At 37.8% G+C, this 63,342-nt stretch overlaps 5 protein-coding genes across 9 annotated transcripts in view; 3 read left to right on the forward strand and 2 right to left on the reverse strand.

Moving 5' to 3' along the window:
• LOC122061924 (zinc finger CCCH domain-containing protein 64) overlaps positions 1 to 8,515 on the forward strand; it is an 11,792-nt gene extending 3,277 nt beyond the window's left edge. The window contains exons 6-10 of the mRNA XM_042625495.1: positions 1,985 to 2,427; positions 2,644 to 2,929; positions 3,845 to 3,941; positions 5,434 to 5,579; positions 7,678 to 8,515. Of these exons, the coding sequence (XP_042481429.1) occupies positions 1,985 to 2,427; positions 2,644 to 2,929; positions 3,845 to 3,941; positions 5,434 to 5,579; positions 7,678 to 7,806 (1,101 nt within the window). The 3' untranslated portion in view covers positions 7,807 to 8,515. The remainder of the gene's footprint in view (positions 1 to 1,984; positions 2,428 to 2,643; positions 2,930 to 3,844; positions 3,942 to 5,433; positions 5,580 to 7,677) is intronic.
• A 6,477-nt stretch (positions 8,516 to 14,992) lies between these two features.
• Positions 14,993 to 22,435, forward strand: LOC122061564 (receptor-like serine/threonine-protein kinase ALE2). Of its 4 annotated transcripts, none has more exons than XM_042624886.1 (14): positions 14,993 to 15,964; positions 17,116 to 17,244; positions 17,325 to 17,525; positions 17,614 to 17,703; positions 18,079 to 18,201; positions 18,301 to 18,543; positions 18,683 to 18,775; positions 18,874 to 18,975; positions 19,082 to 19,189; positions 19,307 to 19,678; positions 19,770 to 20,063; positions 20,158 to 20,550; positions 20,684 to 20,927; positions 21,165 to 22,435. In XM_042624886.1, the coding sequence occupies exons 1-14, from the start codon at positions 15,889 to 15,891 to the stop codon at positions 21,853 to 21,855; spliced, it is 3,159 nt and encodes a 1,052-aa protein (XP_042480820.1). In that variant the 5' UTR covers positions 14,993 to 15,888; the 3' UTR covers positions 21,856 to 22,435. The 4 variants fall into 4 exon arrangements, with proteins under 4 accessions (XP_042480820.1, XP_042480821.1, XP_042480822.1 ...); XM_042624887.1 differs by having other exon boundaries at positions 18,301 to 18,528; XM_042624888.1 differs by lacking the exon at positions 18,301 to 18,543.
• Positions 22,436 to 25,004: 2,569 nt separating this feature from the next.
• On the reverse strand, positions 25,005 to 30,411 carry LOC122061971 (protein HOTHEAD-like). The gene is made up of 5 exons (XM_042625571.1): positions 29,816 to 30,411; positions 29,035 to 29,407; positions 27,380 to 28,079; positions 26,735 to 27,303; positions 25,005 to 25,247 (listed from the first exon to the last, which is right to left on the reverse strand). The coding sequence occupies exons 1-5, from the start codon at positions 29,886 to 29,888 to the stop codon at positions 25,193 to 25,195; spliced, it is 1,770 nt and encodes a 589-aa protein (XP_042481505.1). The 5' UTR covers positions 29,889 to 30,411; the 3' UTR covers positions 25,005 to 25,192.
• A 6,378-nt stretch (positions 30,412 to 36,789) lies between these two features.
• LOC122061144 (zinc transporter 4, chloroplastic) lies at positions 36,790 to 39,017 on the forward strand. 2 transcript variants are annotated; one of them, XM_042624343.1, is made up of 4 exons: positions 36,790 to 37,097; positions 37,204 to 37,264; positions 37,366 to 38,093; positions 38,297 to 39,017. In XM_042624343.1, the coding sequence occupies exons 1-4, from the start codon at positions 37,071 to 37,073 to the stop codon at positions 38,750 to 38,752; spliced, it is 1,272 nt and encodes a 423-aa protein (XP_042480277.1). In that variant the 5' UTR covers positions 36,790 to 37,070; the 3' UTR covers positions 38,753 to 39,017. The 2 variants fall into 2 exon arrangements, with proteins under 2 accessions (XP_042480277.1, XP_042480278.1); XM_042624344.1 differs by having other exon boundaries at positions 37,380 to 38,093.
• Positions 39,018 to 41,424: 2,407 nt separating this feature from the next.
• Positions 41,425 to 60,509, reverse strand: LOC122061585 (protein ROOT HAIR DEFECTIVE 3-like). Its single transcript, XM_042624938.1, has 23 exons — positions 60,306 to 60,509; positions 59,229 to 59,378; positions 58,260 to 58,326; positions 58,064 to 58,166; positions 57,376 to 57,446; positions 57,196 to 57,259; positions 57,041 to 57,106; positions 56,873 to 56,920; positions 56,733 to 56,795; positions 56,566 to 56,622; positions 56,277 to 56,435; positions 56,117 to 56,185; positions 55,931 to 56,022; positions 53,272 to 53,350; positions 50,833 to 50,998; positions 45,958 to 46,082; positions 45,556 to 45,818; positions 45,378 to 45,474; positions 45,131 to 45,292; positions 43,865 to 43,969; positions 42,604 to 42,698; positions 42,401 to 42,497; positions 41,425 to 42,231 (listed from the first exon to the last, which is right to left on the reverse strand). The coding sequence occupies exons 1-23, from the start codon at positions 60,307 to 60,309 to the stop codon at positions 41,983 to 41,985; spliced, it is 2,451 nt and encodes an 816-aa protein (XP_042480872.1). The 5' UTR covers positions 60,310 to 60,509; the 3' UTR covers positions 41,425 to 41,982.
• Between the last annotated feature and the right edge of the window lie 2,833 nt (positions 60,510 to 63,342).

Here is a 63,342-nt window from a genome sequence, read left to right on the forward strand (position 1 = left end):
GTATTTCCTTGACCTGATCTTTCTAGCTGTAACTTGGATTCACTGTTAAGAACTGCATCTTTTGAAGTGGAGCACTTGTATTTTGTTTGTTCGTTGTATAGATTGGGTTGGGACCTTTGTCACTGTTCTTATTTGTCTTTGTGAACTAATCCAGAGTATGTAGAACATGAATAGTCACCATATAGTGGAATTCTGTCTCAATTAACCCTAGGATTTGGTTGAATTAGGAGAGAGAAAGCTTGACATTTTGATTATGGAAAGTGTGAACAGAAAAAGGGAAATTAGGGCTCAGGATGAAAGGAGGGTTATGGTTTAGGAGGAATGGTGGTAGATTAGGCTGGGTTTAAGAGATTTTGGGGTTGGTGAAGTTTAATGTTGGGTTGAATGCTTGGAATGTGTTCTGATATGCTGTGACAGAAAACCCTCCATGGCACTGAACAAATGGTGTTTAGCCTGAAAGGTCCCTGTCTACCTTTAAAAGAGAACAGATCAAAATCCTCTAAAAAGCCAGTCCTCTGAATGGTGGTTTCTGGTTGCAGCTAGGATGTGTCGCCATGCTTGACCAGATCCACCTTTCATTGCCGGCATAACCATAGAAAAAATCATTAAAGAAGTGTGAGCTGTTATTAAAACATTATACAGTTGATGATTCCCACCAAGAATTTGATTGCTGGATTGTGCTAATTCCATATGAATCGGTACTAAGAAGCATGTGCCCATCGTTGCCACTTTCAAGCCTGCAAACTGAGGTTTGAAACCTTAACCTAGTTTGGGCATAGGAGTGCCCCGCAAAGAAAGCGGATACTAGGGAGAAAATTTCTTTCATTGATTTTGTGTAGGGGTACATGTCATGGCACCTAGGTGAACCAAGGTGGTCGAGGGGGGATGGTGTAAAAAACTAAGGCGACACCAACAAGCCTCTTAGGCAACCAAGGTGGCCATTCAAATAAAACTGTCTGGGCACCTAGGTGTCGCCTAGGTGATGCCTTGACAACTATGCTATGCATAGATGATTGTTAAGCTCCAAAACAGGAAAAAAAAAACTTGTTAATTCTACTAAAAACAATTACGACTTAATACAGAAGGCAATGCTAGAAATTCTAAAGCCATAAAAATAATTGTATTAAATCCATTAAATCCCATAACATAAAAGCCCATAAAACATAGAAAACCCATAAAGCCTAAGGCCCAAAAGGTCAGCAAATAATAAAAATTCTGCCATTGTTACAAAAATACGAGTTTGTAAAAAAGAGTGTCCTAGTGCACGAGGCTCCTGCTGCTGCAGCATTTGGGAGGGGCAAATGTACGCAGCCTTACCCCTTGCTTTGCAGGAGAGGCTATTTCCAATTTTTGAACCCACAACCAACAGTTGCAATAGAGCAACTTAACCGTTGCGCCAAGGCTCGACCACTTACAAAAATACAACTATTTCTGAACATAAATTCCATCTTATTGATCCTATAACAAAGCTCTTTCACACTCTTATAATACTTGATAAACTTTACTCAATGAGATAAACGCCTTGCCTTCTCCAAAAATTTACCCCAAGTAGGCCCCGGAAGCAGAAAACTAAAATTTTTCCTGCATTACAAATTCATCCATATTCTTCTTCTTGCCCTTTTCATACATTGGATCCCTATCACCATATCATTTATATGTTACTGTAGATTTCTTTTACAAGTATTTCACTTTATTTCCTTGAGAATCATGATCTTCAGCTGTCACTTTTGCCCGAAGTTCTTAATTCCATGATTTTTGACATCCCGACTGTGCACTGTCTGTCTCATATGCATTGCAATGTACTCTCTTCGAGCTTCATTTCTAACTATGCTCTTCAATTTCAACCTTGGAAAGAACTGAAATTATTTTCTGCTGGTTCCACTATTACTATTGATCCTTCATTAGTTATCCTGACTATTTATTGACATTCGGGGTTTCAGCTTGTTGGCATTTTATAACGTGTGGTAAACATACTTTTTCTCAGAAATTTATTCATGCAATTTCTCCTACTCCAGCATCTATCATGTCTGCGGATGAGATCCATGCAAAGCCTCCAAATACCACCTTGTCTCCGTATGCAGTTGTAGAGAAGACACTTCAGCCTGAGGACACTGAAAAGCAACCAAGCGGCAGCGTTTCGGAGGCACAATATTGGAGGTATGATGTTCCTCAGAAGCGGCAGAGACAGGGAACCGATGGTGAGAAGCTTTGTTTCAAATTTACATCTTCAGGGTCTTGCTCACGAGGGGAAAACTGTAACTTTCGGCATGACATGGATGCAAGAGAGCAATATTTGAGAAATGTTTGCTTTGATTTCCTTAACAAAGGAAAATGTGAACGTGGTCCTGATTGCAACTTTAGGCATAGTTTAGCTGATGAGGGTGAGAGCGTTTCTCACAAGAGACATAGGTCTGACAACACGGACAGGTTGGTGTAGTGTGGCATGGATCTTTTCTTGTTTATTTTCTTGCCTTTTATTTTCTTGGATTTATAAAATTACACCTTATGATAATTGTTCATTTTCCAATTTGAATTGTATTTAGGCTATCTGTTTTATCCTGATAATTTCCTGATTGATTTCCTTCAGTTTTCAGAGTTTCAGTACCATGTTACTAATTGTAATATCCTTCAATTGAGTTTCAGGTCAAAAGATTGCTGGTTTTGTTTGTCAAGCCCCAAAGTGGAGTCACATCTTATCCTAAGTGTGGGAGACAATTACTACTGTGCTCTGGCTAAAGGCCCACTAATTCAAGATCATGTACTAATAATACCAATTGAGCACATGCCCCATACTCTTTCTCTAGCTCCAGAAACAGATACGGAGTTAATAAGGTTCAAAAAGGCTTTGAAGAGGTATTTCAAGACCCAAGGCAATGAAGTGGTTTTCTTTGAGTGGATTTTTAAGCATGGCACTCATGCTAATCTTCAGGTGAAAGACTTTTGCTTTTGCAAAAGTATCCTGTATTCATTCTGTTCCATAAATAAATCCTTAGTATTGTTTTATAGAACTTGAGAAGTTCTCCACTTCATTCAACCTGCTCTTATTATACATGGAATATCCTTTTTTAAATCCTTCAATTGAGCTCTTCTCTTGTTTTATAGGATTGCCTAAAAGATGCTTTAAGTTCAGTAGAGCCTTGAACATAGGAAATGGCCTATAAGAAATCAACTTGGAAAAGGAGATGGATGAAAATGAAGCTTATTTACATTTGTGGTATTAAGGTTTAAAATCTCATACATAATGCGTTAAGGTTTAAAATCTCATACATAATCTTAACTAGAATATGCTTACTTCGATAATATAATAGGGCAAGAGATTGCTGCCTGTTCGCGTAGTGCGTGCAGGGGCATCAACTTGAATGGGATTTTTTATTTCACAGGGCTGGGGTAGTAATTTTGCACGCTCCTGTGTCTGGGACCAGGGGCCATGCAACCAGGCAGCTTTCTTTTTCCCAATATAAAAATAATCTATGAAACCACCCCCCGCCCAGCGGTTGGCAACGTCCTTTGATCTATCAGTACTTCTATGTACCCATGTTGAATGGCCTCCCATTGAATTCTATGTACATAAATATGGCCACAACAATCCAGTTGCAGACTTGCAGCTCTATGGTTCATCATACTCCTAGCAACCTATGTACTAAGCCCATTGCTAAGGTAAACTCTCTCATTTTTTGTTCCTCTGCTTCTTCATTGTACTAGAGACTCTAATGTGAAGAATTCATACATCAAGCTTCCAAAATGGATTTGGATCACTAGATAATGGCCCATTTGCGGTGGCAACATACTTTTTGATTATCTGCTGGCAGGTTATGAATTTGCTAAATGATTAGTTCTTGTGCAGGCTATTCCCATTCCTTTGTCAAAGGCATCTGCTGTTCAAGATTGTTTCATTTCAGCTGCTGAAAAGATAGGATTTGAATTTGGAGTCATGAATTCAAGTAAGTTTGCTGAACACTTATATTTTTCTGTATGTATTAGGTGTTGATAGCGATTGGTTATGATGTCTTAAAACTTCAAATCTGCCGTTGTGTGGTGTGTAGTCATTTGTGATGTGTCATGAATACCTATTCACATAATTTGATTTTCACTCTCTTATATGTATGATATAAAATAGTATAGCTTCATGGCCATGTCATATTCCATGAGGTTTGGTGGTCAAGCAAGTATTGCTCCTTGAACTGTAACGTGTCATCTGGACTGCAACATGTATGGCATGGCTCATGGGAATCCTTAAGAAGATGGTATGACTAGTCCAAAAAATGGGCCATAAAACAAATTGGTAGTTATTTTTTGTGTATTTCAGCAACTATGGCTTTCATTGGACACCATATGAACATCTACATTCTTATCAGCTCCGTGTGCTTTCGTTGGTTTTACTACAACAGGGGACCAATTGCATTTTTTTTGGGTGAATAACAACTGCATGTTATGGAGTGCTGATTTGGATGTAGCTTGTATTGTAGATTTCAAACATTGGATTAGTTTTGTTAGAATGTAACAGATGAATGAATGTTCCTTTTTTTACACATTTCAATTTTTGGGTTTTCATACTACTTGAATCATCATAGACCCGTGGATGCTGGGTAAAGTATGTTTCTTTTTGTACTATTGACTCTAGTTTTGGAGCTGAAGCTTAGTATTAAGATTTTACTTTTAGGTTCTCTATCTAGAGCAAGTTTAAGGGTGTGAAAGGAAGGCTTTGTTCCAGAATGGTCTTCAGCCTTGGGCTAGAAAGAAGTTTGTATTGCTTCATGTAAATGTTGAGCAGAGTCCCAACAATCAGGTGGTTGAATGCTTGAAATGAAAACATTTATTAAATAATCTCACAAGAGATTTTGATGACGGAGGAGCTGAGATAATTCAAAACTAGTGAAGTAAACAGAAATGTACATCAAAGTCCGAGGATATAATTAGACATGGCAAGGCCACCAATTCATATTCTACTCTGCTTAGTAGTCAAAATTTGGAAATATGGACATATTTGGAGGCTGGAGCAGGGTTAGCAGGTGCTGAAGACCATGAAAGAATAAACAGGTGCTCGACCACCTTTTTCTAGATGTGCCTGTTGAGAGACTGGACTTATTTGTTCACTAATAGTAAGAGAAAAAGAGGGTCTTAAACATGTGGTTGTTAGGAGCCCAGACAAGCATGTTTGTCATTTTAATGGGTTGGGAGTGGAAGAAAAGAAAAAAGATGAACGAACATAGAACCATGCAAGCTCAATCTTTTTACAATGGTACTAGATAAAAGGATGGTCTTATGCTGATTTAAATTGAAAAGTCATGAAATATATTTTCATTTTCTTTATGCACAGCATGGTTTATAAAGAGGAAATAACAACCATTTGAGGCTGAGATGGTGGGTCTTTCTGCTGTGGCTCCTAAAATGCTTCCACCTCTTATATTTCTCATAAGTTCATATTGATTGCAGACAATGACGTTTCTGAAGGAAGAGAACTTCTTAGGTTACATTTTGATGGAAGATTGAGCTTCTTCTATGTGGAACTTCCAGATGGTACAATACTATCACATTCTATCAAGGATAAGGAAAAATTCCCAGTCCAATTTGGACGTGAGGTAACGAGCACTGATTTATATTACATAAAAGTTATCTGATCTGCTTTTACTAATTTTCGTTGGATACCGTTTGAAACTGCAGAAATAGAATTCTAGTTTCCAATGAGTCGAAGTGGTGAAAAATATAATTGCAGTTGCTAATGGATGGGAATTTCTTAGCCATGTATTAGAATAAAGGTTATACATACGTTTGCTATGTTGATTTCAAATGTCTAGAATATCAACTCAATTATGTTTATGGGTATGACTTGAATTCAGGATGTTGCCTGGAAAGAAACTTGCTTTCTGTTAGGAACTTCAAAACCTTATAAGACATTCATCTTGATGACCCCATCAAAGACTTACTCAATGCCATGGCCAGTACAATTAGACTAGAACACATAGGGTGCATTCATCAACCAGGTTTACCAGTACCCAAAACTAGACCAATTAAAATATGGAATGGATCCCAAATCCTATACCCAATAACAGCCAATTTATTGATGAGACAGCTTGGGAGGTCTGACTGGGTCAGTTGACCCATGACAGAGGATAAAGTGGAGGAAGGTTCACCTCAATATATGCACTGAACTTCTAAAAGCACCAGCCTTCATCCTGTCAACAAGATCGTGACTTGTGTGGAAACTTGAAGCACATTTGAGTATGCCATTCTACATCTCAAACCAAAGCAAGTAAAGCAGAACTCCCAGTTCACATGATCACATGTGTTCTTCATGTTTAGCTTGCATGGTACAAAAGTGGCATTCGAGCTTCTTTCCATCCTTTCCTCATTTTGAAACTCCTAAATATCGTCCGCTGCTTATAGAAACTGCCATCATGAACCTATCTAGATCAGGGTTTTATCCACACTCATCATATTTAAAGCCCTAAGAACTTCATATTCCTTGGAGTACCTCATAAGTCAGTCATCCATTCCTTCCTGTACTTGAGTAAAATAAAGCTTTCCATTTTTGGCCTATAATCAACAGGTTCAGTCTGTAACCCAGAGGTAACTTGATAATATGATTCACTGTTCCAACACCCTGAAGCACTTCCTATGAACTGACTTTAAGCGTGAAGCCTCCTTGCTTGACAACTTTATGAAAATAATTGTCATTTGGATCTCCTGTGAACTATTGAACTCTAATTTCTTTGATGCCAGGATGTTCTTCCTTGCATGAGTCTCTGACTAACATGGTCCTCCCAAGATAAAGGGGATCATTCTTCTTTCTGGTCCAATGTGCAATGATGTTGAGCAGGCTATCTTTCTTTCCTTAAATCATGAGTGACATTTAATCATCTTGAAAATAGATTTACGACATGAATTCAAAATGGTTGAGTAATTTTCGTTTTTTGCTTAGGATGTAACCATGCTTTCCAGCCATAATTCACTGCCCGCAGCTCAGCAAGTTTGCTAGGTCATATATTCTGGTATTAGGATGTAGTTGGGCCTTTTTGTACGTGTCTACTAGAGAGAAGTATTATCTAACTATTATCCAACACTGGCCTTGGAATACCCTTTTAAGCAGCGGTTACGGTTATCTGCTTCTCCCCCTCAAAACTGTTGCAAAAGCTGGACGGTCCTAAAAGCTCATCTAAGTGTAAGAAGCACCCTGCAAGGGGTTTTCTATGAGCAAATTATGATCAAAAGATTGGGAAACCCCTTGCTATGGAAACCTGATACAGGAAATTATGATAATAGTCTAGAAATTCATCTTCTCTGTATCTTCTATGGAAACCTGATACTGTCGTAGTCACCTTCAGCAAATATCTTCTTTTACATGTATTTATATATGCTGCTGAGTCCATGAAATTTGATATTTCCCACCAGCCTCAGATTTGGATATTAGCATGTGTGTTAATGTGGCATTGATCGATTAGGTGTGGACCTCACCTCTGCATACACACCATGTATAATGTTGTACCCAAGTCTTGTTTTACATGTATGGTATTTTAATCTTAAGTTTAGACAGAAAAAACTGGAAATACTAAAATCTTATGAGCTATCATGCCTTTTCATTTGATATTTATTAACCTGGGAAATCACATGATACTTCTTCAGTGGGTCTGTTGATCATCTTTATACATGTAAGCATCATATCTATGAGACATTTTGCAGGTTATTGCTGGTTTGTTGAATATGATGGATAGGGGTGATTGGAGGTACTGTAAGCTTAGCAAAGAAGATGAAATGAAGATGGTAGAAGGTTTCAAGAAGCGGTTTGAGAAATTTGATCCTACTTCTTGATGTTTGTCACAGTTGGTAAAATTGCTTTTCTTGGTCGCCTCTTTTATCACTGAGGTTGCTCCACGTGAATCCTTTGTTTGGTGGCTAGCTTTCGGCCAGGTAAATTATGGAATTTTAGTTAGCACATGAAAGGGATTCATGCCATGGGGGGTTAGATTCATGTAGCCATCGTGATGTGAGGTGTCACGAGGCTGGTGATAATGAGTGGTCTGTCATGTAGCAGAAATGGACCTCCTTGAGCACTTCGTGAGCCATAGGCCCACAATGAAACCCCTATCTTGGCCATAGGCAGAAATTGTCTTTGCGATTCTAAAGTTGGCTGATGGTACCAGAGGTGGGTGTGTTTGGTTTCATCTTTCATTTTACAATATGATCTGCATAGAAGAGGCACTGCACGTGACTCAAGAGTAGTCTTTTTGGTTGTATGAACTTATTATATTTAGGATTTTGCAAATTGTCTAATCCAGCGGATTCTGATCCGGTTCAACCGGAATTGGATCGGCAATTGTGACTCCTCTACCATGGTTACAATGGGACCACTTATGGCAGGTTCTTCTACTCAATAACATGGTAAATTGTTGTTTATAATTGACCTCTCATACTCAAGTATGGATGGGCATTTTAGTCTTTTAATCAAGAGAACTTGAACTAGGTAGGTGCATGTGCATGTCATTTAATTGGGTGAGACACCTACCCTGTCATTGTTGAATGTCCTTTTCTCGGTAGCACATTTTTGTGATGATAAATAAAACCAATTTTTTTTCAGTCCAGGAGTGTGGCCTACGCTGGCAGCAGGACATGCTCAATAAATAAGAAATAACAAATATGTTCATGATACTCACAGGGATGGGGGAATTCTTTCCTTAAAATGCAATTATTTATAACCTTACAGATAAGAAGATATAGCAAATATGGTCAAGACTATGTTTTACCAAAGTATGGAGGTTTAAAATGATAGAACTAATAAACTCTGTTAAAGACAGCTGAGATTAGCTCGGTTCTAAGTCCAAGAGGACTGGTTGCCTATGGACCGGGATCCTCTGTTGCACGACACGCCCTGTAGTTTGCGTTCAACAATAAAAAATGTCTTGAGTTGTGCTTGAGCGCCTTTGGCTTTGTGCTTGAGTGTTCTTGGTCGTTGGATGTGTATTACACCTTCTGTCATGCTACATGCCTTGTCGTTTTACAGAATCCCCCGGAGATGAACAGATGCCAAAGTGTTTCCCTTTGAGAGCCATAATTCATACAACTCCTGTAGGTAGAGAGGACAATACTGCATTTTGGGCCAGGATGATACCATATATATACTACCAATGGTTCATGATCCTTTTCATAAAGCAGAACATCATGTACTCTAAAGTAACTTGCTTACAAAATCTTTTTCCAAAGCTGTCAGTGATTGGTATTCAGTTTGCATTGAATGTGTATTGAAACTAAAGTTTCATCCACATGGGTAGGAGCAGTCTAGGTTTTGAGGTATGGGGAGTTAAGCAAAAACTAGAGGGCCATGCTGTAAATACATGTGGGTCAGGTTGTCAATTAGACTCAAATTGACAGTTGTCTGAGAAAGAGGATGGCCAATGCTGGCCATGTTGTAAATGCATGTGTTCTGTAATTGACACTTGTGGCTTCAGAAATCAGACATTTTTGGCCTGCACAGATGATTCAAAGGGAGTGAATATGCTGCCATTTTGTTTGTAGTTGTGATTTAGTAAATGCGCTGCATGGCTAGCGGTGAGAGGGGAGTTTAGTCCCTGACTGAATAATGTGTGGCAATTGGGCATACGAGCTTGGGAAGTATTTTTACGCTTTGGAGTTTGGGTTTTAGGGTTTGGCACCGTCAGTTTCGATATACCAAGTTTTATGTGTGTCAATCGATTCAGGACAAGATATAAAATGTAGAAACCAAAATCCAATCAAGAATAGGAAGAGATTTTAGAAATCAATACTGAATCTACTTGGTTTGGTTTCATATTGGATTTTTTATTTAGTTTTATATTAAGTTTAGGTCCTATTTTAGGTATTTGGGTTAATTTTTTATATTTTCACTGACAGAAAACTCTTATTTGTTATGCTTATGGTTCATCAAATTATTATCCAACATTAAAAAAGAATAGAATTTATCATCCACATTGATTGAAATGGTTAAAAAGAATACGATTTTACTCATCCTTATTCGGTTCAAAAATAGGTAATTTGCTTTGGTTCAAAGGTTTAAGTCATTAAACTGATCCAGTCAAACCAAGAAATGATTCTAATTTAAACCAAAATTGAATTAATTTACTTCGATTTGGATTGGTTTGGTTTTAAATGGCTGGTTAACGTGACAGATAACCTAGGCTATGGTACCATGTTGGAGGGTCCAACCTTAAACCTTAATATATTAGTCATGGATTAAAGAAAAGATATCATAACATCGGTATTCGATATAGACATAGACCAAGGGTATCAGTATCTTTGGTACATATTACCAATACAGATAAGAAGTATCGACCAAAAAACAGTGTTTCTGAATTTATGTCCAAATGGGGCCATACATGCTTAGACAGACCAATCCATGCCATTTCTATACAGGTATCGATAATGACTATCAATACCAATACTTATAACCTTGATAGTGTTAGATGGAGAGAGCTGCTCAAGTATATGGAAACGTGAAGGACTTGAGTTGACAGATGTGAGACTATAATTCTATAACGCTTAACGAATCCAATGCCCAAACGGTCCCTTCAGGTATGAGCTTCCCAATTGGAAGCTTCATTTTCCTTTTTGTTCTTCTGAAAATTTCAATTATTTGGTTCTACTTTACAACGAAGAAAGCAGACATGAACATGGTCCCAACCACTTTTAGTGTAGTACAGGCCATGTTCATGTGATAAATAGTAGCTCTTTGTTTTTGGTATGATAAATAGTAACTCTCAAGCCCTCATAAAGGTTCCTTGAGAGGTTGGTTATAAACTCACAAGTGTGTATAGGGAATCTTCATTTATAGCCAACCTTTCTTATTTTATCCTTGCATCCTACTCCTAACTTCAGACTTGGCAAAGTGAAGCAAAGCAGGAAAAGCATCAAACCAAAATGCTTTTTTGGTTGATGAAATGTGACCAAAATGCATTTGCACATGGTCTAAGTACAAACTAACAAAGTGACTGAAAACCTTTTGCTTTGGTCTCATGGCTTATAAACTTCTTTGTTATGATTTATCTAGCCAAAAAGGGTTCTTCTTAAAAAGTTGATTACTTGATTAGGTTACTTAGTTGTGCATAAAAACAAATACAAGGGTTAAGGTAGCTAAATGATTCAATAACAAGTGAACAAAAAGGGCAAAGATTGGGTGTCACATTGTCACATGCAATGGGCCCTCTACTAACTCCAAGGCTTTTTAATATGATAATAACCTTCTCAGTGGCTTCTTGTACCAACTACTAAGAAAAACAGCTTTAGATCAAACACAGTTTTGTCGTATAGGTGACACACAAAACATCATATGCTAACTCTTGGGTCCAAGTATTTGGAATCATCTATTAATGAAAGGGGTATAAAATAGTTTCCTGCTTCATTAACTCACATCTCTAAATGCATGCATCACCAGAAATATATCTAATGTAGGCAATATATAAATCTATTATAGGAATCTCACATGACCTTCTGATGCTATCAAAATATAGTATATTCTCAGAGACTTAGAAAAGTTTCCCCTCCCCTAATTCCATATTGATTAATGAGCATATAAATGGGAAAGAGAAACCTCTTCTAATAGATACATCTTTTGGGATGTGGATCCAGACCCATGATAATTTGGTATTTGAGTCAGATATGGGCACTCTTGAGATGTGGGTTTGGGGCATTGTAGTGTGGATATCATTGAGGGCACTAGGACTGAGTGGGGCACTGACTTTTGGGTCTCACAAGGTATCAGGGAGGTTATTTTCATTAAGGGGAAGTGATTTTTTTTTTCTTTATTTTTTTTTCTTGGGGGGTGGGGTTGTTGAGTGTGACTCTTGCATCGAGATACATAGGAGGGGTGAAATGATCATCCTACCTCCATGAAATGGAAAATGACGTCTCTGTTAATACTTTCTCATGTGTTCTCATTAGTCCTCGCACATTTGCAGGAGTCGCATTCTCCCATAATAAACACTTCCCATTTTATTAATATAAAATCTAAAGATAAATTTTTTTTATTTTTTATTTTAGAATTGAAGGATACAAAGATACCATTCATTGACAAAGGTTGCTTTATATTAAATCTATGAACATGTCACGGGTACTATACATCCATTTGTTGTTTTTATGTGATCATTATGTTTTAAAACCATTTGATTGAATTTAACTTAGATATGTGTATTGATTTGTTTTACTAGATTCAGTTCCATTATGGCTACCGGCAAACGTTCTGTCGGTAGTCTCATGGGTGGTTTAATATGGCATCTCATAGCTCTATAATTTAAACTTTAGATGAAAATTGCGGTCGATATCAGTACCATTTATTGAGCCCTTTGGAATTTGTCTCCCAACATTGTGTTAAATCTAGTCTATCTAGAGCAGGGTTTAAAAACTCGAATCTGAACCGGATTGGCCTGGCCTTAACCTTAGTTTTCGTATAAGGATCAGATGAGTCGAGTTGATTGGAATCTGGATTGACCTCAATCGATTCTAGTTCGGATCAATCAATCTGACCAATCCAATCCCAATTCTTGAAACCCTCAAGTAGAGATCTTAGATTTAACCAGACTTTGGGTCTATGCGTCTATGCAGACTTAAACCCTCTCTTGTCTTAGTTCAGGGATCAGTAGGTATACGGTTAAGGGAAAGAAGATATCCACAGACCCTAATGAGAACCTGAAATGCACATTTTGTAGGAGATTTAATGAAACCTGCTGAGAGGGCAAAAGGGAGCCTCTCCATCACATTTAAGAAATTTTTAAGTGTAGTTGTAAGAGTATTAGTTGAAGCACCATATCCCACAGTCATCATCATCTTCATGTAAGTTGGTGTCCGTTCCGGTCGGACTCTGCAAACCCAGCAGATAAAAGAGACCAGGTGGGGGGGTTGAGGCCAAATGGAGAGTGGGGATGGTGATACATGCACATTAAATAGAAGATATATAATAGGGAAATCCAAGAGATAAAATATGGGAGAAAGAGATAATTGATACTAATAACAAAAAAAAATAAGAAATACAAGAGATTAAATAGGATAAAAGATAAGAATAACAAGGGTTTGGCTTTACGGACGAAGCCATGACGTCTCAGCTTAATTAGGAGGTAGTCCGCCTCTACTCAACAACGGAGTATTTGTTTCTTTTTTTTTTCTTTCATTTTCTCCTTCATTTTCTCCCTATAAATAGATTTCACAACAATTTCTCCAACATTCCACGTATCTCACAACTAAGAAGTTACAATAACGGATAATAACTACTAATCCCTATACCACTACACTAATAACAGATAACTCCTACTAGTAATTGATAATTATTAAACAACCTATGCATAGTCCTTATTTTTCAATAAAACTAATCCCACCCAAAATTCGTGCACGTAATAGATGAATGGGAACATAATATACTTTTATTTTTCTTTTTCTTGGAACTAAGAAACTAATTAATGGCTAGGTAATTCAAAGAGAAGTTTGGTAAGTGAGCACAGGTGGGCTCCATCTCTTTTGTATTATGTGGCCCATTTTATGTGTAAGTGTATGTATAATTTTTTTTTTGGGTAAAGTGTATGTATGTATAAAATTAATGGTAATATGTGTGGTTTCATGACCAGCCGACATTTCATTTAGTTTGGTGAAGGGTGTTTATTCCTCACTATAAAAATAATATTAAGAGAATTCCACTACATAGATTTTATTATTAAATTTATATGGAAAAAATTTTTCCTTCACCCACTAGTGAAGAGATTCACTTATAGGTGATGTAACACTATGATTAGACATTAAGTTTATTATTAATTATTTAATTCCAACTGAAAATTTATAAAAATGGAATCAACATCTAAATTAGATAGAAATCGACTGAACTCAGATAGAAATGGGATATTATCATATGAAATCTACCTTAACTCTAGATTTTGGAAGGGGATTGATTGGAACCGATCAATTCGAAGGATCTGATTTTAATTTTTGAACCTATGTTCTTACCACTGTTAGTTAAAACAGGAATGGAAAAAAAACATAAATGTACGATATGGGTTTTAAACAGATAAAAACGATGAACGATATGATCAAAAAAATAGGGAACGGCAAACGGACGAAAATGTACGAGTATTAAACGTGTAGTTTTCAAAAAAACGAAACAAAAAAAACGTTGTATACTCATGCAATTTGAGAGATTATTACCTGTATACATGCATCTAATGTTCCAAAAGCTCTGGGAGTCTCAAGATAAAATAGCCCAATGGGCTATAAGAAAATGAGATGTTGCTAGCTTTAGCTTCTCCTTACTCAATGTGCTATAAGAAGATGAGATTTTTTTCTTATTGATAGTATGGAAGTTAAAAACCAAAAACTAAGTACCATATTGTCTTCACTCTTCACTTTTACTAATAGATTTTTTTTAAAATTAATTTTTTTAATAAAATTCCTATTTTACCCTTAAAAAATGGATACACGTTTAAAACAGATTCTTTTACCATTTCCATTTTTTTCCGTATTATATAATAATATATAGAAAAACACGTTTTAAACGATAAAAAAATGCAACCGTGTTTAAAATGCGTTTTAACTAATAGTGGTTCTTACCGGTATTGTTCATGATCTAAAATATGGATGAAGAAATTATCTATTCAGGATAGATAGAAAAAAACTGTGTCCAAGCAATGTTGTTACCAACTAAAAGGAAAAGATAGATGGGAGGCATTATTAGGGGTCCAGTCCATCCATGAGGACTGCCAATTGGGTGGTCCATGATGGATAGCAACACCATACGCATACACATCTGTATTCTGTACGAGATAGCATATGGCTTGGCCTTCAGATCTACTTCATATGTAGAACTCTTTCTTTTTTTCTGTTATTTCTACTTGATAAGTAGAACAAAAGATTCAATAATGGCTTCTGTAAATTGTAACTCTGTTTGGAATGGGTGAGATTCAGATCCCTTGCAATTAATAAGATTCAGGACCCTCCACCTCCACTACCACTAGTGGCAGATGAGGATTAATTGAGGAGGGTAAACCATCTCTGCTTCATTTCATAAATTTTTTTAGGGTTTCAGCTATGGTGCTTAAGTGCCTAATAACCTGTCTAGAAAAGGGTTTTAAAGTCGGGATAAAAGAGGCGGAAAAATAGGTTGTGGGCTGTTAAGAAGGTTTGACCCTCCCCAGGTCACAAGTCCAATGCAATTTTCTCTGAAACTCTACCCCATTTGAACTGAAAAACTATAATTAAATTTACTAATCAAGGAAGGAGTCAACGAATCCTTCATTAATCATTAAATTAACCCCAGATTTCAACCATGAGGTCCAAACTCCAAACCCATCTTAATACTTAAATCACTTTTGTATAGTGTAAGCTACTTTGAGCTCTGTTTCTGTCTCTGTCTCTTTCTTGAAAGCACAGATCCAAACCCACCAAGTTTCAGACCCTTTTCTTTCTCTCTTTCAGAGACTCTGTTTTGCGTTTCCGTGACTGTTTATTTAAACTGTTAAACATATATTTCCATTTTTCTTTTCCTTCTTTAATTGCATTTAATATCTCTTCTTGGGGTGATTGGGATACAATTGTCTTTAACAACTCATGACAGGAGAAACGGTTCCCTCCTGCATGGCAGAATCAAAGCTCAGCGATTCGGAGTTTATTCTTCAAAAACAAGCACATGGGTTCCTCTTTGCAGTCCCTTTTGTGTGTCTTCCTGGGTCTGAATTCCCATTGCTCTTCTCATACGATTTGTGGGGCTTCTCTAATTTTTTTTGTTCTTACTTGAAGATTACCCATCGATTACTTCAGTAGTTTGTTCTATAATTTTTTAGTACTTTTGTTCTTGCCATTTTTTTTTTATTGCCCCTCTATTCTCTGGAGTGAGTGAGTTGGAGATTGCAGGATTCAATCTCCGGTTCTCTCACTGGCAGGGGAAGAAAGATGGGGTTGCGACTGATTCTTCTGCTGGTGAAGCTCTGCATCGTTTTCATTCCTTTGCGTGTTTATGGATCTGCAGGTAAGAGATATACTCACCAATGTGTTTAATTTGGTTTCAGTTTGATTTCACAAATTTCGTATTTGATAGATTGCACTCTTTGTTTGGATATTTTTTGTTTATGGGAACAATTTGGGGATCTTACTCTGTGCCGCTTTCGTGAGCAGGAGAACTTTACCTGTTTGAATAAGCTCTAAATAAGCTTGTAGTGTCGGTTTTGTTTCGGGTTGAGTTTGATCTAACTGGCTTTCATCTTTTAGGACGATAAGACAAGATTGTAGATCGTTAGTCTTGGTTGGACTTTGTTGTTTTCAAAGTTCACTATGTCCAGGGTTTGCTGAGATCTGCTTGATTTGGTAATGACTACTTTTAGGTTCTTCAATCCTAGCTCATGCTTCCTCCAGGGAGTCAGCCTAGTCTTTGCATTAATCATAGTTGGTCATTTCTAGGAGGTTGCATGTACGCCATTCCATGGTTTTTCCCTAAAACCACGCACTGATTTCTAGATCAGCCCAAAAAGTGATTATCATCACTAAAATGGGTTCATTTTACCCAACTGATTTTAAATTTGGGGTTTGCCAACTATAGATGCACCTTTTGTCTAAACATTGGTCTGAATTTTCTTTTAAGCCATTTGATAAAATTCAGAATTTTTGGTTTATAGACATCCTAAAACACATTACCCTCTGATACACTTTTTGTTCCAGGCTGATAAACCATATTCATCTTCTACACTTTCTGTTAGTAACATGGTATTTGCTATCATTTGAGGTATGTTTCTTTATGAGTTGTTCAGATCTGTGATGACAAGTGGCAGCTAAATTAGCCATGTCACAGAAACGCTTCAAACTAAGAGCCTCATCCATGTCTGACTCTGTTAAGTACAAATGCTGAAACCCGACTTGTATCCACCTTGTAGAGTATGTTATGCACAAAGAAAGTTTTTCCTCTTTGCAGTGGAAGATTAAAGTTGTAAACAATATGAGGATAGTAAATTTTTTATTTAGCTTGTCTGTGGACATTCAATTGTTTGACAGAGTAAATCTTCATTTTGACTTTGTTGCCGTGCTGGATGATATACTAAATAATTCCCTGAAATTGTCAACTTCTTGCTGTATTTTTGTGCTTTGGACCAACAACACCAATGGCTTTATATTCTATTGCATTTCCAGTGTATAATATTTCTCCCTTGGCGGCAAATTATTCTGCACATCCTCCAACCGAAGAAAGAGAACATGGTCTTGGCTATCAAGGAAAACCACCGAAGACTGGCACACCAAGGCCATCTCCACTGCATTATGGTAATCTTGCTTTATCATGGCAAAGATAAATTGCTGTTTGGATGGGGATCTGTTACTAAACTTAGGGCTTAATGATCCAGGCTCAGTTTTACATCCTCCAATGGTATCAGCACCCCATGATTCTGCACCTGTGTCTCCACGTGCTGAAGGTCTATTGCCATCCATGCCACCAAGTCCTCCTACGGTATTGCCACCTCATGAGTTGACACCTCTGCCTAAACCCGTTCAAGGGCCTACACCATCAATTCCACGAAGATCACCTCGTAGAAGTCGTCCAGATGGTAATACTTTTGTCACATCGCCACTATAAAGCCTCGATCAATAACTTTAAATTTGTTATAATATGGTTTCTGTTTCATTATGATACAGTGCCAGTTGCATCACCACCAGGGAAACTGCCATGGAAGTCACCATCCTTCAAGCCAACTACCCCAGGAACAACTCCATCTTCGCTGCCAGGTGCTTCTCGTAATATTAAACCATCCATGAGTGATTCATTTGAGGAGCATTTATTCTGGAATAAATCTATTGCTCCTTTGTTTCGATTGAAACACATTAGTTCTCCAGTAACTTGTGGTCCTGAACATCACACCTCAGATCTGTTTTGAGAATTGGGATGACACAACATGGGTCTGTGGAGCTGTATGGATGTGAATATGGGTTACAAATTCTTTTATATATAATGAAATTGTTCTATTAATAAGTATTTATATGTTCTGTGTTATCTCTATATCTGTGGCCCTGTGGCCTAAGATTTGATTGTCATGCAAGTCCAACATATAGAAACTTTTGTAATTGATGTTAGGTTCGATATGTCACAATATGATGTTACAGACCATGCTGCTCCAAAAGTAACCCCTTTCCCTAGCAGTAGGAACGGATATCAAGTGCCACTTGCTGCTTCTCCGAAGGAATCATTTAGCCATTTATCACCATTGAATCGGTCCCCAATTAAAGGTATTTATGTTAGATGATTCAAGATTATTCAAGCTATTTTCTTCTATTTACTATTGGAAACCGTAAGTTTCATAATTACGACTGTCAACCTGTCTGCAGGTTCTTTCCCTGTTGTAGCCCCTTCACCACATAAAGCTGCAAGGCCATCTGCCAAAACACCTACCCCCTACAAGTCATCTCTTCAGCCCCCTGCCGGGAAACGTTTTCAGAGTCCTGCATTGTCGCCTTCAATATCGATACCTAGGCATCACCATTCAGAGAAAAGATCTCACACAACTATTCCTGCACCATCTTATCTGCCACCTCCTCCTAGTTCGTACTGGCTAGGTTCGCCTTTTTTAAGTTAGTATCATGGGTAGATGATTATTGATATCATGATATACATTTCTGTAGTTCCTTTTTTTTTTTAGTTGCTTACAATTTAATAGGTTTCAAAAATCACAATTTGTACCTTTCCTTTTCTTTGATTGTAATATTAAAGGTCCAGTTATTCCTCAAGCTCCTTCAAATGTTCCCGTAGTTCCCCCAAAGAAGAGTAGACAAAGGCATCGTAGTACTTCGTCCTTTGCTCCAGGTATGAGTTTTCCAGATTGATGATTTGTTTGATGGTGTTTCCGCCGTAAAAAAACTGGGTTTTGTTCTCTAATTTCTAACTCTTTTCCTGCATGGTAGGTCCTTCTGGCTCAGCAGTCAAATCTCCATTTCCTTCATCGGGGGAATCGGGCTCTCCTAGACCCGTACAATCACCAACATTACCATCTGGTCAAACTGAAAGTATGGGAAGTCTCATGTTCTATCATATGCTCTCTTTTGATTTTTCAATTTCATTTACTGTAAATGTAGCAAATAATGATTGATCATCATGGTTTATGTTGGCAAGGACCTCTTCTTCCCCCTAAAGTTTCTCCTCTAGAGCATTCTCCAAGAAAGCCATTGATGCCAATTCCTTCTCCAGTTCGGGCTCTACCACCTCCACCTCCTAACCAAGGTAAAGAAACTTTTCTCTCCAAGAGAGCTTATATTCTGTGTTATAATTGATCCAGCTGTATTCTCCTTGTCTTAATATTTTTGTAAACTGACGCTAAATTTTGATCCCTACATGTAGATTGTACTTCATTGACATGCACAGAGCCATTAACAAATACCCCTCCAGGATCCCCCTGTGGCTGTGTTTGGCCGATACAAGTTGGAGTTCGCCTTAGTGTTGCCTTGTACACCTTCTTTCCTTTGGTTTCAGAGTTAGCTGACGAAATAGCAGCTGGAGTTTTCATGAAACAAAGTCAAGTACGCATAATGGGAGCAAATGCAGCCAACCAGCAGCCGGAGAAGACTGTTGTCCTCATTGATCTGGTACCACTTGGGGAAAAGTTTGATAATACAACAGCATTTTTGACTTACGAGAAGTTCTGGCATAAGCAGGTTACTATGAAGACTTCCTTCTTTGGCGACTATGAAGTATTATATGTACGCTATCCTGGTATGCACATGTAAATTATCTTCAGATTCTGGATATTCTCTGTGGATGTATCATTGAGCTCGTATTTGTTTATAATGCTGCATCTATTCAGGACTTCCTCCCTCCCCACCTTTGGCATCCTCCAGCATTGGCACAGTGGATGCTGGGCCATACTCTGGCGGTGACAATAATGGAAGGGCAATAAAGCCTTTGGGAGTTGATGTGAGGAGGAGACGAAAAGGAGGACTTGGTGGCAGTATGATTGCAATCATAGTCCTTTCATCTTCCATATTTATGGTTTTATGTATTGGAGCTGCTTGGCTGCTGTTGTTGAAATCCCGTGACCACACTAGTCAACTGACATCGATTCCTCCAACTTTAGTGCCTTCCCTTGCAAAACCATCAGGTAATGGTGTAGGAACATGCATATCCAAGGGTTCTCTTCCCCTCTGCCCTTCCCTTGTTCGATGTTGAATGATAAAATTTTTGAAATATAACAGGGGCTCCTGGATCTATGTTGTTTGGAAGTGGACCTAGTTCAGTATCACTTTCCTTTGGATCTAGCATTGCAACATATACAGGATCTGCCAAGACCTTTAGTGCGGCTGAAATAGAAAGAGCCACTTGTGACTTTGATCCTTCGAGAATACTTGGAGAAGGGGGCTTTGGGCGTGTCTACGAGGGTATCCTTGATGATGGAATCAGTGTTGCTGTAAAAGTTCTCAAAAGGGATGACCAGCAGGGTGGCCGGGAATTCTTAGCAGAAGTTGAGATGCTTAGCCGTCTACATCACAGGAACTTGGTCAAGCTAATTGGTATATGCACAGAAGACAATATCCGCAGCCTGGTCTATGAACTCATTCCAAATGGCAGTGTGGAATCCCATTTACATGGTAGTATTGAGTGTTTGGTCATGCTATTGTGATTTTTTCATTTTTTTCTTCTGTAAATGTTGGATATTTGAAAGTTTTATGTGTTCTGATCTGCTGTGGAAATGGTTTTTAAATTGTTCTCATATTCTATTAGGGGTGGACAAAGAAGCTGCTCCACTTGATTGGGGTGCCCGTATGAAGATTGCTCTTGGTGCAGCTCGGGGTCTAGCCTATCTGCACGAAGACTCAAGCCCCCGTGTTATTCATCGGGATTTCAAATCCAGCAACATCTTGTTGGAACACGATTATACCCCTAAAGTGTCGGATTTCGGATTGGCCAGAACAGCTTTGGATGAGGGCAACAAACACATCTCAACACGTGTTATGGGAACTTTTGGGTATGTTCTAGTTCTTTGTTGTGATATTTGAATTAAACTCTCTCATAATGCATGCCTGAACACGACAAAAGATAGGGTATATGGGTGTGGTATCCATGTTGTTTAATAGTTGTAGATAAATTGAAATTGGATGGCAGTTGACAGGTATATGTTGTGAAATAGTGACGTTCAATCTCGTGCTTTTACTTTTTGATCTTTAACTGTATTCTTGTACTAATTACAACTTTTTTTTTTCAGTTATGTAGCTCCAGAGTATGCAATGACAGGGCATCTTCTTGTAAAGAGTGACGTTTACAGTTATGGTGTAGTGCTTCTGGAGCTTCTAACAGGAAGAAAACCAGTGGATATGTCACGGCCTCAAGGTCAAGAAAATCTTGTTGCTTGGGCTCGTCCACTCCTCACAAGCAAGGAGGGGTTAGAAATGATTATTGACCCTGATCTGGGGCCTGTTGTCCCCTTTGATAGCGTGGCCAAGGTAGCTGCAATTGCTTCCATGTGCGTGCAACCAGAAGTCTCGCACCGTCCTTTTATGGGTGAGGTTGTACAAGCCCTGAAGCTGGTATGCAATGAGTGTGATGAGACAAAAGAAATGGGATCAGAAAGTTATAGCCAAGAGGATTTGTCCATTGATATGGATACTAGAATCAATATTGGCTCTGGTCAGCTTCCGGAGCCTTCACAAACCCAATACCCCATTTCAGACCATGCTTCCATCCTGGAAGCCCGAATGGCACTATCAGCTTTAGATGTATTCAGTTCATCAGTGGGAATTGAAAGGCAGTCATCAGGGTCTTTTAGGAGGCACTCAAGTTCGGGTCCTCTAAGGACAGGGAGGAGCAGGCAGTTCTGGCAGAGATTAAGAGGATCGTCTAGAGGCAGCATGAGTGAGCATGGACTTGCATCCATATTATGGATGGGATCCCGATGAGTTCTTCAGGGACCCATCCAGAAGAATAACTTGTACCACCTTGAGGATCACAATTTTGTAACATGATGCAGTTTATGACCCATGCAGATTCATATGACAATAACGTAAAATGGTCCAAAATGCATGAATGGTTCATGAGTTCTAAAGCTGGTCTGTCGTAGCTATTGTTGCTGCTGGAAACTAAGAAGTGCATCAGTTAGATATCAGAGTCTCGGCATCCTCTCCTGCCGCTGATCCTGACAAATGCAATTTTTTTGCAAGCAATGTGGTTCTCATGAAAACATCAATTGAGTGTTCCATGTTGTAGATCTGGGAAAATCTTTCATCTTGATTTGTGAAGGTAAGCAGCTATGTCTGCAACCCTGAAGGCATGGTGGTTTCAAAACGGGAGACAAAAATATATTCAATTGACACTCAATTCATCATTGAGAGTGGAGAGGGAAGGCTTTTTAACTGAGTTTGTGGCCTTTTAGTGTCTTCTATTTGGCCACTTCAAGGGCAAGCTTTAGGGTTTCTGGAGAGTTGATATATGGCAAGTCCAACAGTTTCAATTCAACCCTTTGTGACACTATGGATTGAATTGTGCTCTTGTACCTTGAGCTGTTAAAACCAATTTCTCAAAAGTTGATTTTTCAACAATTCTAACAAACACGTTATATGACTGAGAAATCAAATCTGGCCTGAATCTTAGGCTGCGTTTGGTAACGTTCTATTGGAAAGTTGCTAGAGTTTTTTTATTCTATTGAAACGAAAAAACAGAATAAAGTGTTTGGTGCATCATAGACGAGTTTCCGTTTTTTCAGAACAAAAAATGAAAAAAGAAAAGTAGAAACTGGAATTGACGAAATGACAAATAGTTGTTTTGTCTTTCCAATTTCGTTCCAAATAAAAAAAAAAAAAAAAAAAAAAAATTATTTGGGGGATTTTAGGGAAATCATTCCCGATAAACTTGTCTTCTACCCTAGCTCTTCATTTTTCACAATTTCGCGTAGAGCGAGGAAAGAAGACCTGCGTTTTGAAATCGTTCTAGAAACAGATTCACCAAACACCCTTTTTTCGTTTAAAAACAACGTTTCGACTTAGAAATTGAAATTTTCATTTTTTATGCGAAACTTCGCTTCTGGAACAAAAACGTTACCAAATGCAGCCTTATACACCAGATGTGGTTTTTTTCTATGTATACGTGATGTGAGGCTCCAAAGGACACTTGTGAAAAAAGAGAGATCTGAATGAAATACCTGTTATTGAATAGAAGATTAACTAAAATATAAAATGTTCACGATAACAGCATCAATACATGTTTAGGACCTGATTGCATAAATTAAAATGTCAGTGTAAAGTTAATAGTTGATTCATCACTGGCCACAAGCACAACCATGCAAGTTAAGACCTGATAAGACTACCTATGCCAGTAAGCAAGCACCAATCAGGAAGGTCTTCTGAATTTGACTTGGGGATACTTAGGAAACATATTTTGGAGCTGAGGTAGGGCATTAATAGGTCACATGAACCATACCAAATCAAAGTTGATACTTTATAATAAAGGAAGCATAATCAGTTCAGGTCTCCAGCCACTTGTTTGGGCTCTGTTCCATCTGAGTTTGGGTCATAATGGTATTTTGCTAATTTTAGTATTATTTCCAACTTACAGAATCTAATTCCAGTTCAAATCTTTTCATTTCTTGTTTGGTCAGACTCATTATATGAATACATTATTTGGGTGAACAATTGTTTAGCTCCTCTTACTTGTCTTAGTTTTAATCCCAACCATCCACCATTTTGCATTTTGCTGCTTGCTGCTGCTTTGATTAGGATAATTAGTATCCAACAACCTCAACTATTGCAAGGCAGTTGAGGAAGCATTTAGTTCAGCTCCTTGTATAGGTAAGGCACCCTGGTCTTCTACCGAATACAGGTTCTATTAATCTGAACTTTGGTGGGAATATACTGGTAACTAGGAACCCACTGTCATTGAAGGGATATTTCTGTATCTGGAGGGAAATGTTATTCATTTATTGTATCCTACATGGTTGTACCTGGTTTATAAGTTTTTTTGTAAAATGTTATATTCTGATGTTTCTTCTATTATAATTCTTTTATTCAGCAAAAAAGGCAAAGGGGTGGGGGGAGAATCAGTTTTGGTCTATTACTTGGTCAATTCAAAACTAAACTATTAAGGAATATTTGGTTCGATCTGATTTCTTATCCACTTTTTGTTATTGATTTGTAATCAAACTACTATTGGGTCTGGTCCAATCTGGTCCGGTTTTGATTTTATATGTATCCATAAAGAAACGATAGGGAAGATAACACATGAATCCCACACTGGACACAGCATCAGTGCATCACAGCCGCCAATGGTTTCAATGTCATTACTAGCATCTGTGAGAATCTAAGGCCTGAAAGAGGTTCTTCACTTGGTTGTGTAAATCTAAGACCTTAGAAAAGCAATCTCAACTTCCATCGAAACGACCAAAGCAGCTATAACCTTGGAAGGAGACCACTCTATTGAACACAATCCTAAAAATGATGCAGAAGGTAATGGAAAAACAAGAACGAGCAATACACATAAATTACGAGGTTTGGCAAGATTGCTTATGTCCTCGATGAGGTGAAATCCTAATTCACTATCAATGGAGAATAGGGTTACAAAGTTCGTCCTCACACCTCTCAGAATAGCTCACAACGAAAGTAAACTCCACTACAAATATATAGCGAAAACCCCTATTATCAGAAAGTACAAAATTGCCCTCAGTAAGCTGGACTGATGTTATTTGGGGGGCTTCCACTTGTACTCCGTGGATTGGACTATGACGGAATACAAGACATCAAACCCCAACACACTCAAATCTAAAGGATTGATAAGAAGAGTAGGAGACCATATCTATTGTGGATTGTGGAGTGATTAAGTCTTGCAAGTTGTCATCCCATATCACTCCTAAAGGACTCTACATTGCAAAGTGGAATGGGTGGATCCTCCTGTTCACATTTCCTTTAATAAGGAATAGACATTGACCGCCATTGTTGGTTGTGCGAAAAAGGCCGAATTGATTCACTTACTTGAACCTTGATCACCATAGTAATAGTATATTCAGTTTAATTGGTTATATTATATCATGTGTGGAATCAAAAAAATAAAAAAAAATGTGTGTGCGAACATAATATAATTTCCTACATGATCAATAATCAAGATACACTATTTGAGAGAGTTCATATTTGCCGCTATCGTTGGCAAAGCTTTTACTTACAACTGCATACAAGAATTAGAATCATAACACTATTTCGAGAAGAATTAGAATCATAACACTATTTCGAGCACATCCCAATTAACTGATTTTTATATGCCAGCTGCTGCTCCCAATCGCTCTCTTAGCATTTTCACGCCCATGTATCTGCAACATAAGAAAAAAAAAATCATTTTGAAAGACATGGAAGGAAAAAAACCATGAGTATAGGGTAGGATAAAATTTCCATCCCACCATCTGGAGATGATCTTAATTACACAAGGGGAAAAAAATCCCTTTTCTGTTCTAATTAATCCTTTCTAGCCCTTGGGCTTTTTCTAGTCTTAGAGTGTATTGATGTATTTCCCAATTCTGTCTATGTAAAAGGCGCCAATTTGGGATCACATTTGGAACCTTTTCAAGACGATCCAATAAAACCAAAACCGAACCACCCTATTAATAAATGGGATTGTTCTGGTATCTGATTTTGAAACAATAAATAAATGGGATGAAATGGTTCTAAGAAGGATTTCTTGACAATTTTAAAATGAAAAACTAATAACGGAGAAGTGGCTGGAACCGAAACCACAAGGGCCTTTTAAAACAAACATATAACCTTAATTTTAAGGGTTGTCATTATCAAAAGCTGTTTATCTGGATGGTTTGGGATTTAATTTGAAAGTGTGAAATTTTAGACTTAGTTTGTATTCTATGGAATGGAGACTTCCTTTTTTTAGGTATTTGGTGTGCATATTTATGAATGAATATTTGATTATTTGCATGCTTAAAAATATACATTTGATTATTTTTGCATGGTTAGGAAGGTATTTTTGGAATTTTGAACATTGTAGCAGTGCCTAGAATTATTTAAGACTGGAAGTTGAGTCGTCCCAATAATAAATGAAAATCACGTTTTGGAATTAGCCCCGTGGGGCAAAGCCAACCAAGGGAAGGGTTTGTTGCCAGGCTGCATGGCCCATACTAGCATGGGCCAATGGAACATGTATATGTGCATCCAAGGACATTTGACTCTACCATGTGAGAGGGCACTGGGTGCTGTTTAAGCAACATTCGTTTTTCCCTAATATTAATTAAGTATATCTAAAAAGGGAAAATTACTTGATTACCCACTTATGGGTTTCCCTTTACAAAATTATCCACCAAAAGTTTCAGTTAACAAAAATATCCAAAATTAGGTTTTCCTCTACAAAATTACCCACTTAAAGTTTAAGTTAACAAAAATACCCAAAATTGAGTTTGAGTTTACAAAACTACCCACACAAAGTTTCAATAATAAAAAAATACATGATTATATGTGGAAGATGAATACTTACTATTTTGGGTAGTTTTGTAAACTCAAACCTAATTTTGGGTATTTTTGTTAACTGAAACTTTGGGTGGGTAATTTTATAAACCCAAACCCAATTTTAGGTATTTTTGTTAACCAAAATTTTTTGTGGATAATATTATAAAGGAAACCCAAAAGTGGGTAATCATATAATTTTCCCATCGAAAAATAGGAGAAAAAAACACCCCTTTATCACACGGCTCCACCAACATGGGAAAGCATTATTTCCCCACCCACGGAGGCCACGCCGACGGAGAAGCGTTCATTTTCCCTGAAAAATAAAGAAAATTAGGATTTTTAATCTTACCTTCCCATCATCATGACAGTGGCCTGAGGATTGGTCCCAGGAGAATCAGTGAACGTGGAACCGTCGATGACACGTACGCCATGAACACCAAGTACCTTATAATCAGGGTCCACCACTTTTCCTACGTGGCAGCCACCGTGGTAGTGCCAGATGGTGATGACTGTGTCCTTACAGAACTGCTCCACAGATTGAGTATCATTGGTGTGTTTGGGTATCAGGTTTACATTAGCCTTGGCGCTCATATTAAGCAGCATATCACCCGTAAACACATCGCTATTCACTAGCTCTGTGAAGTTTCTGGTCCGCACGATCTTCTCAATCAAGCGGACACCGTAGACGCAACGCCGTAGATCGTAAGGATGGCTGAAATAGTTAAAGGTAACGGACGGATTCTCATCCACGTCGGTGCTGTTCAGTCGGAGCTCTCCGGTGGAGAAAGGTCCGACGATCTTCTCCAGAACGAAACCACCCATGAATGCTTCGCGAGGGAGATTCTGTTTATCTTCCTTGTAGGCTTTCATGGCTTCTCGGGTTCTTTGATTTGGTGGAACAGTGGAAAGTTGCCCAATCTGCCATTGTTATAGCAATCAAGCATGAATCAAATCAAATCAATTTACAAGTTTTTTAAATCCCCAATCTGTTTACCTCTGCGGACATGATTCCATGGTTGCAATGGATGCTATCGCTGGATCCTCCAAAACCGCTGCTAGCTTCGATGAAGACACCCATTTTGGTGATCCCCACAGTCTGGATTAGGGACTGCCGGACGGGAGACTTTGTGGGTATGAAGATGGCGTTCATGGGGTTGTCAGACATCCCTTTTCCGACGAAATCGTTGTGGAGCACCACCGGAATATTCATCTTCTTGAGGTCCTTTTTGGGACCAATCCCACTCAGTAGTAGCAGTTGAGGACTTCCGATTGCCCCCGACGACAATATCACCTCGCTCCGCTCACCTTCCAGAAAAGCTTTGTGTTCGTTTCCATTTTCGTCTTTAAATATCACTCCTACGGCCTTGGGCTCTGCTTTTGTATGATCAGTGTCGAAAATTATCTTTTGCACTGTGGCATGAACTAGTACACTAAGGTTTTCTGGGTTGGCGGAAGCGAGGAGATCGGCGGCGGTGTGGCGGTGGCCGGAGTTGTCGAAGATGCTGCCTCCAACTTTGGTGCCGTAGATGTGATCGTAACTGAAGCCATTGAAAGGTGAGACACCAACCTCCAGGAGACCATCCCTCAGGGCCTGCTGCCATGGAGCCAGCTTGGGCCAGTGAACAATCTGGTTCTCAATCCACGGATATGACTGGTTCACCAGCTCTGTATCCCAACCTAGTCTCTTTATGAATCTGCATACACAAATTAGTCCATTAATGGTTCATGACATCTTGTTGAAGCTCATCACCTGCCAATCCACCATTAACATTTTGCCTCCGTAGGACTGGGACAGCTGGGTCTGATCATACTGGATTTGTACGGTTCAATAAATGTGATAACTCATCCATGGCCCAACCTCCTTTTCTGTTTAGAAGGTGATTAATGCTCCTTTGATTAAGACGAATTAGGGTTCTTCACCAACTCTTTACACAGTTCAAAAATTAGTAAGAACTAATAAAGACCCTTCAATCCAAATGAGACAGCTTAATGACTCTCATTAACGGACAAAATCTAAAGCATCATTTTCGTTAAATCTTTGGCTTTCTTCCTCTAATCCAAGAATTACTTAACCATATTAATTTGCAGAAAGAGACAGTTAGAGAGAGGAGAGAACAATTTGGCAGTGGCTATGGTACAGTGACTGGGGCTGATATATCCCTAGTGTGTGACAGCATAACTTGCCATGTGTCTTACTTAGAGCTAAAATAATCTCACCCATTAACCATCTCACCAATAGCGTACTAAGCTTTGTTTGGCACGCATTTTTGGGATAAATTATGGGTCTAGAATGCATTCTGAAATTCGATTTTTTTTTTTTTTCTGTTGTGTTCTAGAGGATGGATCATTTGAACGTACATTCACCTATATGTACATGTTAGAAGTTTAACACCTGTCCTATGGGTGAAGAAGGGTATTTATGAAAACACATGAGACATGTGTTGGCATCTAATACATGCGTGTGCAGAGGATCTGAACTCTGTGTTCTAGACCAATAATCTATTCCACCAAACACAGTAAGGTTTATCGTCATTTCAATAAATGCAATAAAATTCGTTGGCTGTGAACACACCAGGGGTTAGATGGCTTTGGGCTTCACCAGTCAAGGGACAAAAACACAAAATGGTGGGTGATGAAAGAAAAACTTACCTAGTGCTTCCCCTTGAGTAGAAGCCAGCATTAATACAAGTGCCTCCACCCAAAACTCTAGCCCTGGAGTTAATGACCCCATCGGTGGAGATGAAAATCTGAGCGGCAGAGCTTGGTGAGGTGTCAGCTAGAGAGATATGGAAGTTCTCCAAGTATGAGACGTTTGGGTTTGAATAAGGGACACCACCTCTTTCCAGTAATAGTACCCTGAAGTTCCTTGAGAGTGTGACTGCCAGAGGACACCCAGCAGTGCCACCTCCCACAATTATGTAGTCATAAGCCTTAATCCTTCCATCCAATTCTGTTGATGATGATGAGAAGGAACTCGCTGGTTTGATGAACGGGTAAGGATGTCCCTTGTATTCCTCCTTCCCTGCACCATATGGATTTAATAACAGTAAAGAAAACAAAATCTTCGTAGATGATTGAAATCTAAAGCTTTGTAAAGTGAAATTTCCTTAAAACTGTTCAATACAAGATTACCCTTTTGATTTCCCTTACCCACCAGTCAAATATTAATTCTAACAGATTTGTGCTTCAGTTGGGGTTTAAAAATGAAAATCAGTAACTTTTGATGAGTTTTAAAAAAGAAAAAACATTTCAAGTGGGTTGAAACCATAATCTGAAAGACACAGTAACCCATTTGGAAAAACCAGTCAGCTTTTTCTGTTTTCTCTCCCATTTGAAGAAGGGAATAACAAGATATGTCATGGAAGCTCAAAAACTGTAAATGATGCTAATGAAACAAGTAGAAATAAAGAAGGGAGAAGAAGAAAAAAACCTTGAGCTGAGTTAAGCACACTGAGACAAAGGAGTATGTGGAGAGAAAGCTTTACAATCCCCAAGGAAGCCATTGAAAGACTCAGGAACAGCACTTCAGTGAAAGAGAAGTTCCAGAAATCAGGATCTATACCTTCTCACCCACTCTAAAGGTGTCTGTCTCTGGTTGGTTCTGTTGGCTGATAATATATACACAACACACAAAGCCAGGAACACTCACCAATTGTAAGTGTAGTTGATGGTGAGAGAGAGAGGGAAGGGGGGAGCAAAACTAAACAGAGTAAGACATTAATGGAGTTCATCAATGGACGGTTGGGGTAGGAAATGGTGCCCTTCCAATTAACTTTAGAGCGGTGTTTCCTAAGCCTGATCATCGACAGCTCAAGTCTTTCATTCATCATCAGTTTATAATACTCTAAAGGCAACACTACCCTCTCAGCCTTTTGTTACTCTTTACTCATCATAACTGCAATTCACTTACCCTACTAAACCGGAATCCATTAATTCCACACCCATTCCTTACACTAATCTAACATTATATTAAAAACCCACTTTCCCATCTTATGCCAAGGTTGAAGACAGTCCAGAGTGGTAGTCCCCAACTCTTAACACAGAAGCAGATCGCTACTCTGTTTTTCCTATGATCGGTGGTGAAGTAAAGGTTTTCATGGGTTGTTTGAGTGGTTAGGGATTGTGCTAAATCCGTGGCCTAGAAATAGTATTGAGTCCCCATTCCATGTGGTTGGACGATCAGGAATTTAAGGCCCCTGCCTTTGTTGTGGACAGTTGTAGGTTTTCGACAATCATGCCTGAGTACTTAACCGACATGGGTTACCATTTTTGTTAGAACAAACACCAAAGAGACACAAATTAAATGTAAAACAGATTTATACAAGACAGAGATATTCAATGAGGTTCACATATCGTTATGGTGTGCTACGTCCTTATGGAAAGAAAAAGATTACAATGGATATCTCTCAAGAGTACTCGATCTGTGGCAAGAATACTCTTCGAGAAATCCTAAAATGAAAAAACCCACAAATCTTATAATGCTTGATCAACAAGACGATAATATATGTATATATTCTTTCAAGTCAATCCGATCCATCGGATCACGATCAGTTGGGTATATCCTTCTGCTATCATTATTAAAATATATATATATATATATCCACACCAACATACAAACCAAAAGAGAGTTGTAAGAATTGATTGGAATCAAGATCAGGCTCGATCAAATCTGATTCAAATGGGATGATTCACTAATCCGGTTCCAATTCTTCAAACCATGATGATAATGGCTCAGCTGCCCTAGTGCTTGTGAACTTGACACTTTGGCCCACATACCCTACAAGCCGACTGAATGCCAGATTTTCTTGTCATGGTTATTTGAACCGGGTTCATTTGGTTTATGGGGTTGGTTTTAGACTTTTGATATGTACATCAGTTTTGAATGAGCGATCGAACCAAGTAGTTGTTGTTTCAAACCCACTTCGAGGTGTTTCTAAATTCTAATTTCCCTCGCTTGTTCCCCTCTTCGGTTATGTTTGGTTGCAAGAAAAAAATTATAAGGAAATGATATTTTTCTAACATTTTTAAGGAAAAAAAATTATAATCATTATCCCAAAGAATGTTATTAATTTTAAATCATTTTTACTTAGACATTTTATTTTATTTTTTATTCAAATATTTTAAAATAAAATAAAAATTACATTTATGAAATATTATTTCTATTAAATATGGTAAAATATAATATTTTTTTTGGTAAAGAAAATCTAAATAATTTATAGAATCATGTTAAATAATGATCACAAAAAATTATTTTTGAGCTTATAAAATTTTAGTTTCTTTTACAACAAAAGATGTTTCTTTCTGGAGGTGAGCGGCGCTTGATAGAACAGAGTAAAAAAATCAAAAATCAGTGATCATTGGATTCCTCTATTCGACCTAGGGCCCTAGGCTAGGCCCAGGCCTAATTTGGAATGTGGGGGATTGTGACGACTGTTCATTACTCCTAACCATCAGAACCCTTCATCTATTCAGAAGATAGTAATTTGTCTAATTTAAGGGTTTGATTTAGTCCATATCCTCAATTTTGATTTGCTATTAACTTTTCATAACCTACAATCCCCAAAGTTTCCCAAATTCAATAATTCTCTTTTAATAAATAATTTTCATTTTCAGGTACCCACCATTTTTTTTTTCGGTAATACAGTATCCACCATGACTATTAGCTATATTAGCTATCAGGGATCTATTACTGTAGCTTATTACTGTAGCTAGTTTTCTGATTAACGGTTTATAGGAAAAAATATTGAGGGTTTTAGGGTGTGTGCAATTGTATGCACTTACTGCATCAGTGTAGTGAGCATCGAGTGGTTGAGAGCCCTTGGAGCACAAGCCTAGATGTTTTCAACCGTTCGATGTTCATTGTACTTTACTGCTTACTATAGAAGATGTGGACTCTTTTAGGGTTTGCATCGACAAAGTAATCTATTTAAAAAGGGGGGGGGGAAGTGAAGAGAATAAACTTACTATAGCCTTGAATTATATTATATAAATCAGAATAGGGTTGGATCGAGTCAGGTTAGGTCGGGCATAAGCCTTAATCTAGGCTCAACCAAACTTTGATCCAGGTCAGTGTTTTTCAACCCTGATCCACCCTTAAGGTCAAAAATCATAGTACATACCATGTTCGAGCTCAGAGTGGACTAGGGCGAATCCGGGCTATCAGCACCAAACATATACCCATACTTATAGAGTTGTCATATTATGTAAGCCATTCGTTTACCCATCTTACTCATTTAGTGACCTAACGTAATCCTCATTTGAATGATAACAAATAAAATAAAATAAAATTATTCTGTTTAGGCCAAGTGTTTTGGATTGGTACGAAGGACATACAGTTTTCTTAAATGGGGAAGGACTAGTAAGGGTAGGGCATTGACAAACCTATACTCTATGGGCCAATCCTACGGGTTTAGAATCTTAGACTTAAGTACACCTTCCACTCAATTATGGGGTTAACGCAACTGTTTTTGTCCTTCAAGTTTAATGAAAATATGAGACATTACCAGCATTCAATTATCTAGTATCTAACGGCTACAACATTTAATTCCCTATCTGGCACAGTGGCACTGGTAGGTCGAGGGAGAAATTGGTAGCCTGATCTTTGTGTGCAACATGTCATGTCAAAGATTATAAAAAAATAAAAATAACACTACTCGACGGTTTGCAAATGCCAAGAAATATGAGAAAGTGGAACTGGGGCATGGCATCAACAGATTCCATTTCATTATGTGTTTGCACAAACGCAACACTGTCAGATAACGTTGTTTTCCCAAAAGAAAGTCATAGTTGAGAGTTGAGGACTATAATGAGTCCCTTCTTGTCTTGCCTCCTTGGCTCAGGTAGCCAAATATGGAGAGCCGAGCTTAAATCTATGGAATCTGATTGGTATTGATCTCAGTCAAAATCGATTTGGATTAGTCCATATTATTTGGATCGGTTGGTATTGTCATTACTTTTTATAAATAAAACAAAAAAAAGTGATGATATTACCCTGGATTTGATATCGATACCCGATCTAGGATATGCCAGATATTTGTATTGGTATCGATTGCTATTTATATGATCCGGCCAATCTATACCAACTTACATTGAGAATACGGTCGATTGAGGATGAACTTTTAGCTTAGTGGTAGGCAGCTAGTAAGGTAGTTGGGATCTAACAGAAGTCCAGAGAAGGTCATTATTTTGACCATCTAACCCCGCCCCCACCTTCTTGAAATATAATAGTAGTAGATTAATACTTAGTAATATATATGGACCAATGACCCCTTTCCTTGCCCCTCATGGGTCTCTCTATCTAGCCCCAATGTGGGTCTTGCACGCTTAAAAAGAGAGAGAGAGAGTGAGAGTGAAGTCGACATATCTTTTGTCGGCTAAGCTACAAAATAGGGCTTCAAATTTTTCAAGAAAGTAGAGTACGCACTATTATCGAAGTATGGTACATATTATGTGTTTACTTGGGGAGAAAATGGTACATTTTTTTATTGGTGAGAAGAAGAACTATTAATTGATTCGTGAGGAGCTCATGGGTGAAAGATTACATAGGTCTCTCAGCCACAGATTGGAACATGGCCATTCTGTTCTACATGAAATGGACAAGGCCTTCCGGACTAGAGAATAGGCAACAATGTTGAATTCCCTAGGAATAAAAGAAAAGGAGCAACCCTCAAAGTAAGGAACAATGGTCCTGATATCCCCAATGATTCCTAGTATCAAAAGGGGAGGAGCATTTGCTGGGCTGTTGATGAAGTTCACCAGTTCTTGACAGTCCGATTCCACTGTGATAATGTCTATCCCTTCCGAAATACCCTCCAAGAGGCCCATGCGCATGGCCAAGGCCTCAGCCTCCAAGGCGCTGCTCGAAGGTTGGGGTTGAGAAATGGCAACTAAGGGCCGCCCTAGATGGTTACGGAGAATAGCACCAAGGCCGCCCATTTTTGAAGAGGAGGACCAACACGCATCTGTGTTAAGCTTGATTTCCGGAGCATAAGGAGGAGCCCATTGGGGGGATAAAGGAGACGGAGCAGGCTGGGTCAGTGGCCAAAGTGAGAAGCCCTTCGCTGAAGCAAATTCCGCACATGCAAAGGTGGCAGCTGAGATAACCTCAAGAGGGGTCCAGCTTCTATTTCCAAAGATCAGATCATTTCTAACTCTCCACAAGGCCCAAGCAATAAAGGTGTTCAAGGAGGTTAAGTACCTCACTGGTTGTTTGCCACATTTTTGATAATGTTTCCAGTAGCCAACCCATTGATGTAAGGCAACCGCAGCTGGGTCGAGCTTGAGGGATAGCGGGGAGCCAAACCACACCACTTGGACAAAAGGGCAGGAAAGGAGGATATGCTCTGGGGTCTCCAAAATACCATCACAGCGAGGGCAAGATTTATCCAATTGGAGTTGGCAGGATGCCAAGTTGTATCCAGAAGGGATGCCATTGGCACAAGCTCACCATAGGAAGGATTTGATCTTGGGAGAAAATGGTACATATGTATGGAAAAACATGAGAATACATGCCAATAATCAGAATTGTATATGATTGATTTTGAATATGAAATTTAACATGTGACTTATCCATATAGCATATAGAAAGAGGGAAATATTGTACTGCTTTATATATGGAAAATATTGTCCCATTAATTGCTACATGCATTTAAAGTTTATAATAATTAAAAAAAAAAATCTAAAGTTTATACTGGTGTACATTTCAGTCACTGAAACTATCATATAAGATATTTATGATCATTATAACAATAACAACAAAACTAAGTTTTGAATATCCCTAGCTAGGGGGCAAAAGCAAATCTATTTCACTCACTGGTATGCAGTACAAGGTTCATAGTGGCTATAAAAAGAAGGCTCTGGCAGTTGTAGTTGTTGTTGTTGTTGTTGTTATTTTTTTATTTTTTATTTTTTTTTGTGCAAGGTAGTTTGTTATTTATACATGACATTGAAAAGCTTATTAAAAAAAATATATATTTGATTGTGTGAATTTGTTATAATCGTAAAGATTACACATGTAAATTTGTAGAACTTCTTTTCATAAATATTTTTGGGGAAAATGTTTTATGTCTAGGAGCAAGGCCTATGCTAGTGCACCCTTGTGTCTATCTCTCTCCTCCCATTATAAAATGATATTTTTACCTCTATATTGGGGGAGGAGAGAGATATACCCAGGAAGTGTTGGTTCAAGTCAAACTTACTAATGCAGACCAACTTTCGACACCTCTAGTTGTGGAGGTTTTATTTTGACAAGAAAGGCTGGTTCGGCCAGTCCTTATCATTGAATATTTGAAAGAATCTCTAAATTAATCACTTTTCAAATTTGGTATTGAAACTGAATTGAGGAGAGGACAGCCAATTGAAAGCCAAAATTTGGGCCCATCAGACTTCTAAGCCCAAAGAGTCAATTATGGAGGTCTAAGCCAACCGTGTCTAACTGGAATCCTTCAACTGATAGGCTGAGGGGATTTTCATTTTTTCCTAATACCTTTTTTTTTTTTTTTTCCCAAACAACGGGTATCATACTGACCCCACAACCACATGGACATGGTCATACATAGTTGCATAAAACAGGTCATACCAGGGTTGAATGAGAACCATTCAACTTTTATTAAAAGCAATAAAGAACACTAAACACTCCCGTGTGAGTGGCCCAAGGTGTACCTAGTATGAGTCAAACTTAGGATATCTGAGTTTACGACTCGTACCAAGTTCATTGCTCACCAACTGCGCTACTCCCTTGGGTCTTTCTAATACTTGTGCAAATAAATTTAGATAAAAAATTATTTTTATTTTAGAAAAAGAAGCCTAGAAAACAACGTGGTTTCTATACTCAAACATAAGGTGGGGTAAAATGACAACCCCACCTTCACAAAAAAAGCAGAAATCTCAACCCTATTAATGCTTCCGAATGTGCCACATTTGTGTCCATGCTGGTGCAAGAGCCACGTTGCCTTTAAAAGAACCCTCTCTCATTTATTAAACCACACCAGATAAAACGTTGTAAGGGTTTAAATGGTCAATACGTTTGATAGTGTTTCTATCAGCTCTTAGATTTTTAATATATATTTGTTCGATCTGGTTTGGTTTCAAATCGATAATTGGTAGGCCCATGATATCAAACTGCAACCAATTACTTTTATTGACATGCATGATCGGGTACTCTCAGTCGTTGGATGTCTTGACGCCCAACTGAACGTAAAGGAACAGAAACGTATAGTTTGAGTTTGTATACGATATGCGTGCATCTTTAGCTACGTACACATACGGTATGCGTACTCTGTGATAAGTTTGTAACTTCCCATCGCTCGATGGAAGACCACGTGTGAAGCAAGTTAAAAGATGAAGGTGATGGGAAAGGTCAAAGCCGGATTAATATCTATAAAACAAAATGATGTCGACACTCTCGCGCTCGTTTCCTCGCAAAAAGTCCCAACCGACGCTTCGAACGGCCATCTTTGCCCTCCGATCAATCAAAAATGTCGTCATTTATTACACCTTCTGTGTACACCTTCAGGAGCTCTGAAGGTGCTCTACCTTCCTTTCATCATCGTCTCCAAATCACGAACCCTTCACTGCATCTACCAATTCAATTCTGCAACTTCATTCCTCCTCGATTCACTTAATTTCGGAGATCGGTGTCTCCCACTGCAATACCTAGAAACAACCGGATTGATTAACACCCCCAAATGTCGCCCATGACATTCTTCTTCGAGGTTAGGGTTTCGAGATTTATCTTTTTCACGCAGAACGATGCTCTTCTTGTCTCTTTCAAGAGGTAGGGATTCTGAATTCTAATCAAATTTTAATTTTTTTTTGCAGGACGACATCGAACCTCTATTCTACTTCAAACGATTTGGTGGTAGATTTCATGTTTTATCAGGTATCTATCCATCAATTGGGATGAAAATCGATTCATATAATAGGCTATTATTACTCTGGATTGTAAAATTAAGTTTGAGTCTTTCTTCTTCTTGATCGAAGAAACTGTGTCACAGTTTCTTTCGGAATCCATGGCTACAACGACTTGTGGCGACACCACATCCGACGTCTGCCGGAACGACTCAGAAGCGTTAGTTCTTAAGATGGTTGCTATTGCCGCAATTCTCACGGCTGGTGTTGTTGGCGTCGCAATTCCCCTCGTCGGAAAGAATCGTAAGTTTCTACGAACTGATGGGAACCTATTCGTCGCGGCGAAGGCCTTAGCGGCGGGAGTAATTCTGGCCACTGGCTTTGTTCACATGCTTCCCGACGGTTCTTCTGCGCTTTCCGACCCTTGCTTGCCTGAGTATCCATGGTCGCATTTCCCGTTCGCTGGGTTCATCGCAATGATGGCTTCTCTGGCCACCCTCATGTTCGATTTCGCCGGAACTCAGTTTTACGAGAGGAAGCAGGAGAACAAACGAACGGAAAATGAGGTCGGAGCAGTGGACGGATCGTCGGACTCGATATCGGGTGTAGGAATCGTCCCGGCGGCGGAACGGACGGAAAAGGAAACCAGTGAGAAAGTGTTTGGAGAAGAGGAGGGTGGAGGAATGCACATCGTGGGGATACACGCGCACGCGGCGCATCATAGACACAACCACCCGCATGGGCGGCACGGGTGCGAGGGGCACGTGGGAGGAGAGGGCTTACACGATCACTCGCATTCGCACGGGTTCGGAGATGGCGACGAAGAGGAAGGTGGTGTGAGACATGTCGTCGTTTCACAGGTAAATTCCAAATTCCATTTGTTTCTTTCTTCATTAATCTTCACACACACACACAGGAAATTCCATTTGATGTGATGTTTGCTGTGAAGAATTGATGTATGGGTCCCAACTCCCAACCTGATTAGATCAAAGAAATCAATGGTTGTGAGTGTGGAGTCCATCAGTGAACTGACTCTGTTCTGTTCTGTTCTGTTCTGTTGCAGGTACTGGAGTTTGGGATAGTATCTCACTCGGTGATAATAGGGTTATCGCTGGGGGTGTCGCAGAGCCCATGTACCATAAGGCCATTGATAGCGGCGTTGTCATTCCATCAGCTCTTCGAAGGATTCGCATTGGGAGGTTGCATATCTCAGGCACGGTTCAAGACAATGTCTGCTACGTTAATGGCATGCTTCTTCGCCATCACGACACCTGCAGGGATTGCTGTGGGGGCGGGGGTGGCGTCATTTTACAACCCAAACAGTGCAAGGGCGTTGGTGGTGGAGGGAATTCTGGATTCTATCTCTGCGGGGATCCTCGTCTACATGGCCTTGGTGGACCTCATAGCCGCTGACTTCCTCAGTAAAAGGATGAGATGTAACGTTCGTCTCCAGGTCGTCTCCTATTTTGCCCTTTTCCTCGGAGCTGGATTGATGTCTTCTCTCGCCATCTGGGCTTGAATTCTTGATCCCATTCTCCCCCCTCTGGCCTTTTTTTTCCGGAAGAACTGGGAAGAACTAGTAGGGATAGATTATTAATTTTGGGTAGATTTTTTTTTTTTTTTAATTGGGGGTTAATGGTTAGTATGTATTTATAGTTCTTTACTGCCGATGTTGGGCACACAGTTTACTCCAATTCAAAATTCAAAGAGGCGAAGAATTGTAATCTAGAAAGGAAAAGAAACTGAAATTGGAATTGAAACTCGAAAGTTCATTTTTTTTCTTATTCTCCTACTCTCTCTCTTTTTTATTTTTTTTTAATTATTCCCCCGTTTGTTACGTGTGTATATTCTGAACCTTGAAGAGTTGGAGGAAGGAATCTTGGTTGCATTTGGTATGCATTCTTAATTGATATTGCATTAAACATTTAGACTCATTATTTATTTAATATAATGCATTATTGGAATACTTAGGAATACATACCAAACATAGCATTAGGTTGTATGCATTCTTGGAATGCATCCTAGATAGATTTCATCTCAAATGTGAAATGACTTAGAATGCATACCCAAGGCAAGAAGGGGGTGGTTTTTCTTCACTCACGGGAAGGTTTATAACAATTGTATAGCTTATTATAATTAGTGTCGACTGTCAGTCTAACACATCACTGCAAATCGGTCACACAAGCTTATAATGACAAATTATAATAAGGTACTAATTGTCTACCAGACGTACCATAGATCGGTCAAGTCAAATTTTTTTACATGCATTACATCCATCACCAAGCCAATCCATCAATCACCCAACCTTTTGGGAAAGCTCACCATGGGCAATATGAAGTGTGATGAATGGAATGAATGTCATAAAAAAGAGAGTTATTTTCAACCTTCAATTAGTAAGGCTGAGTAATAATAGCTAGAAAATGGGTTTTCCTTCTTTCATGAAGGAAACCTTTCTTCTTAAAGCAGAGGGGGAGGGGGAGGGATTTTTTTTCTTTTCCTTTCTTCATGTATTTTGTAACCTAAGCTTAGGCTGTAGGCTTATAGATTCAAGGTTCAAGGAATTGAGTAGAATCGGCCAAAAATTGGATGGAATTGGCTGAACAAGAGCCTAATTCTAGCCTGTGATTTTAGGTCACTAATGGTCAACTTTAGGATTTTTTGGAAGAAGGAACGCTACCCAATGGATTGTATTTGCATCAAGACACGATGGATGCAAAAAGACCGCACTGCCCTATGCTGAAGAAGATGCTAGTGCGTACCATCCCATTGGCCATGGGCACTGGTGTTTACATGCTCTCTCGAGTAGTGTTTGCTCGACCCCCTTCAGTTGGTCCCATAGTCTTGTCAAGGTTTTTCACTATCTCAAAATGTTTATTAATTTTAAAAACCAAGATATGAAGTTTTTTGTGAATTTCCAATGAAACCCCTTTTTTGGTCATCCTTGACATTTTATTGTAGTCACCTGTTTCTTTATCACATAAACCTAACCAATAAGGGTAATATTAGAAACAAAGGATGATGAACCATGGAAATATCTAAAACCCCAAGGGGTAGCTCAATCTGCAAGAGTAACACCTCAGAATTTAGAGGTCATGTATTCAACTCTTTTGGGGCCTACTAAAAAAATCCAACTAAAGTATGAATAAATTCAGTCAGTGAAAGGAATGGGGAAGTTTGGTGCTTCTGGTCTTACAATGTACATACATTTTAATTCCCTGGGTTTGTTGGGTTCTACTCAACCACTGACAATGAATTCTAAGCTGAGAGAAAGACCGGGATGAAAGCTAGGGTTTCTCCATTTTTGCAACTTTTATACCAATTTTTTTACGGAAATGAACTAAAGAGAATATGGGGCAATGCTATTAAGCATTTCAACAAACAGGACAAAATCTTGGAAAGTATTGTCTGGGTTGAGGGATTCCTTAATGGCTACCACGAAGATGAGGTTCAGTAGATGAGATTTGTCGAGGGTACGATGTCTTGTATTCCGTCACATGGATTTGTGAGTTGATTCCAAAGGTCTGTCAAGGGGGACCATAGGTTTCACTATATGAGTATTTCAATATAAATTTATAGCACATTAGTTTATTCTCTATAATCTAAGAGATGCCAAGATGACAAATAGGTATAATCCTATTCTCCATTGACAGTGAAGTAGATCCAATCTCACTGTAGACATAAATAATCTTGTTGAACCACATAAATCCTTACATTGTACACTTGTGATCTTCATTCCTTTCTACATCGTTTTAGGTTTTTGTTTCTATAAGATTAAATGTTGATTGACTGGTTTACATTTGAGTTCTGATCATTCTGATGGTATTACTATGAAATTATGTGTTTGACTCACCATTGCCCTCCAAATTCTTTTCCAAACTTCTTAGAATCAGTAGTCCTCAAAAGCCCTCAACAATTGATGTCCCATTCCCCAATAAATGGTCACCCTTTCTCTAAAGAGTGGTGATGTGCTTTCTGGAAGTTGAGACCTGTACCTGATCCTGAGTAACATTTACGGTTTTAAAGGTTTCAAACCCACTTTGGTGCCACCATAATTACTGTGTGACTATCTCGTTCTCTATCATTGAAGGCATTATATCATTCACAACCTAATAACATTATTGTGATTTCACTCCTCCAGTGAACCTATTGACCCCTCTAATATTATCATGAATCTCAAATAAGTCACTTGAATATGGAATGACACTTCACCCTTAGAATTTTCTGAAAGCCTGGAAAAGTACAAAGATGCCATCCCAATAACACATATCTGAACTTTCTCTCTTCTAACACAATCCTTCTCTCTCCCTCCTTTCCTCCCTGTCAATAAAAGAAATGGGTAAAATACATCCAATGTGCAATGATCCAAAACATGGTCAGAGTCACAAGCCTCCACTGATATCCTGCCCTCTTGTCTTATTATTTCCACAAGCTACAGACATTTAAGTCAAAACAGTAGGTTCAATAGAAACCCGTGGTGCTCTGGCCATTAATCAGCAAACAACCAAACTATAGGAACACTTACTGGGGGTCTTTCTTAATAAAACCACATGCCCCCAGTCTGATGCCTCTAAATTAAAATTAAAGCCTTCAAAATCTTCTCTTAAGCACGATCAAAAGTGCAAATCACTTTGTAGTGATTCACTACTACTGCATCCCACCATAGAGCAAGAAAAATGGCAGCACTTCTAATGAAGGAGAGCTGCCTTTGCATGGGCTCAACAAACAACAATAGCTGACGAGGCTATTAATTTACTTCACCTTGTCTTCTTGTAAAGAAATCGAGTACTCAACCCCATTTTCTGAAGATGTTACATTAGATGATGCAGTTGATGTCGAGTTGCTATGAACATGTGCCCCATTCCCCGAACTCCTTGATTCTATTGCAGGATTTCTTGGACCATCAGCAGATACAGGCTTTTGGCCTTCTTCTGCTAGCTTTTTGAGAAGGTTCATTACAGTTGGAAGAAACTTGGTAGATAATGACAGAAGCCCTGGAAGCTGCACAAAGCAAACACTCGAGTGTAAGGTCATCAGCATTTTTCAAGCTTTTCTTTCCCCTCAGGGAGATAATCGCATTCACTTTCTGATTAAAATATAGCATTGATTAAACATCAAGCATTGTGCCAAAACAATGTCACACTTTCAACATATCATCTAGGATACTCACAGCACCATGGCGGAATTCACCCGAGATGTCTAACTGGACCCACAGAGCTTTGAATAGCAGATAAACAATAAAAATAATACCAATGTATAAAGGATTTCTGCAAAGCAATAAAACCAACATGAGACAAATGTAAAATTAAATATGATTAGAAAACTTGACATCAACATAGGGTCAATTATATAAGTAAGTCAGCAGTCAACTACCTTAGAAGTGTCATAAATTCATTGAACCCAAGGACAATCAATGCAACAATTGCCCATGGAGGAGGCAAGAAGTTGTTATTACGCTTGTTGGCTTCCTGAAAAGTTCAAACAAAGGGGGCGGGGGTGAGGAGGGACGAAGCCAATCAGATACGCCTGACAAATGAATATTTTGCCAGTATCACAGAAGCTAGAAGTTCAACCAGGAATTACAACCACCACAACAAGATAAACCACTATGGTAGGCAATGCATTGCCAGAGACATCTACAGAAAAAAAAAAACTGAATCTAAACAGTACTACAAAATCAATATTTGCATACAATAAAACACTGGCCTATATTTTATTTTCACTACCAAGATGTAAGCAAAAATGGTACAGAATCTACAGATCCAAGCTGTAAGCTGAATAGTCAGCAAGCAGAAGATAATTTCTAGAAATTTTCTAAAAGCTATGAAGGTGGTACAAGCTTTGGCAGCTTCAATGCAGAAAGTAGATCAATTTTGTCTTATCCACATAAAATCCAGCAGAACTCCATTCTGCATTGGAAATCCATTCCATGATATGACTGCACCTTATCATTTAGAAATGCAAAGGTGTCCAATACAATGCTTTACTTCAACCGCATTTTGCACCAGAAAAATGGAAATGTTGAATGACTCATGCATGGAAACTATTTTTTTTTTATGGGCAAAGAGAAAATTATTGAACTGCCAACTTTAGGATGGAGGGTTGGTTCTTGACTCAACCTGCCGATGAAAATGTAAATACTACTCACAGCCAACAGGATATTTAATTGCATCTTGCATCACAAAATAAATTTCAAACAGATGGGTACTCTATGGTCATTCCACTCACAAGTGAAAATTACAATTTGACTGCCAGTTCTAGGTATAGGAGTCAATTACTGACTCAATCTCCTGATCTACCCAGTTTACTTGGTATGGATCAGCTTATTATTAACAAATTGCAACGTTAGGACTGGATTTTGATCGGAAATTTCCAGGTGTACTTCTTCTCTGAAGAAGAGGGGATGAATAACCCACTCAGTTTTCCAACTAACCCATTGCTATCTTTGTTTTAAGATGATCTTGTGAAAACCAAAGAACAATTTTTAACGTCATCCCAGAATGAGAGCTCATAACTCAAGAAAAGCAAAACTACATTGACGAAGGCCATGTTTCCACTTGCCATGACAAGTTATGAGAAAAAATAAAGTACATGAAAAGTAAATGATCAAATCATAACATCTACTACAGCATACCTGAGCAGACATGGCCTGAGTGACACTGTATTCGGTCTCTACTTTGAATTGCCTCCATATAGATTTACACTGGACAGGTGTAATCAAAGTTTTTGACGAAGGAACCTGAGATTAAGAATCAAGCACAACTATTTAGCGTATCAAGGTAAAGATCATTAAGCTCCCGACAGGATAACTCAGATAGCAAATGATCTATTCTGTTTACTACCAAAAGAAAGAAAAACGAATAACCATGAAGTCTTCCAAGGCCAGTATTTGGTACAATTATAAACATCTCAACATAGGAATTTTATTAGTTTCATAACGTTAGGATACCGTTCGAAATGTCTATAATTATATTCATAGTTCTCAGACTCATTTATTTAAACATAGAAAGACACTCTTTCCCTTTTTCACTCCCACTTCCTCTATTAATCCCATTCCCCGATCTAGTATATTTTAGCCATAAAGTAACATGAATGGTTTAAGTGCAAAATTGGGAGTCCATATACAATTACCCATTTAATACCAGAATTGCTCACATACCCATTATTTTATGATTTTATAATTAAGTCAAACTAAAAGGGTCGTAACCCAGTACAAGCCTTTACAAGGTGGACCAAAGATGGTCCTAAGCTTCAGCATTTCTTTGCATGAGAGTGACCACTCTCAGACTCAAACCTGCTTATTCCCTTTTTTTTTGTAACCAATTTGGATTGTCTGAATTTTTGCCAAACCAAAATTTTCCCACATTATTTGCGTATTTTTTTAAGAAGTGTGTGATTGGAGGATTAGGAGGAGGCCGAAGGAAGGAGTTGATCCGAAGATCTGGCCACAACAATCCAAGGTCCTTACTGCTAAGGCAGGCAACACCTTCCACTATGATCTAGATTGTTATCTTTTGACAGGCAGGTCTAGATTGGACAGCTTGATCATCATCTGCCATTACAACTCTCAACTTCAGTGATTCTGAAGTAATCTCAGCATCTCCAGCAATCTCTCTTTTCCAGTATCTTTCCCTATCTCAACAATTTCTAGCAGCCACTCACAGTAGGCTTTCATCTCTAGTCACAATGGAGTAGGGTTTCATGGAATTTGGCATCAAGAACTTCGGTGTGCGAGTCTATGGAAACCACAACCATAAGCACAAAAATTAGACCAATAAATTTTTTTTTATTTGTCCTTTCAGCAAAACTCTTGCCTTTCTTAATCTCTCAATTCCCATACATTGAATATTCAACAATAAATGATAAAACAGAACAACTACCAACAACCACAAATTATTACCTTTTCCCAAGTGCTTGAGGCCAGTGGGTCAAAGGCAGTGACGCTCTTGTTTGTCACACCACTATTTGCAGTATCCACCAGAGCAAGTGAAAGAGTATTCGCGATGTCATCAGTATCTTCATCCAAACGGACCACAGCCATAACAGAAAGCAACTTCAAGGACTGAAAATAAGTAAAGAGATAAACAATCAGAGATACAAGTGCCGACAGAAAACATATAACTTAAAAACTCAAAGCCATAGCATACCGCAGAACGAGCAGTTTTTGTGATTGCTCGAATGTCTTCCTTCCCCGTCCAAACCCTTGGCATTGAATCGGAATCATGGCTAAACAATGTTGAAAACCTGTAGACATTTTTCCATGGTCATTCACATTGAATAAAATCAAAAGCAGATTGGTCCATGAACACTGCAAAGAGTTTGTACCTATCCTTCATGCGGATCAGGACCCTTCCAGCTTCTTCTCTTGCCTTTGCTTCAACCACAGTTCTTGCATGGTTCTTTATGCTTGCAAGCATTTTATCTACAGTTTCTTGATCCATGTCAAAGCCAGAAAGCGCACTAGAGAGCCCAGAGACAGCTGATTCCACCTCACGTTGGAGAAGCTTTCTTATTGATTGCCACGTTTCATCATTAGCCGCATCTAGAAGAGCTTCCACGGGTTCCGATAGTGCCACATTCAGTTTACCCTGCCAGAAAATATTACATCTTTAATTACGATCAATATGGGGGCCGGCAGGGAGGGGGAGAGAGAGAGAGAGAGAATTCTTTAACTTTCTTGATCATACAATTCTTGAATGATTAAAGATGCAACCCATTTTCTCATACCTCATATAAAGCAGTAATTTCAGCCAGTTTAGCAGCACGGACTGAGGCAACATGTGCATCTATATCTCGCCGAAGCTTATCTCGAACTTTCGATGGGTCCCAGTTTGCTAGTTCAACAGCAGCATCTGTAAAGTTAAGAAAACATCATTATACATATAAACCTGAAATGCAATCCAAAAAAAGAGAGTGCTTTTAACTAAATTAGAACAAATTACAAACCTAAATGCACCGTCACACTTCCTGAAATGTCTTGCCAATTACATGGGTAAGGAGAATATAAATTTAAGAATCAAACCTAATACTCAAATACCTAAATAGTTCTACAGGAGAACATTAACCATGTAGTATCTCTATGCTTCCATTTCTAAAATTGATAAACTACTCTGCTATTATACTCAAATCTTTTCTTCTTTTCTCTTTTAATGAAGTCAATTGATTAACAAACATTCGTATTCTAATTTTCCAATCCCCAACAATAAGGCCAACATGAAAACAATTGATTCTACTTTTTTCATCATCTTTGGGTGAGTTCTTTCTCTGCACCCAACCCACCTTTTTTTTTTTGGGTGAGATGGTTAACATATTTGAGGTTATTGGTTTAATTACAGATGGGAAAACTAACTTTTTTATGAGAGAAATATGAAGTGGTAGGGTTAATGTTGCCAGCAGAAAGTTTAGTTCACTTGAATAATGTTTATGCTCTCCCATCACCATCAAACACTGAGCTTTACATCTTGAATAGTTGAATTAGAGTAACTTTATTTACAACGATCACCAAACTGTGATACAAAACTACAATGAGAAAACAGAAGTGCATAGAGAGAAAACAAAAGAAGCAAATGAACTATTAGTTATGTTAACATAGCATAGGGAGAGGGATAGGCACACCGCCCATGGGTGGCACCAATGGGGGCGCAGGACGGGGCATCATACAGGAGAGGCAGGGGGTCATTTCAAAGGGGGGAAGAAAGAGATAACCACAGCAGGCGCTAGCTTGCTGTAAGCAGCAGTGTCGCCATCCTTTTTCCCTATAGTATATATTTTACTTTATTCCAAGAACACTCCAAAAGTTGTGGGTCAAAATAATATAAATAAATAAAATAAGTACAACTTGATGCAGATAAATCACAAAAGGCTTATTTTAGTGGAAATAATCCTTCGGTTGGGTTCTATACAAGTTAGACTTTTGGTCCAATGGGTTTCCATTGTAATGGACCACTTTAATGGGCCTAAAATATGGGTAGAAGAAAAGAATATGGGATTTACTTCATTCGTTTAGTTAGAGACCTGTATGTTTCCTATCAATTTAGGAATGGCTTAAGCCTCTCTTTTTTGGAGTTTGTATCTGTTTTTGAGTATTTTCTATTAAGTTTTTAAGGGGCTATAGCCTTGTACACGAATTTGAGTAATGAATTTGGCTTGTTGCCTTCTAAGTTCTGTGGTAATTCAGAGCATTGGTACAGTTCCAGTCCCTGTTGTGGTGATTGAACAGGTTTGATTAGTGGTGACTCCAATCAATACCTTGTGAGAAAATCAGGTATTGTTATTCTATTCTCCTGATCTCCTCTTCAAGATTATCAACTCAGTTTTCTGTTCTTCCATAACCTGCAATCAATTCTCAGTTATGTTCATGCAATAGAGCTATCCTACTTACACTAGGACTGCTGGAATCAAGGCTTTCTACATGTATGATTCATAGATTCTGATTTCAGAAAATCTTTATTGTCAGTACTCTAAACATTATGACCAGTTTCTGATGTATTCTTCATCCGCTGAATTTGAGTACTCTACCAGACTTTTGACCAGAACAGTGTTGTTGATCTTGTTTATTTGAATTTATCTTTAAATCTGGATTTCATTCCGTTACTACGATTGTAAGGTTGCTCCATTGCAACCAAGTGTTCGCAGGTTTGAGCTGGGAAACAGCTTCTAAGGCTGCCTACGTTATGACCCTCCAGCCTCCCTAGACCCCGCAGTGGCGGGAGCCTCGTGCAATGGGTATGCCATCTACTGTCATTCTGATATTTCAAAGGATTTCAAATTCCTGAGCCCTAGATTATTTAGAACTACATTATTTAGTATCATAGTCATGGTCAGCAGTGAATTAAGTCCCTCTGAGATGACCTACATCCAAACTTTTCTTAATCAAGTTCTTGGAGAGTTGACGCAGCAAAATAACGATTGGCTCTGTGATGCAGCAACACTCCGATGGATCAACCCAAGCCTGCTCCAAAACCCGGACCAAGACCCAAATCCAATTTGGGTTCCAAGTTACTAATTTGGATTCCAATTTTAATAGAATATTTAGGATTTTATTTTTATTTGAGAATATTTGTTTCCTATTTGAGTCCTTAGTTGTTTCTTTATTTTGTTAGCTTAGGGGTAGGAGATTTTATTACTTAGTTTTTTTATTTTAATTAAAAGGTTTTTAATTTTTATTTTATTATATATTGGACATGTAATTCATGGGAAGAACAGTTGATTAATGAAGAAAAAAAAAGGTGATTGTGAAACCCTTCCCTGCAACCTCTCTACCTCCCCTCTCCTGTTCTCTTCCTTCCTCCTTTCTTTGTTGTAACTGCTGAAACCCTGTTCTGGGCGACACTAACAGGTTCAGGTAAGCTTCCTCGATTCATCAACAGAGGCCGATTGGACCTGAAATTGGAATCAGATTCATACCCTATGTTCCCCTCCCCCAGTTCCTTCCATCCAGCGAGTAATAAACCTGCAACAGGTTCAGTTCTGAGTTTTTTTTGTCTAACCCAGTTGCAGAAATTAAAAGCTATTTGTTCCCTTGATCTTAGAGCCTGCAATGGCTCATACTCGAGGTGTTCGAGGTTGCGAATACATGCCTGAAGTTTCAGATCCAACCAATAGGTATTGAAGTTCTCACCTTTTGTTTCTCTGCTCAACCGTTTCTCTTCTGTCGTGAGGAAGAAGACAACCTTTTCTTCTCACGATTTCTCTAATCCCCTCTTTCTTATTTCTTAATTTCCTTCAATACCCCTTCCCTTCCTCCCATATTCTTCATTGTCCTTTTTTTTTTCTTACATCTAATTCCTAATTTACCCTTTCTACTAGAACTTTGTACACCAGTGATTATGTCTTGAAGTTCTAACAAATTACAAGTCTGCCACCATTATGATCTTCAATCTATTTATAGGATTGCCACTCCCTTCTAGATATCATCATATTTACTATTCTTCCACCCGATGTGCTAATTATTTAAGTGGGCCCACATCCACCTGGTTTGAACCTCTTGGGGCCCACGGGACCCCCCATTACTCTGCTTCAGCAAAGACTCAGAATGCCAGAATCACCTTTTACTTTACATATTGATCTCAAATTTGCACCTCCACATGAAGAGAAGAGACCACCAATCAAAGAAAAGGAACTTGAGGTCAAGGAGAAAGTGTAAGAGATCACAGTGGAGTGCCTGTCGATTCAAAGACGGAAGACCTATAAGTAGAGGATTTTAATGTGGGGTATACATTACAGAGTTCAAAGCAAACAACTTTGACGTAGTGTTTGAACTTGGAAGATAACGCTAAGAGTGAGGACAAAATCAAGGACACTCTCTAAGAAACCAACAATCACAATGGTATTCTTGAAGTAGAGTTTTCCTTATCACTTCAATTCTTGAACAAGAAAATCTCCAAGGTTGAGGACTTTATTCCGACTATATTACACAACCAAAGTTCTGTTTGGGAATGGTCAAAGCTGCCACTCACATGTTTCCCCCTAATCACTACAAAACTCATGGATGAGTTTTTCAAGCCGAGGAGAATTGATGCAGATTAAATCACAAATAGCTTAATTTAGTGGAAATAAGCGTTCTGTGATTACATGTTGGGCCTTTGGTCCAATGGGTTTTCATTGTAATGGGTCTAAATTATGGGTAGAGGGAAGGAATACGGGATTTACTTCATTAGTTAGTTGGAGTCTTGTTTGAGTCAGTTTCTTAGTCATTTTATGTTTCCTTATCAGTTTAGGCCTTTCCTTTTTGAGTTTAAGTCTGTTTTTGAGGCTTCTTTGTAAGTTTGTAAGGGGCTATAGCCTTGTACAAGAATTTGAGTAATGAATTTGGCTTTCTGCCTTCTAAGTACTGTGGTGATTCAGAGCATTGGTATTGTAGTGGTGATTCAACAGGTTCGATTGGTGGTGACTCCAATTAATACCTTGTGGTGAGAAACACAGGTATTGTCCTTCTATTCTCTTGATCTCCTCTTCAAAATTATCAACTCAGTTTCTACTCTTCCATAACCTGCAATCAATTCTCAGTTCTATTCATACGATAGAGTTATCCTACTTACACTAGGACTGCTGAAATCAAGGGCATTCTGCAGGTCTGATTCATATTCTGATTTCAGAAAATATATGTGTTCAGTACTCTAAACATTATTCTGATATCAAGTTCTGAATCTGCTTCATGAATATTATAATCCTACCTCAAGTGCAATTCTTCAGTAACTAAGAATCTAACCATCAGATTGAGACCAGTTTCTGATATATTCTTCATCTGTTGAATTTCAACCAGACTTTTGACCAGGTCACAGTTGTTGATCTTGTTTATTTGAATTTTTCTTTAAATCTGGATTTTATTCCATCACCACGATTCTGGTCTTTCAAAGGATTCCAAATTCCAAAGCCAAGGTTATTTAGAACTACATTACAAACTGATCAATGTGTCCTGGATTTTACAGTATATTTGATCTAGTGGATGAGTAAGCTCTAAGTTAAGACCTCAAGGAGGAAGCTACTGAAGAAGAGAATAATAGACAGAAACACCGCAAGGAAACATGAAGCTACAACATGCAAACCTGCAGAGAAACAAGATTACAAACAGAACGGCAGCAAGAAACTTTCTAGCCATACCTGCAAGTCCATCATCAAATGAAGTCATAGAAGATTGAATACAGTGACTTGAAGCAAGAGAAAATCCTTCCCCTCCATTCAGAGCCTTCTCAAATGCTTCCTTAAAATGATCCAGTGTTCCGGACCGTATGTGACCCAGCATCGATTGGTAAGCAGGTTGGACTAGCTAAAAGATTCAGCAGAATACACGCAATGAGAAGAGAAGATGAGTGCCTTTCTTGAATAGGATGACACTTTTATTCTTGAATTAGGCAACCCATAACTCGAGTACAAGCTTCAATTGTAATAAACTTGAGTAAAGCATGAAAAGAGAATTTTATATAGGCTATGTTTGGTTGTTAGGGAAATTAAAGGGAAGGGAAGTGAAATTTTCATACTTAAAAAAGAAATATATGTAATCATTACCCATGTGACTTTAACATTAACTTCAAATCATTCCATATTTGGTTATAAAATTTCACTTTATTTTGCATCCAAAACCCTTTGCCATAATATGTAAAATAAAATTTACATGTAAAATGCATCATTACTAAATATGGTTACAAAAATTAAGTAGTTCATGCAATCATATGGAGTAATCATTATAAACATTTCTTTTTAAAGTATGAAATTTCACTTCCCTTCCCTTTAAATTCCCATTGCAACCAAACAGAGCCATAATAAAGTTAAAATCAACCAAGTACATGCACCTTCTACATAAACCAGAGTTTGATTGGATGTCCAGAAACCAGTTATTTAACAGCATTCTCATATGTGTGTGTATATATATATATACATGTGTGTGTGTGTGTGTGTGTGTGTGTGAGTGTGAATTTCAGTATTAGTTCAACATGTGAAATTTATGAACTTTCAGCCGCCAGAGATAACAATTGGTCATTCTAGATGAAGTGATAAATTGTCCAAATTCCCCAACTACATGGTAGAAGCTTTTGAGGTTTCTCTATTGATTCTAGCATCAGAGATTAGAGAGAGACAATCACTTCATCACACCATATCACTTCACTACAACACTTTGGATTGCCCTTAATGCCCATGCCAACAGACGAATGTACAGGATACAGTCTGGGCAGTATTCAAAACACTTTTGGAGAAAGGGAATAAAATATGACCCATATTTTTAAGGCACAAGTGGGGGGAGGGGGGCAGAATTAGTTACAGCAGAGTTAAAAGCTCTTGTTTTTGGCTAATGTGCCCACTCTCTTCATTTCACTCATGTAGAAGCAGAAGGAACTTTGCTACATTTACTGGCGGGAATTCATCGGTCACCATTCCAACCAACATGGAGACCCCCCAAAAAAAATCTTCAGAGGAAGCTACAGCTTTGATGTTGTAAATGATCATCTCATCCTAATGAAGATGTAGAACTAGAAATCAACTAGCAGATGCACTTGTTAAAAATGGGTCCTCAAGGGATTTACACGTGCGGTTTTCGGAAATTCCCTATTATCAAGGTCAACTTGTTTATTATACCTCATTCCTTTGCCTTCAATTGTAATTGGCAATTCTCAACGTTGGTGTATAGGCCTTTATGTCGGGAATCAAGCATATTGTACATCTTGGTTATGGTTATTGTTCCATTCCAATGCGTTGTTTGCTAAAAATAATATATTTCAGTCCTCTATTTATTAAAAATGTAAATTTGAAGGCCTCAGATTATGTACTAGTTATGCATCAACTCAACAATTGTTCTTATATATATTTATATATATATATATATATATATTAAACCAATTATATACCAACAAACTCATTATTTTCTTATACTTTATGCAGTCTAACTTCTTTATTCTTCATCACCTTTCCTCAAAACCCTACGCCTAATTCCTCTCTACTATTCTAAGTCCTATTCCCACCCTTTCACAAGGTCCTAAGCCTAAACTCTAATTTATGCCCCACAAACTGAACCTTTCAAAATCCAACCTCCAAACGAATCAATCCTTTTAGTGAACCAAACCGTCAACTGGTCAGAGGGATCCACTCCAACTAAACTGCTTGCTTAGTTAGCTAAAACAGCCCCTGTATTTGGTAATTTTGTAAAAATATAACCTGAGCCCTAATCTTCTTTTTATATTCTTTTGGAATATGGTAGGAATAACTATCTTTTTGGTTAAGTTCTCAAATGTTCTGAAGACCAATTATGATCAATTTTAGGGTCCAAATGAGCATCTCAATTCTAAATCCTAGTCCTACATTATTCTAAATTTGTTTAACCCAAGAAATATTAATGATGCACCTCCAAAAAACTCTAGAGACACCAATTTGACCATTCTCGATTATAAATCAAACATCCTAATTGTCTCCTCCCAAAATAGCATGTAAAACAATCGTTCAAAATATTTTGGAATCATAAAAGAAACAGTGTTCTTACTTATCCCACAAAAATAGGACTAGTGCTACAGAATTCTAATTCTAGAAGAGTTGAAGGATTTTAAGTAATACTTGCAACAATTTTGCCCCTAGCTGCTGCCGCTTTGCTGTCCTGACACCTTCATCAAAATAAATAGCTTCAGCATCATACCTGCAAATAGAAGAATGAACTCAACAACTTAATTTTGTGAAAGAAACATTAATAGTACACATTGAGAAATTTCCCGAAAACAGAGTAAAAATATAACACAACAAAGAGAGTCAATAAATAATTAAAATTCCACCCCACATGTAAAAAAAATTTCATGCTAAAAAACTGGACAACATTTTTCCGTAGCATACCACTCTCTTTATAGGCAATGCAAAGTAAGACTTCTTTAGTGCAACGACTGTTCAAGCATTGTCATCATATTGAATTCCTCATCTAATGTGTAGAATATGTGTGGAAAGTACAAATTGGTCTTTCCATTATACAGTGATGAGCTCCTTAAAAGATGGGAGCAAGAGATCCCGATCTGATGGCTAGATTTGGATCATATCTGACTCAGATCTAATGGTCAGGTTAGATGGAAGATGATAACAGAATTTTAAATTAAAAGTTCAAGATACAAGATCTGAAATCTAACAACCCAAATAATGCATATCAATGAGATGGAATAGAGCCTATTGGAGGGCTAGGATTCATGTTCCCGACCCCATTTAGCTGAGATTCTCCTGCCTTGTTGGGTTGGGCCTATTTCCTCTTACTCTCAACGGTATACTCTCATCGTTTCGCTCCCCCTCCCCTTTTTTCTCTGTTGTGTTTTGTATGGATCCATGTAGTTGACCACATTAAGTTGGGATAAGGCTGAGTTTGTTGTTGTGGTGGTTGTTGTTGTAATGAGATGGAATAGAGAAGGAGAAAGAAAAGGGTGATCAATGGTAGATAGAGAGAATATTTAGCAGTATGGGAAGGTTAATGGTTATAGGTGACATAAAAATAAAAAAATAAAATAAAAAATTCTTTCCACAAGAATGGTTCAATGTGTGAAGAAAAGTAGATGTCCATTAAAGGAACGAGGGAGAGAGAGAAAACGGGAGAAAAATTAGGAGAGAGAAAAGATCTTAAGAAGTAGAAATAAGTATTGACTTTAAGGGAGGAGAGAGAAAATAACAAGAAAGAGGAAGATCTCTTACCAAACCGAGAGAAGAGAGAATTTCATAAACACAAGAAATTATGAAATAAACAAAACTAATCCACTCAATTCCATCCAACAGGGTGGTTATATATTTATAAAATGATAGGAAGAAGAAAATCAAATTATTTATCTAATAAGAACTCTAAACAAACTAGCTAGATAAGCTATGTATAGCAGAGATCAAGATGTTGAGATGGATGTGCGGCGAAATTAGAAAGGTAAAGTAAGGAATGACCATACTAAAGCTGATTTGGGAGTTGCCTCGATTCATGATAAGCTCCGAGAAAGCTGTCTGAGGTGGTATTGGCCATGTTCAACAGGGACCTGGGGATGCACTAGTAAGGAGGAGTGATCTGATTCAAATTGAAGGATCTAGAAGAGCTAGGGGTAGGCCTAAAATGACCATAGGAGAAGTAGTGAGGAAAGACATACATAGTTTAGGTGTTGTCCCAAGTACCTCGAATAGATCTGACTGGAGGGCAAGAATCCATGTAGATGACCACGTTTAAGTGAGATTTTACTGATTTGTTGTATTGTGTTCCTCCCCTTTTACTTCTATATTTCTTTTTGCTGTCTTTGAACGGATCCATGTGGCCGATCACATTTAGTTGGGATAAGGCTGAATTGTTGTTGTTATAGACAAGCTAGCTAGACACATAAGGAGACTAAATTCCTAATACACAAAGTCACAAACAACTTAGACAACTCAAACCCACAACCAGCCCAGGAAATATAATATAATATCTTAAATTTAAAATAATCCTAGTCAAAATCTAATCAAGACCCTTATCTGCCTTTAAACACTAATTTAATAAGAGAAAATTACATGATTGCCCCTCCCACCCCCCCACCCCCCCTCTTTCCTTAAAAACTATCCTGCCCCTGACATAAAAAATTTGAGCTTATACTAGTCAAAGACTCAAAATCAATCCCAGACACAATCTGGATCTTGGATTGCTTCTGCATTAAAGTTACTGCCAATGCTTTCTCTTGTGTGAACTCTATATAGAAACATGACGATACCAAACTATGATGTAATTAACCATAAGAAGGGTCAACCAAGAGAGGATTAGAATATCAGAAACAGAGAAAAAGAAACTAACAAGCATAAAGGTGTCATTTCAACAATTTTAAACATGGTAAGAGGGAACAGAAATGTAAGACAGCTGTTCTTGTCCAGTTGTCACTAATAAATAAGATAATAATTTTATAAAAATAAACATAACTTTAATATGAAACTCTACCGATGAGAAGAACCCCAAAAAATTAATGAGTTCAACTTCATAACTGGCTAACCCACCCAAGAAACACAAACCCTCTGTAATCCATCAATTTCTTATGCCAAAGGTTAAATAATGGATACTTGAACAAAAACTACATAACCTCATAAAATCAAGTGATAGTATTACAAGAAGCAGTTTTACATGTTAAGGCAAAATAACATGTCTTCTCATGAGATAAATTGAACTAAATCATGTATTACAACTATTAAATATTTTATTCATGATCACAGGCGACTGGTTCCACTATTACAAAACAGCTGGAGCACTCACTCTGATAAACAAGTGTCTAGGATTACACTGATCTTTTTCCCAAAGCCCATAACTGGTCCAGACTGGACAGCCTCTTCCAGCTGACACCATTCCTGTGATAATTTGAAACAAAGAGAAAACACTGTCAACAATTTTGCATTTTAGAAAAGAATCAAAATAGAATGTTCGATGATGCACATCAAATACCTCATTTGCAGTTAAACAAGAATACTTTTCATTCGCAATTTCCTCACAACGTACAGTTGCAACCATAACCTACAAACAGAGAACAAAGGAACATATACATCAGAGCCAATTTGCATCTTTTACAGAAGGGGTCCAAAAAAGTGATTATTTGCCAGGTCACCTTGTGAGCAGGAAGGTCAAGGTCCTTGTTCTCCTTAATAATTTTCCAAATCTGCTGTGCACTGAAAGAAAACCCTGAAGCAGGAACTACACCCCTTCGATCTCCAGCAAGTCCGCCAGGAGCTATAGAATGATTGAATCGCTGCCTTAAACTAGAGACCTTCAATAACAACAAAGAGAAACTAAATATGAAACAGTGCATCTCCAAAATATTATTCACAAGTTAAAGGTCGGCAGAAAAATCCTTTCGAGTTTGACAACCACAGACTATTATTCCATAGCTCATGTACCTGATCTCTAAATTGCTCTTCCTTTTCTTCATAACTAGAAAGTGCCACAACTTCAACCTGTCGTTTAAACAACCATACCCCATGATGTTACAACCATGTGAGCATTTATTAGTAATGAATGAAGAAATTACAGCCAATATTAAATGGGTGAGAGCAGAAAATCTAACATTGAAAAATTCACTCAATGGGGTTTCTTTGTGCGCTTCTGGTTTAGGAACAGAGTCCCATATCTGCACAGAAAGAATTAGGTAAAGAAGCGTATCCATAAAACTCCAATAGATGCAGAAAGAATCACTAGGTTCGATACCTTCTGAATATCTTCCCTCAGAATAGGTTCCAAGTTTTCCAATGGTGTCTACATAACAAAATCAAGGGTAAAGAAGAAATAATTAGTGATCAATAGCCATCAAGGAGAACAAGAAAAGATTGTAAAAGCTACAACTCTCCAGACAGTAGATAGAAATTGGGAGCATACCCTTGTTTTATCACGTATGACAAACAACAAAGTTGTTTTACGTGGACTGAACAATCGCATCATGACCTGGTATAGAAATATCATCAGAAAAGATAACCAAAATAGCTAACACATTGGAAACATTCCTGGACAGCATATACCCCAGGAAAAAATACCTGAAAAACAGTCTTTAGAAGAGGCTTATTTGCAGCCTGCTCACGGCCAACATCATGACACCACCTAACACAAGAATAATTTCAGTGCATGTACAACAAAATAAGTCCCCGAGTAAAGAAGAAATGATCCAATGAATGGAAACTTAAGATGCGTTCCTGATGCCAGAGTAGTGGGCTTACATATTTATGAGTACTATATCCGAAACGGCAAGAGCAAAAAGGGCACTTTGCTTCTCAAATGCAGTATCATCCTGCAAATAATACAAAGGCGTTATATAAGGACCAAAAGGTATAGATGCATATCTTCAAACTCTAGTTCGAAACCAAATCTTTTATCTCATATTAAAGACAAATTAGTTTTATGCCTTCACCAAATCATGAACAGATACTGCATGAGACTAGATTGAATCTTAACTAAATCATGTGCCAGAAAGGTTCTTTAAATAAAATAGAATTAGAACATCTTATCCCTTACACTAATAGAAAATCAAAGAAAAACAGCAAAAACAAATTCCAGGGACAGTCAATCACCGTCATAAACCAAATGTCACCAACAAAAAGGATTCAGATCTTGGAACTTCCACATTTAATGCATTTTAAAAAATATTTAACAGGTAGAAAGTGGAAAAATCTCAATTTTGCAAAAAAAATTTAAAAAATATATATCATGGATAAAGACTTCAGGCTCTTTAAATAAAACATTCAATGTTTATATGGTTCTTCATATATTTAGTGTCTTGGGCAATGTATAAGCTTTTAAGAAAAAGAATTCCTTAGTGAGAAGTGATTTATAAAAAATAAAAAAATAAAAGAAAGGCATATGATGTCAATGATGCACAATAACATAAAAGATGACTTGCAGTAGCACCTCTCCTCTTTCTCTTCCATCAGTGCCCTCCAAATCCATGACAATTGTGCATGGTTCAATGTCAACACATCGTGCCATCCAAATACCCTTGGTTGTTTGAGACCTGGAAAGATGCATTTTTTCAACACCTAATCATTAACCAAGTACCATGGATTTGAAAAAAAATTTGAATTTTAAAGTTAAAAAAAAAACTTGCCTTCCCTTAAAAGCATCCATCTCTCTAAAGTTGGTACGAAATAGATGGTTCAGAAGTGTGCTCTTCCCTGCCCAAATCATAGAGGATAGATGAATTATTTTGAATAACCGTACTCCAGTAAATTTATGGAACAGTATATACATCCCAATACAATTGTGAGGGAAAACACACACACATCTGGCAGCATGTTTAAACCTCGTCTCGTTTAATGTACACAATAGTTTACATTATCAATATGCTTATGAAACAGAAAGCAGGGAAAATAGCATGTCTAAACAAACAGCTGATGCAATAATTGTTCTTGGCAATATGTTGGAATGGCAAAAGCCACACATATGATGCAAGATCTGGTGGTACATCATAATTAGGATAACTATGAAACTGGATAGCATTGTTTAATTTTCTCCCTCTGTTGGGGAGGTAGATTTGGGTAGGTAGGAAGGAGGTCGGTTGTCTGATTCATTAGTGAACTGAGAGGGTTTTAACTCCACAACTAAGCCATCAAAACTTGTAAACTTCACCAAGTTAGCAAGTTGGCAGCTCCAAAATAGATCAAGAAAGATTTTGTGTTCTAATAGGATCGATTGTTCCCATGGATAAGAATCATAATGTACCAAAATATAATACAATCCAACTTGTTTCAGACAAGACCGGGTAGATAACAAGTTGTAGGTCAGTACCTGTTGGGTTTACTAAACTTAGTGTTTTTTCGCGTTGTAAATTCAAACACAACTCAAATTCAAGATGGCTTCATTCAAGGATTTGGATAACCCCACCCAGTCCAAGCTTGACAATATAAGATTTGTCTTAGGCCTTCATTTATTATAATAATTATTTGCTCCAGGTGTGAAACACATTTATGTTCAAAACCTTGATAATAAAATGACCATAAAAGCAAGCACAGCGCAAACATTTTCCGTTCTCCATTCCAAGAGAAGAAGGATTCCAGAACAAGTATCATATACATACCACTACTTTGTGGACCCATGATAGATACAACAGCATAGGAGAGTCCGCAAGCACCAAGATTCACCTCCTTTGTGAAGTTGTCTAGTCCAGTCACATTAAATGTACCATCTCCCTCAATGAGGTGGGTTGAGCAACAACCATCACCCATCCCTGCTAAATCAAGCAAGTCAATGAATAAACTTAAATAATAGCTTCTAATGAAATTGTAGTTCATGGGCCAATAACATATCAGCTAAACTTGAAGAGCTTAAGAACCTATCAGTTGGCGCATTTGCTCTGCAATATGATATTCTTCCAACATTTAGAATACATGTACATGAGAGAGAGATAGAGGGACCCTTTACATTTAGCATAAAAATCCTAGCCCTAGCAACAACTAAACTAAAAAGGCTCTTATCATTATGATCTTCTTTCTTGAGGCCTATAGTACCCATAATGTTAGATTTCATGACAACCAATCCTGTTCCATATTCCAAATCCTTGTCTAAACATGCTTCCCAACCATTAGTGGTTGCGTTTTGAAAATTACACTAAGTGCACCAGATAGTTGAGTATCAATTCCAAAAACTCATTTGAACTATTCATCACTGCATTTAATGATTGAAAAACACATTTTATCCAGAAAGATACACATGTAGTACAGAATATAACGTTTAAAGTTCACAAGCTGCTACTCGGTATCACAAATGGTAAAAGAGTCTCCAGACATAGCTCACAACTGTTAATCCTCATGAAAACTGTCATCTCGATATTCTGGGAAAAGTCAAAAGAAATAATTTTGCTGATGAAATTTAATACTAAGCTCAACTGATATTACACTAAAAAGCAGAATCTCCATTGCCAGTTCCAAACAGATCAAAAATAAGAAATTAGGGTGGAGTGGGGGGAAGGGGAAGGGGAAAAGGGAGAACCTTCAGACGCATTAGATCACAAAACCACCCAAAACAAAAGGAATGGTTACCGCAAAAAATAAAATTACCAATAAGAAGAACAAAAAAAAAAAAACAAAAATCAGATCAAATTCGCAGCAGAAGAACAGATTGGTATTTAGAAACAGAAGAAGATGGAAATACATACCCATTGGATAAGTTTGACTGCTACCTAGGCCAAAGTAGAGAAGAGGAAATTGAAGCTGAAGCTCAGACGGACCTCCGAAATCAAGAAATGGAGGAGGATCGAGTTCCAGGAGAGATCAGAGAAGAGAAGAATGATCCAAGATGGCCATCGCATCACCCTACTTTTTAAAAAGTATCCAAAGCTTGACTGCTTCCTCTGTTAAACATATTACTATAAGATTTGAAAAAAAAAATCATATAAATACGTTCGCCGTATATGAAATTAAATCAAATAGCTATTTTGTATACGTTGGCTTCGTATAAATATACGGTTTTCGGAGAAAAAGATGATTTATGAGATTTATGGGAACCCAGAAAGAGCCGGCGGAAAGGCGTTTCTCCCACCGGCCACCACGCCCTTTTTATTCCCCAATGCCCACCGAGTCACCGACGCTGGTAGGTCCCACAAACCGTCCAGCCTTCCGTTTGCGTAAGAAATTGTCATTTTCTCGTCCTTTTTGGTAAAAATGATCTTTTTATGTTTTCATTTTAGGTTATGTCTCGTGGCCAAGAGGAAAAAAAATAAATAAAAAAGAATCTATAAAATAAAAGAAAATAAAAGAAATTGTGAGAAAATAAAAAGAATATGTATGTTTGATTACCATGAGAAGAAAAAAAAATTTTAATTTTAAATTTTAAAAGAGAGATTCATAGGAAATCATTGTGTAACCATTCACTTCTTGTTTTATTATGTTTTTCATATTTTCTCATGTTTTCTTGTGTTTTTAGCAAGGAAATTTAGGGAGAGAAAAAAAAAATTCACAACTCCCAAGGATAATTTTGAATTTGAAAAATATAATCTTCTCATTAGTGAAGACATATCAAGTACAAAGAAAAAGGTACAAAAATTGTATTTTTTTCTTTTATTTTCTTTTATTCTCTTGATTACCAAACACAGCCTTACTGTTCTTTATACAAGTTCCGTCACTTCTTAAAGTCATCCTCCCCCTCTCGCTTTAAGTCCAAAACACAATTAGAATATCTTAAGTCAAGAAAATAATACCATATTTTTTATTTTTTTCTTTCATTTTCTTCTCTTAGGTACTAAACCCAATTCTATGGGTATTAATCTGTTAGTCCGGATTGAACCAGTTTTTGTCTTGTATTAAGTCAAATTGTTGAGACAAAAGTTTGGCTCCATTGGTTTGGTCTGGTTCGATTCAGTTTTTCATTGGATTGTTTTAATGGGCTCTTATCGGTTCATTATCATGTTATTACTAGTCTAGTTCAATTTCTTTATATATATACACATTAAATTTTTTTTCCGAGTTTCCCTACACCCATGGTGAATGGGAATAGATCTAGGAAGTATCATGAGGATTTTTATGAAGTACTAAAACCCTATAAAAGTTAATGAACCTCATAGGATGACGTGATGATGGTAGACCTCACCACCTAATAAAGGAAAAGTTTGTCCATAAATTTTAGTGGGAAAAAAAATTTTTCTTTTGATAACAATAAGTATAACATTCCTTAGTACACAAATACATTTTTTTTTTTTTTGTGAAAGTATACAAATAACTTTCAAAGCATATAAATGATTAAATATAATCCTAGTCATCCCGAATAATCAAACATCGATTCTATTTTTAAGTATACAAGCAAATATTAAAATAAGTCCAAAACCATAATAACTTTTAATTATTAATTAATTTTATGTAAAGTATACATTTTAAATGGGTCCTAATAGTTCCAATTTCTTATTGAATTGTTTTCAACCCATTGAAAACTCATCCCAAAATCGTCTCTTTCCATTTATAATGAAATGAATAATTTTAATCTTTGACGGGTGGATCAATTTCTGGATAGTATCTTGTTATGATCACAAATTGACACCGTTAGGCGCATGAAACCGGCAGCACAATCACATTTATCATCTTTCCCCCATGTGGCTATCACGTAACGGAGTTGTAGGCTTTAGAAGATCCAGATTGGACGAATGTGCAGCCACGTTGGATAGCAAGCCGAGATCCTTACCGTCAGATTCGAGTTGATCAAAATCGTATATTGAAACGCTATGCTTTGTTCTTTGGAGTTTACGAAAGCTAGTTAGTCCTCGTGATCATCACCCTTCTTTGCTTACTTCATTGGCGTTGGTGACCGCCCCACAGCCCAAAGCTGCCGAAAGCTTTGGAAATTGACATCATCCATGGGCCTCCATCTGGGCCCATATAATAATAATGACCCCAACAAATATAAATTATGGTCTCCCGTCCAGTCTCCCTTTCGAATTTTTTTCTTTTTTTTTTTTCTCCGCTAATGAAGAATCCCTTGGATCTACCTGATTTTACGATTTAGGTCCAAAGGTATTTATCATACCTAATCATATGTAACCCATGTAACAAATCTGTTACGGGAAGACTCAAACTTAAAACATCTATTAACACACATCATCTTTGGACCACTGAAGCTACACACGGGATGTCAGACTCCCTTTCCACTATATCATTTCATATTTTATGTTATACAATTGTAGAATTCTTACGTAGAATTTAATTGTAGGAGCCTTACATATTCCATCTAAAACCACATGAAGTGTAAAACTTCACTAGAATCAGGTGAAATGTAGTTTTAAGTGTTTGTACAAGTATTGATATGTATCATTGTATTGGACTATATTGATATGATTCCATATTAAAACACCATTTTTCATTAAAAAAAATATGCACGTTGTATTAGGCAATCCAATATTTATTCCTAAGACCACATGGGAAGGAACAATTCCTTTTCTATTGATGATGTGACTTTATAATTATAAAAAAAAAAAAAAAAAAAATTCTCACGCCCTATTTTTTAGGGTCACAAATATCCTCTCTTGACTTGAATGTCAAACTTTAGGAGATTCTTAAGAGGGGAAAAAAAAATAGGTGCAAAGAAATAATATGGAAAAAAAAAAAAAAAAATTATCATTAATTCTCACACCCTATTTTTTAGGGTCACCTCTTGACTTGAATGTCAAACTTGAGGAGATTCTTAAGAGGGAAAAAAAAAAAAAGGCA

The sequence above is a fragment of the Macadamia integrifolia genome, chromosome 14, assembly GCF_013358625.1.
Source record: "Macadamia integrifolia cultivar HAES 741 chromosome 14, SCU_Mint_v3, whole genome shotgun sequence".
Classification (NCBI taxonomy): Eukaryota; Viridiplantae; Streptophyta; class Magnoliopsida; order Proteales; family Proteaceae; genus Macadamia; species Macadamia integrifolia.

Bases quoted from the DNA above. Each gene is read 5' to 3' on its own strand.
- LOC122061564 (XM_042624886.1), top strand. From the start codon at position 15,889: ATGGGGTTGCGACTGATTCTTCTGCTGGTGAAGCTCTGCATCGTTTTC. The intron at 15,965-17,115 runs GTAAGAGATATA...TTGCATTTCCAG, and splicing joins GCGTGTTTATGGATCTGCAG to TGTATAATATTTCTCCCTTG. The intron at 17,245-17,324 runs GTAATCTTGCTT...TTAATGATCCAG, and splicing joins GCCATCTCCACTGCATTATG to GCTCAGTTTTACATCCTCCA.
- LOC122061971 (XM_042625571.1), bottom strand. From the start codon at position 29,888: ATGGCTTCCTTGGGGATTGTAAAGCTTTCTCTCCACATACTCCTTTGT. The intron at 29,408-29,815 runs GTTTTTTTCTTC...CATATGGTGCAG, and splicing joins TGTGCTTAACTCAGCTCAAG to GGAAGGAGGAATACAAGGGA. The intron at 27,304-27,379 runs GTAAACAGATTG...TAACAATGGCAG, and splicing joins ATGGAATCATGTCCGCAGAG to ATTGGGCAACTTTCCACTGT.
- LOC122061144 (XM_042624343.1), top strand. From the start codon at position 37,071: ATGTCGCCCATGACATTCTTCTTCGAG. The intron at 37,098-37,203 runs GTTAGGGTTTCG...TTTTTTTTGCAG, and splicing joins CCATGACATTCTTCTTCGAG to GACGACATCGAACCTCTATT. The intron at 38,094-38,296 runs GTAAATTCCAAA...GTTCTGTTGCAG, and splicing joins GACATGTCGTCGTTTCACAG to GTACTGGAGTTTGGGATAGT.
- LOC122061585 (XM_042624938.1), bottom strand. The intron at 56,623-56,732 runs GTTAGATTTTCT...TTTAAACGACAG, and splicing joins CATTGAGTGAATTTTTCAAT to GTTGAAGTTGTGGCACTTTC. The intron at 56,186-56,276 runs GTGACCTGGCAA...CTCTGTTTGTAG, and splicing joins TTGACCTTCCTGCTCACAAG to GTTATGGTTGCAACTGTACG.